General features: G+C 40.0%; 1 protein-coding gene and 1 long non-coding RNA gene across 5 annotated transcripts; one reads left to right on the top strand and one right to left on the bottom strand.

Annotated features, from left to right (window-relative positions):
• Nucleotides 1-15,823: 15,823 nt before the first annotated feature.
• RCAN1 (regulator of calcineurin 1) lies at nucleotides 15,824-56,520 on the bottom strand. Of its 2 annotated transcripts, XM_054843073.1 has the most exons (5): nucleotides 56,108-56,518; nucleotides 23,550-23,741; nucleotides 21,279-21,452; nucleotides 20,117-20,276; nucleotides 15,824-18,572 (listed from the first exon to the last, which is right to left on the bottom strand). In XM_054843073.1, exons 2-5 carry the CDS (start codon nucleotides 23,634-23,636, stop codon nucleotides 18,409-18,411), a joined length of 585 nt encoding a protein of 194 aa, XP_054699048.1. In that variant the 5' UTR covers nucleotides 23,637-23,741; nucleotides 56,108-56,518; the 3' UTR covers nucleotides 15,824-18,408. The 2 variants fall into 2 exon arrangements, with proteins under 2 accessions (XP_054699048.1, XP_054699039.1); XM_054843064.1 differs by lacking the exon at nucleotides 23,550-23,741 and having other exon boundaries at nucleotides 56,108-56,520.
• Nucleotides 23,759-42,474, top strand: LOC129213296 (uncharacterized). Of its 3 annotated transcripts, XR_008579415.1 has the most exons (4): nucleotides 23,759-24,150; nucleotides 24,431-24,497; nucleotides 25,305-27,168; nucleotides 41,397-42,474. It is a non-coding gene; the product is annotated as an uncharacterized LOC129213296 (long non-coding RNA). The 3 variants fall into 3 exon arrangements; XR_008579413.1 differs by lacking the exon at nucleotides 41,397-42,474 and having other exon boundaries at nucleotides 23,764-24,150; nucleotides 25,305-27,792; XR_008579414.1 differs by lacking the exon at nucleotides 41,397-42,474 and having other exon boundaries at nucleotides 23,765-24,150; nucleotides 26,055-27,792.
• Nucleotides 56,521-57,966: the final 1,446 nt, after the last annotated feature.

Below are 57,966 nucleotides of genomic sequence, written 5' to 3' on the forward strand. Positions count from 1 at the left end.
GAAATGGAAAATGTGAATTCCTGTTGTTCAACTCTTGCACCAGACATAGTACATTCTTCCTTTTGTTTGGAAAGTTTTGTTTCCAAAGACCATCCATTACTCAAATTGTATTAATGCAACAAATTTACCATCCAAATAGTTTCCAGTAGATCTCACCAAGAGGATGTTTTTTCTGGTGTTATGACCAGATACATTGATGTCAAAAAGCTCCACTTGGCATCACCCTATAACCCAAATGCTTTTAAATTAACGAGTGGGATTCTTTTCTGTTCACGAGTTTTAACCGCCAGCAATTCGCTACCTGCGAGCATCACAGGAACGTTCTAGACAGTGAGGACCACTGGAAACTACTCAAATATTTTAGCACCTTAGCCTAGGGTGTTTCATCTGAACCAAAAGCATTTGGTTTGAGTATTGCAGAGCTCTGCAGGCTGAGTCCCCAGCTGCCTATCCCCGTCCTACACCATCCCAACAGCAGCTCGACTTCTCTAGGAGGTTTTCCTCTATAGCACATTGATGGGAAAAAACAAAGTGATTTGAGATCTGCCCACCGGTGAGCATTTGGAAAGCACCACACACACCCCGATGCGCGGGGCGGACGAGGCTGCCCCCGAGGCCATGTGTCATGGGGTGCCTGTGGCCACCCTGCTTCCAGATCTGGCTGCCGGCGGCTCTCACCAGCTCAGCCACCGCCGTCCCTCTCGAAGGCTGAAGTCCATCACCAGCATGCAACCAGAGGCAGGTGGCCCTGCGATTGCCCTTGCCCCTCCTGGCCCAGCACCAGAAGCAGCAGGTCTCACCCAGCGATGCCGAGAAGGAGAAGTCAGGTATTTGCTGTGCATTGCCCCTCGCCTGTCTGTGCTTAACCGTGTATGTGCTCTGCGGCGTCAGGAATAACGAGGGGCTTGCCATGACAATGGCTGCGACGTGGATGAATACTTGAATCCTTTGCATAGATGGTGCTGTTTGTTTGTAAGTGTCCTCCACTCAGCTTTGTTCTAGCAAAGCTGATCTTCTATATCTTTAGCGTTTCTCATGCTTCACAAAATGTAATAATGCTTCTGATGGTGAATAAATTAAGCATGTTGACAGCCATGATTTAATTGTTGGAGATGAGACAGCCTCTTGAAAAAAGTCTGAGAGAAAAGTGTACCTTAAAGCAAAGCTTTCTAAGACAAAGCAGTAGCATGAAAACAGTATTTTTACTTATTCTATCGCACCTGATTTCATCTCGTCACTACATCTCAAATTCAAAATTAACCACCTATGTTTCCACAGAAGAGAAAAATGTTCCCATGGTTTGTTTACTTTTGAATCTCGTCCCAAAAGTCATGCACACAATTATATCAATAGGTGCTCATGATCTGAATGCTGCTGCATCACAGTAGTGAATAAACCAGGACATCAAAACTGCTTAAAAGTAACAAGAAACAAAACTCAAATTGACCCAGTTCCTTCCAATAAAAATGAAGAGCAAATATCTATCTGGCATATGGAAAAACAACCCAGTTATTAACCCTTTCATCTTTAATCAAAGCTGCAACATCCATGCCCTCAAGTGGGACCAGGGTCCTCTTCAGCTGGGTGCCCCGCAGCCCCACAGCTCCTTCCCCAACACCCAGCTGACAAAATCAGTGATATTGCCCATCCTCTGCACCCCATCTGATGCCCCACGAGACACTCTGCTCACGCACACGAGTCTCTCCCCTCCGCAGAACACAGCCCTGATGCCCCTGGCGAACAAGGGCTGCCCAGACCTCCCCTCCTTGCTGCGGCAGCACCAGCGCAGTCGGGTATCAGCAGAGGTGGCTTGGGTACCCCAACGGTTGTTGAAGGACGAATTCACAGGCTGGGAAACCTGCTCTGCCTCCTCTTCCTCTCCAGTGTACGCAGGGCTTCAGACGGGACGCGAGGGAGAGGCGTTGCCAGGTCTTTCAGTGCTCAGGGGAGCCCCACGCCTGCCCGCTTCTGCCTAATCCGGAGATCCCTGTGCCGCCGCTTCTGCCATCGCTGCTCCCAGCAGCACCAGACAGCAGCGTGGTAACTCACAGCAGCATCCTCGCTAACGACAAGACCGTCTGTACTCAGAAGGAAAAACTGATGACTATGACCTTTCATACATTTGGCCAAAGGCAGTTTTTGTTATTTTTGCACTTCTGTAAAGTTGTTTGTGTGGGCTTTGGGGGGTTTTGGGGTGGGTTTTTTGTTTTGTTTTTAAACTAAGATCAATGTCAAATCATCTTGCAAACATTTACACAGGCAGGAATACATCACCCCAAAACAAAGTTGAAAACACCCTCACAACTAAGCAAACAGAAGAAACCACACGCAGGGTCAGGTAGCAACACAAGTCACTATTTAGGCATTGCAGTAGCACAAAATTCATATTTTAGCCTGCTTCTAAGGTCACCTTTCCATATGCTTTGTTTTTAAATCTGAACCACTGGATATCTGGAAGGAATACATAGGTCTTAGGTCATCTGCTTAGAGTAATGATATTAACACCAAGACCACATACGAGCACTGGTGAGGCTGCAGATGCTTTCTTCGCCATAAGAACTCCACATCTGAGATGGCTGGTGATGGCGAGAGAACTTCATCCTTTAGCATCTTCCACTGCAGGCTGGGTCAAGCTGGTGTACGTTCATCGCAGTGCTGAGGCAATACAGTCCCAAGAGCTGCTGCAATCCTGCCCGAGTGCTTTCACATGACTTAGTCCTCCTGTTTAGGGGTTTCGTTTCTGCCACATGACCATCATCAGATTATAAAAATATATTTAAAGAGCAGGTGTTTATGAGGATTTCACTTATGAGTTGCTGCATTCAGCACAGGCTCAGTAGGCACGACTCCCACCGAAAGAAAGGTCATGGCAAGGCAAAAGCAACTGTCAAGCAAGAAAACATGGTGTGACCAAGCTTTCTGGAGAAAGATGATCCTTTTGTTCTCTTTGTACAAGAGGAACCCCAGCAGGACACCAGGCACTTAGGTACCTCTGAACAACAACAGGGACCCTTTACACTACACTTGCACAAACTGATCCAGTAGTCTGCAAAATACAAAAGTTGATGTTTTGGGGTTTTTTTTCCAAAACCCTGAGCTGGGTGCCTGTGCCACTCGGCACAAGGCATGCCTCCCTCAGCAAACGCCCACCAGCCAGCCTCCGGGCACCAGGCAGCTCACAGGCTGACACCCCGACACCGTTCTTTGTAGAATGCCAGTCAGATGTGTCAAGCCAAAGCATATTTTTCTTTCAAGGTGGGTCAGAATTTACCTACCTGCCCAAACAGCAATTAGCCAACAAAACAAGCTGCATTCAGAGCAAGGCAAATGCTGGAGAGGGACTGGTTACAAGGGCATGGAGTGACAGGACAAGGGGTAATGGCCTTAAGCTGAAAAAGGGTAGATTTAGATTAGATATTAGGAAGAAATTCTTTACTGTGAGGGTGATGAGGCACTGGAACAGGTTGCCCAGAGAAGCTGTGGATGCCCCCTCCCTGAAAGTGTTCAAGGCCAGGTTGGATGGGGCTTTGGGCAACGTGGTCTAGAGGAGGGTGTCCCTGCCCATGGCAGGGGGGTTGGAACTAGATGGTCTTTAAGGTCCCTTCCAACCCAAACCATTCTATGATCCTATGGAATAATTGGGGAGGGGTTTTCAGCTAAAGAGTGCTTCCCCTCACCCTCAACTCCACCTAGAGCAAACCAAACACAAAAGCCTACTGTTCAGTGTTTGAAGCAAAAATCCCCTGGCATTTCAGTTTGTTTGATAATACACTGTTATCTGAGATTAAAACCATGGAAATATGTTGATTTGGAACACAAGGACTCCAAGCATCCATCTATCACCATTTCTGTGGTTGCGCTTGCACAGGGACATCTCTTCTGTTCCATTTTCTGTACCAACAAATAATTATAAAGAAAAGAAGAAACAAAGATATGGGGCAATTCCCATTAAGATGCTCCCAGTACACTCCTTCACCTGGCAGTCAAGGCATTGCAGCCAAAGATGAAAAGGAAGGGTAAGTTCTGTGGTTCTAGCCCTGACCCTTTGAAGTGCTAAGAAAGAAAGGAAATGGATTTTCCCTGGTTGGAAAAATCTTTGGGGGAAATTATCCAAATACCTTTTTAATTCCAGTTTTAATAGTCATAGACTTGGATTGCACTGGTGGGAAGGGCAAGAAGTAACGCTTTGCAGCTCCAAATCTACAAGTTACAATTAAAAGGCTTTCAAGCAGTCAAGTTCAGCTTTTACTACCAGAAAAACTTTTGCGGGCAGCTGTGAGAGTGGCTTCTAGTTGTAAGAGCTTGATGCCTGCTGGGTTAAAAGTGCTAGCTGGGGAATCCAAACCTGCCAGGGGCCTGGGAAAGCGTACAGACTCTCACTCTCCCTCCCACCTCCCCAAGGGGAAAGTGGCATGCTTGCTTAGGAGATAATGGAAAAAGAAAATTTGCAAGCAGCTGTTTGTGCTTGGGGATCCATCTGCTGCACCATGTGGAGCTTTGACACCCATTTTAAGATGCTCAACATGGGTGTCTGATTTGCTGATTAAGGAAATGATCACAAGAGGCTGGGTGCTCACACACTTGCAGGTTTGGACTTCACCCAAATGAAGACTGGCCTAAGCTGGAGGCAGCTCATTGTGGTGCAAGACAGTAGGTGAGCTCAGGTGTTTAATGCAGTCAGTTTTTTGTGTTTATGGGCCTCTGGTAATATCCTGAAATACTGCTGGGTTGGACAGACTGGGACACAAAGCTTGAAAAGAATTTGGACCTCTGCGAACAGACCTTGTACATGCATCAAAAAGTCATCCTACATTTTCTACCAAATGCTTTAAAAGCCCTTTAAAAGTTTAATCACTGCAAAATATAATTTTTACCTGTAATAGATATTTTTAAAGCCATTGTTCTACAAGCAGCAGGATGAAGGAAACTTCCTGTCTTACGGATTACCCACTCTACAGCTGGATTTTTTTGGTGCTCCAAAAAAACCCATAGAATGGCAGATGCGTTCCAGGAAGGCAGGACACTTCTTGCGTGCATTTCTCTCCCTCATTTTGCTTCGCAGCTCCATGTTGATTCTCTGGTCTCTGACTAAGAAAAGGCCTCCTTATTCCTTTGTCCTCATTAGAGGTACTAGCAGGCACCTCTCCTGCATCCAGCTTCTCATGGAAGTCCCATGTACCTGGCCAGATGGCAAGATTACCTGCAGTACAAGCTCTCCAGGTGGTTTCTGTCTGAAGCCCTCTTTGTGGGGTTTCTTTGTGGAGGTGGTGCAGAATTTGCTGCGCCATCTGGCAGCGTGTAGTCAAGTGGAGCACAGGGAAATTGAGATGTTTGGAAGCAAAATAGCTAGTATCTGCAGATTGCAAGCAGCCTCACAGCCAGCCAAGCTGTGGTGTCATCGGCAGAAGTCTGCCATTTCCAGATTCAGGCTCAGTGATTTTGCAATATCAGCTGAGGAAAGCACGTGTTTTTACGAAAATTGGTGACCATGCTGATGTTTGGATTGACTAACAGCGGCAAAATGGCAACCTTCTCACTTCCCACTCACCCTAGGCAATAGGCGACAGCTCTGCTAGTGCGTCCTCAGGCTATAATGAGTTACCCTGTGGGTAACAGAGCAAATGCATCTCTCCAATATGTTTCCTTCTCTGCCAGCGCTCAGCATCTATTTAGATGCACAAGCAATTCTGCATGACTCAGCTGGCCAAGTGAAGGCATCTACCGCTGAGGAAATGAACAGCGCTGGCATCTGCTGCCTACCCCAATCCCTCTTGCTGCTCACCACCGCCTTGTGCCATCCAGCCCACAGAGGTGGCACAATGTCTCAGGATTTAGATCAATTCTCATCTGCTTGAGGACTTCATTTGTTAAGTGTTCTCTTCAATAGGTCTGAGAGCTTCCTCTATGCCGGGGAGCTCAGGGCCAAGCCATAGACTGGGGCTGTTTCTATCAACACCTCACTCACGCTCAATGACTTATTCTTTCTGGCCTCCTCAGTGCCTTCTCACACCTGCCTGGGTGTCTGGTCCTCTCTGCTCACACTGTAGCTTGAAGCTGTTGGAGACCAAGACCACCTGGAGCCTGGTGTTCGCAAAGTGCATATGTCATCGTGAACTTTGGTGAACAACAATTAATCATAGCTTTTAACCTGAGCCGTAGTTGTTCCCTCCTCCTCACAGCCCACACATCTGCCACAGCCCTCAGCAACCCTGATATCTCATGAGTAACATACCCCTAAGGCAACACAGCAACACCTTGCTTCAGTATTGACATTCTCCAATATGGAAACTGGGCTATGCATAAAATGTGTCCCAAAATGGCTTTGGCAGTGCGTTGGATGTATAAAGGAGGTAAGGGCAGAGAGATCAAGTACTGACCAGTAAATCTTTGGAAACCTTTGGGAAGAGAAGGAAGTTACAGGACACATGGATGTGTTAATTCATTGCCATGCTCTATGGAGAGGAAAGATTGGGTATTTACTACTAACCACCACATCACTCCCTCAAAATGGTGCTACTTCCTTCCCTGGATGGTTCCACAGGCTGACAAAGCATGGAAAGTTCTTGCTAAATGTCTCTCCCACACAAAACCATTTGCCAGAGAGATTAATGGCATAATATACTGCACCTTCTTTTTAATCTCATGTAAAAGTTTTGACTGCTAAACCACTTTCCTTAATCAGCAGTGAGCCATGAGAACTGCTCCTTGACAAGTACATGCTGGAACACTGGACTGTGCTCAGGAAGACTTTTGACCCACCTACAGGAGCAACGTTACAGCAGCACTAGTCTATAATTAAGGTTGTGTCAAAGTTTCCATTCTATAACCCTGCCCTGGAAGGAGAGAGTTTCCAGAGCTGAAGGTACATAGAAAACTCATGGTTACCCATCAAATTGCTTGGGGCTTTTGTTTAGTTGGGTTTTTTTAATATTTTTTTAAAAATAATATAAATTGTTTAGTACATCTGAGACTTTAAACGGAATAGCTAGCCGTGACTCACCCAAATGAATTCAAGACCTTACTGTCAGGTACAACAGTCCCATGTCCCTTCTTGAGGATTTCCCACAGCATAAACTGCATTACTTTTATGACCCTGAAGTTTTTCCATCTCACCTTTCCTCAAGGCAGTAGAAGTCTTCACTCACACTACTTGTTCTCCAGCATAATTAGGTTAGCTTTTCCCTGCTTATTGTGAGCACACTGCATCCAAGTGGACTTCCTTATGGTGCAGCAACACCTGTCCCTCAGATGTGCTCAGCTATTGGACTGAATTGTGTATTCTCCTTAAAGCATTAAAAAAAAGTCCTCCCAGAAATTGCCTAAGTCCTTAGCTTTAAAAATAATCTAAGAAATTATATTCACTTGGACTTTAAAAAAATAATACTGTAGTTGTGCTTGGCTGAACCTCGAAACACAGAGATCCTGATCTGCAACACCACAACTGGTAAGGCCATTAGACATGTCCACTTGGTTCAAGTGGTGAAGGAAGGTCAATGAAATACAGATGTGCAACTGGAGCATAAGAAAGAGGAGGCTTACGCTCTGCAAACCTCAAAAATTAGGAGGAGGGTAGTGAGTTGAGAGGTGCCTGTTGCTGCAGAGCACGTGTTTTGGGAGAGGAAGGCGAAGTGCCGGGGCACAGGTCCAGCTACTGGATCAGAGCTGTTACGACAACGAGGATCAGCGTGATGGTCCCCACAGCAGTAGTATTGCCACTTGGTATGAAGAACCTGAAGCACTGCTGTGTCCACTGCGAGGAGGCATACATGGGGGTATGAGGAGTGCTGGGAAAGGAAGTCTGAGCCGAGCTTGCTCCGATGTCCATGTCAAACTCTCCCTGTCTTGTTTCCTTTCTCTAAGCAAATTCTTTATCTCAGCCTCAGGAATCTCTTTTGCCTCTCCTTTTCCTAATAGTTTCATGCAGGCCTGCATAAGCCAAGGAGTCAGGGCAGGCATCCCGCTGCCTCGTACTCCAAGCTGTGAGGTGACCCTCATGACCAAGAACAACAACTGCAGTTGCTGCTGGCCATCCCAGTTAGGACACAGGCAGAAGTGAGTGACAGATGCCAGTGCGTGACCTGAGTTTCTTGACACTTAGCCACCCTGCTGACTAGCCCAGACAGGGGAAATGCTGGCAGCAGAGTCCTAGGTGTGGTCTGGTGAGGCCATCTTCTCATCCAGGAACCAGACCGGATAGAGAGACAGTGCACGAGCTGTGCTCACCCCTGTCCCCACACACCTGCCTTGCAGTTCCTGAAGTGGCCTGGATGAGGTCACAGATCATACAACCATCTCAAGTACAGCAGGAAAGCAGCAAAAGACGCTAGTGACAGCTGCTCTGTGTTCACGCTTCCTCCAGTTTCCTAATTCCAAATCAGTTTACCTCCTCCTAGGATTTCCTTCTGTCCTCCCTCTGCCTCCTACCACCTTTTCCAGCACAGCATACTCTCTCTTCCCTCTCAGACTGCCACTTGTTCTTCCTTAAAATCTCATGAAAAAACCCCAAAAACGTCTGGAGCAATGGACTTCAGCATGCAAAAACTCTTCTTGAAAGCCTTTTCCATCTCTTTGAAGGAGATCCTGTGCATGGCTGAGGAAATACAAGCCTAACCCTTCCAGTCTTTAGAATAATACCAGTGCATTTAAGAAGTGCATCTTAAGACAGCTTCGGCAGCTACCTTGTTTTGGACAGAGCCACCTTACACAGACTGGAAAAGCAATTACAGGCAAGACTTTACCCTACAGCTTCCCCCCCCTCCAAGAAGAAAAAATCCTTCCAGGTGTCCTTCATCACAGATAAGCTCATTCGCCTTCAGCCAGAATACTGCATGTTATGACATGCAATAGTTTTGACCTTCAGTATCAGAACAAGGAAGATACTGTAATTCCCTCTCATAAGAGCTATATTAGCATGTATATTCTCTTTGCATACTCTCCCTCCTTTGAATGAGGTACAGAGTACACACAAAGCATCTAAAAGATATGTTTGAGAAATAATTACTTGACTGAACAAAAATTTCCTTGCAGCCTTTAGAATTCACTGGCTGGCTGCTGCTGCAATTCTCAGGAGACCAGAAACAGCCTTTTTAGAAACATTTGAACAGGACATAAGATACCAGAGGGACACTGAGAAGATACTAACAAAGATTCTCAATTTCTAGAGAAGTAAATGCACACAAAATCTCCACATGTTTGCCCTGGTAAAGTGCCAGCTGACTGCTGATTTGTTTGTCCTTACTCAGCAGGGGATCAACCAAAACAGGGGTGAGTCCCCCTGGGCCACTGCAGAGAAGTGCTTCAGCACCTGAACCACGTCAGCCGCTGCTGAGTAACAAGTGCCTCGGCACCTTCCTGCTCCGAGCCACACCAGGCCACTCTGATTAAACTCCATTTCACAGAATGGGCAAAATATTAAGAGAGCGGAAAACAAAAGGTACAAAGGGCTGTGCAACTGCTTTTTATGCCAAGTCATATATTTCCCCAGCTCAAATAACAACAATAAGTTGATCATTACTTTACTTATCATAACAAAGGCTCAATCCAACACAGTTCAGCTCCAACCCTGGAAAAGGCCAAAAAAATTCCCCGCTGCTGTTAACGGCATTTTACGTAGGTGTTCCTCTTTGTGTTAGCCTGACAGTAACTCACATGAAGAAATGCTTTTGGATGAACTTGCCTGTTTAAGTCAAATACACCCTGTGAATCAGCATCACTTTGTACAGTGGCCACAAAGAACTGGGCATCGGAACTTCACCTTTCATGTTTGTAACCAGCCAGTTTTCACTGTGGGTGTCCTATGCGCCCCTTTAAAGCAAACAGTTTTAAGAAGAAAAGTTGACAAAAATACTTTGAAATTTTTCTCATAACACTTTAGACATGCCTAATGGCAATATAACATTAGCAATTGTTACTCTCATTTACGTGGCACAAAGCAGGCCAGGGCAGCTGGTAGAGCGAATGGTAATGCGATACAAACAGAACTACACCCTGGTATTCTCTGGCATAAAATCATATCCTGCTTTTAACAGGTAGCTTCACTGCTGGTTACGCTTCCTTTGAGCTGGTGTGCTTAAATATGAAAGTTAGATTAACACTAGTTTGACAAGGCTTGATATAAAGACATCTGCAAAACTACAAGCATTAACCATCACCGCAAGCCTGCAATGCATGCGAGCCCTTTATAACTCGCCCCTCCTGGTATTTGAGCATTGCAGCGATGACTTCTTTTTAGTGACAAATAACTTCTCTCCACTGAACTGCTACACCCCAGCATAAATGGCCCACATAGAAAATGCTTTGTTACAGTCAACTCACTGGAGGGAAGGGATGCCATCCAGAGGGACCTTGACAGGCTGGAGAGGTGGGCCCGTGCGAACTGCATGAAGTTCAACACAGCCAAGTGCAAGGTCCTGCACGTGGGACAGGGCAATCCCAAGCACAACTACAGGCTGGGTGGGGAATGGATTGAGAGCAGCCCTGAGGAGAAGGACTTGGGGATGTTGGTGGACAAAAAGCTCAACATGAGCCAGCAGTGTGCGCTTGCAGCCCAGAAAGCCAACCGTGTCCTGGGCTGCATCAAAAGCAGTGTGACCAGCAGGTCGAGGGAGGGGATCCTGCCCCTCTACTCCACTCTCGTGAGACCCCACCTGGAGTACTGCATCCAGCTCTGGGGGCCTCAGTACAGGAGAGACATGGAGCTGTTGGAGCGAGTCCAGAGGAGGGCCACGAAGCTGATCAGAGGGCTGGAGCACCTCTCCTCTGAGGACAGGCTGAGAGAGTTGGGGTTGTTCAGCCTGGAGAAGAGAAGGCTCCAGGGAGACCTTCTAGCAGCCTTCCAGTACCTGAATGGGGCCTACAGGAAAGCTGGAGAGGGGCTGGTTACAAGGGCATGGAGTGACAGGACAAGGGGTAATGGCCTTAAGCTGAAGGAGGGTAGATTTAGATTAGATATAAGGAAAAAAATACTTTCACTGTGAGGGCAGTGAAGCCCTGGAACAGGTTGCCTGAGGAAGCTGTGGAGACTCCATCCCTGGAAGTGTTCAAGGCCAGGCTGGATGGGGCTTTGGGCAACCTGGTCTAGTGGAGGGTGTCTCTGCCTGCAGCAGGGGGGTTGGAACTAGATGATCTTTGATGTCCCTTCCAACCCAAACCAGTCTAGAATTAACCCCACATTACAGTATGCATGCTTACTTGCATACAGGGATACCCAGAGAGAGATGCACAAAGTTACTCAAGTATTGGAAACAACCTTGCTGTGAAATATTGGATACACATTCAGCTTGCTTTTTAGAGGTTATAAAACATAAACTGCAGGAACAGAAACAAAAGTCTTTAAAACCTGTACTGCATCCTTGTGGCCTTGTTACAAGTTGAGATGTGAAACTAACTGCTAGCTATCTTCCAGTAGTTATCCTGCTCTGAAAATGAAGATTTCTTAGCTGGCTGGTTCAAACACTTTGCATATGTGAACTTTTTTTCATGAGTGATATCAATGAAATTAAGCAGAGCACAGTGTGTTACACTGCAATTTGCTAAAATGGCTTATGATTACCTTAATAAAGTGTTTTGCTACAAGATTTCCTATACACCACAGATATATTTCAAATCAGCTATTTTCAAAGGGATCAAAGACAAGGAATACTGCAGTTCTGTAATCTAGTAGTGAAATATTTTTTTTCCACATCTGCTCTTGCAATGGGAGCCTTACCGAAGGTTGAGGTTTATTCAGTAGCGTGCAGTGACATTGCTTGATATTTAGCTCCACCTATGGGCACCTTCACATACCTCTTTCACTTCACTGAAATGAAACAATTGAGTTTAAGGCTCTTAATCGCCCAAGTCTCCCCTACCCTTCAGCTCCAAAGAAAAAAGTAGATGCACAATTCTGTTGAGAACTGCATTGAAGTTCGGATGTAAGTTATTATTCAAATCATACAGCACACAAATTGGAGAGGAATGAGGGAAGGGGGGGGAAGCAACCCAGACAACTGCATCTTAGACATGGAACAACGATAAAAAGAGATCCTGAATCTTTTTTTAGAGAATATACAAGATTACATCCTTATTTTCCAAGGCATTCCTATTGACTGACTCTTTTAAAGTCATGAGAAAGTCAGACTATTTTATTTAATTTTCCTGACAAGAGAGACTGTAAGGAAACAACACTAAGATGACTTCACCAAAATCTATTTAAAAGCCTGTCAGGTTTTGAAAAATGCATTTTAAAACTTTAGAAGAACTATTACAGAAAAAGTTGAAAAGATCTTAAGAATCAGGGGACATAAGTTTATGACTTAAGGGAGAGGGGAAAGTAACGATAGGATTTTGGCAGAGGCCTAGCAGTATAAACTTTCAACCACTGAAATGCTCAGATGCAGAAAGCTCGAAGGGGAGCTCCAGAACATGCCTAAATCTAGCAGCATCCCTAGGCACCCCAAAAAGCACAACGCATTCCCACAAAGGAAATTTGATTCAAACAAACAGTGGTAATATCTACCTGAATGATGCTTAAAGGACCTCTTAGTTTGTCCTCCTTAGTGCTCTTACAGGCTCAATATTGGAGTAACTCCAAATATTCAATCAGTCAAGAGACATAATGCTCAGTGGCACAAAAGACTGAAAGACAGATGTTATTTTCTACCTCTTCCTCCAGATTTCTGCAGTACCTCAGTAAGCCCTGTTTCATAAAACCTTTAACTCAAATAGTGAGGCTCCAGATACGAAACTGAACAAAATGGATTTTGAAACAATGGAGTTGTGAGCAAAATTCAGCATCAAATGCAAGTATTCTGAGATAGGAGTCTATCCTAACAAGCATAACAAGTTGAAAAGTAACAGGTGATACATGTTAAAAAAAAAGAGCTAAGAGAGAAACTCCTGCCAATACTCTAGGGCTCTTTGGACATTCATTTATCCTTGAACGAGCTTCTCCTCACTGGAGTTGGGAAGTGGTAGAATGGGACAGACGCCATCAAATTTTCCAGATTTGGATAATGGTAGATAGCAGCCAGCATCGCACTCATGAGTCTGACTTGTCCCAGGCCTACAGAAGCACTGAAGGTATCACAACAAACCCTATGAGATAGGGAATAGACTATGGCTTGGCCAGAGTTACAGATACATGACATCAGAACATGGTACAACAATCTGCACCAGCAAAATAAATAAAGGGTAAGCATGTATAAATGACAGTAGGAGATAGGCAACACAGAGCAAACAAAAAATCAGGTATAATTTCATTAGAATTAATGAAGGATATGACACCTAGGGCATTAGGTGAATATAGAAAGAGTTCTTAGTTGCACTTAGAGGTTTCATTCAAGTGGGATGTGATAGTAATGAAACTGCACAACTTGAATGGCAAGAAAACATGCACACACTCAAAAAGTGTAGGGAGGTCCACATGAATAAAGTTAAAAGTTAAGGAGATAAAGGACCTGCTTGGTACATGGCACACAATGAACTCCAATATGTAGAAAGGAGGACACAAAAAAGGTAAAGTGGAAGAAAGATTTCAAGATGGAACAAAGATACAAACCCCCCAAAACATGTCCCCAACAAATTCACACTCTATGAAAAGGATTGAGACTACGAAGTGCAAACTATATAAATACATAATCACTCCCAATATGAAAGGCATTATTGATGGACTCCAAATCTAGCAGCAAGAGCAGCACCAGACTGACAACTACTGAACTTTCCCCATCGGTGCTCCCCCCATGCTGTGCTACCAGCACACAAGACCTTTGCAAAACCTGTAACAAAGTTCTGAAGCCACAGACACCCAGCTGTGCCTACCTTTGGATAAGGGAAAAAGTGATTTCAGAAAGAGGACCTAGGAAATGCTTGTAAACCTCAGAGACTCTCAGTCTTTTGGAAATATTGAATAACATCTTCTGGAAGAAGGGTAGGGGTGAGAAGAGGAAGCAACATTAGGAAGAACTGGAGCTTCTTGAGCTGGTGTTTGAGGCAGAAAGTCCAAAACAGAAGGGGTGACAGGATTGCCAGAAGTGCCAAAGTGCTACTTGGAGCCTCTGTCTTTTCCTCCACCTGTTCAACCTTTCACTTAAACTCCCATCACAGATACATAAATACAGATCAGGTAAGTGACAAAAAGTTTCAAGTGTGATAGTCACTACTTTAGCCATGGAAATTTTGTCAGAGAAGATAAATCCGGTCCTGCCAGATCCATCCTGTCACCTACTCGAGTCACCTTTGAGGCCTTGCTTTATTCACTGTAATGTATGGTATCTTGGGGCATGTCTTATCTTTCTAAGTACTGGTTGCTTTGTTTTCCTCTTTTTAGACATTGAAATATGACCTATTAAAAGCATTAAGCAGACGTAATTTTCTGCAAAATGCTTCTAAAGTGTGTTGGGCAAGCCAGGATAAAAGCACAGGTGATAGAAGCAGCACAACAACTGAACCCAAGTCCTAGTAAGTGAATTTCTGAACTTAGTCTATGCCTAGATTAAAGGTCTGCCCCTTGCTATCATTTCGTACCTTTGGACCTGGGAGAGGGTTCAGGACATACCAGAACAAGCAAGCAAGCTTTATAGATACAAATCACAATTTCAAGTTAAAGAACTTGTCTTCCCCAAGACATTCTTTCTAGTGTGACAAAGCAAAACTTGACTGGGCAGGTGATTATGCCTAGGGCAAAATCCATCCTCTAACTGTTAAAACAGTATGAGAGCTGCTGGAGTTCATTCCTTCCCCACCCTTGACAAGCCTGGACTACGCAACAACAACAACTACTAACACATTTGTCCAGTACTTCAAAGTTACTACACTTGTTGCTGCTCTGAAAAACAAAACCCTGATTAGAAACAAACTTTAGTCTTAAATGTCATTGAATTCACCTTGGTAACAAGTAAGGTCCTTAATGCAGTAATGCATGCACAAATGCATAATCCAATGATAGGCATCTGGATCACTAAGCCAGCAACAAGTTTTGCCAAATGACACGTGCTAGTGATCACTTACAGATTTATGGAGATTGTGCGTGCTATCCTTATGCAGAAGGCAAATAATAAAACATGAGCTATTCTTCCAGAAAGAAATAAGGTCTTCCATGTAAAGCAGGATAGCTCAGTTAGAACTGCTATTTCACCTTCTATCTTTCGTCAGATCACCTAAGGACCAACTTATTTCTGTTACTCCATGCAGGAATTCCCCTGAATGGGCCTGCTATTGATGAGCAGCAGCACTATGCTATTTCAAACCACTTCTGCGTATAGAACCATTTCTTACAAGCATCAATACTTCCCAGTCATAAGCAGAGAAGAATGATGAGTATTAATACCAGTTAACTCCTTTCTGCTGTGAAAGGATTTCTATCCATATCGAGAGTGAAACCTTAAATGCATTTTTGCATAACATGTTTTGCAAAGACTTAGTTACTTGGTAAAGCCATTTAAATGCTGATATATTTTCATATTCCAAGAGCTTTAAAAATAGAATTATTCATGTTGTATACTTACAGAAAACTAAGGATATTATGAATGCACAGGGATTATTATAGAATTGTAAGATGTTGATATCTTTATTAGGAAGCACGTCAACTTCAGGCATGGAAGAATCAGTTTTTAACTGGAATATTCTGGGCTGTATTTTATTAATTAGTAGATTCTCATACTTCAGTTGAGATCATGCAAGTCTTAAGCAGAAGGCTAGAAAGCTTCTCTGAATAAATTCATTTGGTTGGTAAGGGTGTGACCTGGGACAATATTCTTACCTTTTTCAAGTCAGAAGTGTTTGGAAGCTTAAAGTTCAGATTCTGGCGCATAATCTTCAACTAGTTGCATGCATAAATACCACGACATTTACAAGAAGACAACAAAATATTTTAATTTAAATATGCCCCATACTATACAACTGTATAAAATACCAACTAAGCATTCATTTGAACATTAAAAAAAAAGTGCCAAACAGAAAAAGCAAGCAGCACACCATAGTAATGGTAACAGAAGGTGGCACAAGCCAGGATATACAAGCAGAAACACAGGCAAGTTACTGCCTCACAACGTTTACAATTACTATCAGAAGGGGAAACACACTGTAACCATCCCAAGACTTCCATGGCTTCTAGTGCCCACCTTATTAGGCAGATGTCAGTGTAGTAAAATGACAAAAAACATATTGGTATTTAACATTCTGTTCTTTTTAACTGAAAAGTAGCACTGTTTTCCTAGGATTGCTAGGAAACAGAACAGCAACTACTTGGGTTTCTAATGCAAAACTAATGCTTTGATTGATAATGATGGAAAGACGGAAGAAGGACAGAACAGGCATTACTTGAACAATTTTAAATTGAATGAAGTGAAACACTAAGTCCAGCAGTAATTTGAGAAACATGGAAAAAAATCTTGGAAAGGCTTAAAGGCAGTTGTGGCAAACCTACAAAGTTTCTCTCCATTTTATTTATTTTGTGTGTCAATAAGCAGTACATGTATCCAGCTGATCGTTACACCTTAGTAACACAAAAGAACCTTATGCACCCCCATGTCCATAAAACAGGGCTCCAGCAATACATGGCATTAGCTCTCTTAAGACTGTTAAGATGGAGAGAGTGCCACCTGAGTTAGGTCCAAGACAGACACCAAGTACCAGTTTCAATTTACAGGGCATACCAATCGAAACAAGATCAAAATCGCAAGTATTACTCAAGTTCAATACATTCCTCCTTGCTGTAGTCACAGGATATCAATTTCTATTTTGCTAAGAATAATGACAGACCTTCAATAACACCATGTTTACACTGCACCACAGCTTGGAATGGCTTCATTATACAATCTTACTTTTTAAATATATATTATTTATTTAAAAAACAAGGTGTGAACCTGGGCATTTAAGTCAATGTTTGCTTCAAATGGCACAGATTGGATTTCTTTATATTAACTCCAGCTACAAAACTCATTCTCAGACCTGTGGCAAAAGCAAACCAACAGAGAACCATGCTTTGATTTCTAAAAACATGCTGAGAAGCTTCAAACATACCCTTTCTAAAACTGCAGGTGATATTTTCCCACAGCTATCAGTTATCTCTTAAAAAAAATACTGAAACCTATCTCAAAGGGAGGATTTCCGTTTTAAAAAACAAGTAATAAAATACACTTCTGCCATCTTCCTCTAAACTTGTATGCCATGAGCTACTGTCTTTAAACACTAGCATATAAAAAACCCCTAAAGCTTCTCCAACATATACCCCTTACTTCAGTATGCATCATTACTTGGCATTAAGCATTTCTAAATACCAGCTTATTTTGGAAGCAAAGCTAAGAAAGTTTATATTTATGAACATACAAAGCCAGTAGAAAAAGATACAAGTGTGCAGCTCGTCAAACAGTTCACATCAGGAATGAACAAGGAAAAGGCACTCCATGTCTCTTCGCTGTTCTACACACTGTGTGCAATTTTTCAATCACTGTTAAACCTTTGCTCACAACAATGCAGATTCACATACCGAGTAGAGTTCACGTCTCTCCATTATAATTTTTTCACTGAAAAATTACATTGCTGTGAATATGCAACATTAGCTTGATTTATGCATTTAAGAGTACTTTTTTTTTCCAAATGAGAAAGTCAAAGCTACCAAACAAATGTTATTGAAGATATAAATTATTTAAACTTAAATAATTTAAAATCAACTTATTTAAACAACTTTCCTATTGCACATTTTTCCATTACTTTGCCAGATAAAACCCTATATAGGCATTTAAAAGGTTAAAATTTTAAAAGCACAAGTTACATAGCACCAAAATACGGTGCCGAAGAAATTGTATGCCTGCTGGAAAATGAGTGCCAATAAAAACAAATATAAATATATACGTATATACACATCTAATAGTAAGTCCAGGATGCTGAGATAATAAATACTTTAAACAATTTCCCAGATTTCCAGAAACATGTGAGAAACTATAGAAAATAATGCAAAGTTACTTAGAAGACCAAGAATACACATGCAGAAAATCTATTATAAGAAAAAGGTTTACAATTCCCATACTTTAAAACCACCTGTTATCACTATGTACTCCACACAATGACTAGTCTATTAGTTTGAGAATTTATGTGAGTCAGAACAAAGAAAGCTTCCCCCAGCTGCTTTATAATGGAACAGCCTACAGTACTCCAAAAAAATAAACCTAGTTTGTCCTGTTATGTCTCAAAATGTCGTCTTCTGTCTATCTTTCATTCCCAGTGATCTGGGAACACACTCATGACATCCATCAACCCGCAGCATCAAAAATAAGGATGAAACTTCCTGTATTTTTTTTCTGAGCAAACTTACATTGAAATTTCTCCTACTATAACTGCTGCTGTTGCCACCAAACCTGTGACCTGCTGATTCCACAGTAAATGTTTCCCTTACTTATGTCTACTTGTAACCCTTGGAAAAACAAAACCAGTTCAACTTAAGTGGGTAGGAGTATAATCTGGCCTTCTTGTTTGAATAATTTTTGGTTTGGGTTTCTTCGTTTCTTCTTCCACATCGTTTTCCTGGTCACTCTCACATACGTGGACGACAACACTAGGAGTAGTGTCAGTTGCAGCATGTAGCTCATACTTTTCTCCTGAAAGTTAAAATATTAGCAAAACTGGTTAAAAAGGTTCCGTTCTGTAGAAAAGTATGAAAGAAATTACTAAAAAGAAAGGAACACATAAAAACGTGTAAGACAGACACTGATAACAAAAGCCTGATGCCACAACACGTTAGATGGTGCAGGCAGGTACATTGCCAACAGTCATGTTTACCATCCAGAAGTATTTAGGTTCTGTTTTCAAAGCAACATAGGTCAGCTGCTGTCTTAAAAGCAAGTTTACATAAATTACCCTATGCATTCAAGAAAATGTTCTATGTGACCAGTCATAAGTCATCTTGGTGGGTTTTTGTCATTTTAAAGCATACAAGATTATCTATCTATCCACTGTACCACATTCAGTAAGACTTTTTGCTCCTGAATGATGGCAAAACAACAGGATCTTCCTTTCCCCAGAAAGCTTTCAGTGTTAAGAAAACTTGATGTAGTTCTTCCCACCTCACACAGAGGTGCTCTAACACTGTTCTAGCATTGCGTGGAACAGCAGAGCTAGACAACAGGCTTCACGTATACATAATGTGAAACACTCAGATATAATACAGCCAGCGTGTAGAAGTGCTATGATATAGATTTTATTGACCATTGATCTGAAATCTGTTTTTTCCATAATATAAAGAATTGCTTTTAAATCTAACCAGATGTCAAATAATTGTAATCTTACATTACATCAGGGAAAGAACAAAGTATTTCTTTTCACCGCTTCCCTGATTAGCTCCCCTTAATTTTTTTTTTCCTTGTTACTTTACACTCACTACCTCTCAGTGGAGAGAACAGTCTCCATTAAAACAACTACAGTGATCTGCACATCAGCTGTTCAGAAGAGCTTAAACCTGTGGCAAGCAGCACACTAGTGTGCCGAGGCTCTGAAGTGGTCTCTGCTCTGTCTCCCCTAGAACTTCAGGAGGGGGAACTGGCACAAGGAGCAGATCCATAGAGGAAAAGGCTCTTGCCTCCAGTTCTTCAGAAACACACAAGCCATTGTGCTAGAGTAACCCCTACCTGCTCCTTGGTACCAAGTCATTAACTCCATTGTCCAATGAACACCACAGTCAAGAGGCAGCAGAGCTTTATAGGGCTCAACATTCACAATATATAGCTGAAAAAATCTCATGGGAAAAGGGATCAGATCTACTGCAGGGCATCTCAGTAACAGAACTTTCAGGGGAAAAAAGACCAACTTTTACTGCTTAGTAAGACCTTAAGTATCTATTTTAAGGCCTACAGGTTTATTTTTGGTATTGCTAAAACTTCAAAGGAAAGTTTGTAGTAAAGAATGGAGCAAGCTCTGAACTTTCATAAAAATCAATAAGCTGTTATGTCATTTATTAATTCCAAGTGTTTAATCAAAACTTTTATTCTGACAAGCATAGTCTTAGGGGACTTCTGGTTTTAAAACTGATTTCAGGAAAATACAATCTTTGATAAAAAGATTTAGTATGTCAGTAGTATTTCCTGATGGATAAGATTTAAAAGGTGTTATACTCAACCAAAATTCTAGTGTTTCTACTTCTTCTTACCTGGTCCTAACTTGGAGATAGCATATAAAAGGTCATAGTTAATGACTGGAGTAGCATCTTCTACTTGTTTCCAATCAACAGGTGGAGAGGCAGGAGGTGAAATCAAAAACTGTTTGTCTGGATTTGGTGGCGCCAAATGTGAGCTTCCAATGTGCAAAGTCTGAAAAAAGCATAAAAGCCAAAGCTGTTTCACTATCATCGATGAATCCATCATTCGTGAGGAATTTTAAGGTTTGGATAGATGTTATGCTGTAACAGGCACTCAAGGTGGCAGCATGTAACTATATTACTGGAGAGAGCTATATGACAGACCCAGGATACAAATAACAGACAAGCCACCACATTCATTAACTCTGATGAAACATGCAATGAAGTATGCACATCCGCATCTTCTCAGTATGGAGTTTTACAAAAATTTCACCAGATAATATCTGTCCTTAAAATACTGAAGTAGGAAGAAGCTGGATATGGGCTTTAAGGCCTAATGACAAATGGTGTTGAAACTCATTACCACAAGTGAGAGTGGTGAGAATTCTAGAAGGTATATAAATAAACTGGCTCCTTCAGGACTGTCCCTAGGGACATCTGAAACAGACACACATAGATTAATTTTCCCATTAAATTTGCGGAGGAAAACACACAGCAGCTACCAAAAAGCACCCAGCTTGCCAGAACCTGAGTTTCACATCTTTAGCAGCAGACACTAACCAGCTATTGAGCTGCACTGATGGTGACCTCCAAATGCAAACATATGCTAAACAAACAATCTGCAGTAGTGAGAGCAAAATTGACAGGTAGCGCTCTGAACATGCAGTTTTATGCTTTGGATTCCCTCAGATACTGCTGGAGTGCGCATGTTGGTGCATGTGTACTGCTGGCAGAGCACACTTGGCTTCCCCCACCCCGTTAAACTCTATCTTTGGCTGTGCTGATTACTATCATCTACTCCCTCTCCCCAAGGTTATCAAAACAGTACAGAGGGAGATATAAATGCAAAATATGCAACAGCCTCCAAATACTTGTAGCTTTGGAACAACCTGTGATTCTCTAATCAAACTGAAAAAATTAACAGTGTTCATTAGCATGACTGAAGACCTGTGGAAGCTTATCGCAAGTAAGTTATGCTTTAGTACTTTGTAAGGACAATCAGAAAAAGACTTACCTGAGCAAAATACAGTTTTATTTCCTTTCCAAGGAACTCTGTCTTGTGCAACTGGATTCTAGCATCTGCTGCTGATAAAGGGTTACTGAAATTTATTCGTACTCTTTTGAAGCTCTTAAAATACTGAAAGGTGATATCTCTGTCGTATGTTCTAAACAGCGATTCAAATTTGGCCTGAAAAGAAAGGACCAGAGAAGAAGGTGAATATACAACACTCTACATTTTATCTGAAGAAATACAGAAATAAATTGCAGTTGCTAGTAGGGGTATACTACCACCCTCGAATATTGATGCATTTATAACAGCTTAGACTTCTTTTTCTTCTTCTCTCTTTTTTTATAATGAATTTTTCTAAACTATCACTTGTTTTCTCTACAGTAGCTTTTTTCTTCCTTATTAAAAAATAGATTATTATCATTAATAAGTGTTGGAAATGATACTCTGATTTGGTGACATAATTAAAATAGTAGTATTTGTAAGCTATTAAAAAGAAATGCTTGTCTTATAAAATTAATATCCAAAGGCCTTGAAAAAGGTCTGCCAAGTATGCCTCTAAGTGTGTAATTTTCAAGGAAACTAACACAACAGTTTTAATAGAGAAAAATGAAAAAAGCATTATTTGCAAGCTAAATGTAATTTTCTTCAGTGACTCAGCATGCATAATAAAGTTCATTAACATCTACTGTTTTAATAGCTGCTACTTTCATTTAGGAAAATTAACATCATATTACTGAACTCTAGTTTAATAGCCTCTTCTATTTCTGGAACTGAATTCTAAAAAGGTTCCCACTATCCTTCCTAAAAAATCTTAAGTACTAACCCTACAGCTCCTGAAGGGCCTTTGACACACTTTGTTTTGACAGTGTGGCAAGAGTAGGAACAGGACCAAAACCTCATACCTTCATAGATCTGCAGCCGAGTTACTTTGCTGTCCTATCTGTGTGAAAAGACTGAAGAACCTTTACCCACAGCTGGCTATCTCCATTTTGCACTTTGGGTTTGTGCTCCTAGGGCATCTATGCAAACCTGTCTTGGCTATTTTTCAAATCATTTATATGAAGAGTGCTTCCACTCTTACTTCAGGATGCCAGACCAAAGGAGGAGAAAGAAGCAGGAGGTTCTGAAGCTGCCGTGCTCTTGCAAAGTGTTTCAGGCTCACATTGAGAACACAGTAACCACTCACAAGCCTTATTTCAGTGACGGCAAAAGATCAAGCATTCAGATTTCAGGTATTTTCAGATATTTTCTCTTCATAACAGCTTACCAGAAGTTCAATACAAAGCCAAAATAAACAAGTATGTAAAATCACATTGTCTTTTTTTCTTACTGTTACATTTTGAATTGGTAGAAAAAGCAATAAAGATTACATGAGGCGGTAGAGATTACTTCAAAATTTCATTTTTCTTTCTGAAAAACTCTTGCTTCACAATCTTCCCACAGCTCTGTACATAACCACTATATTTCAAAGATATTTTAAAAATCAGAGCTGTCCTGCTTCTTGCTGAGCCACACTTAAGCTTCTTCAAAATGAGCTCTGAAAAAAGACCAGGACTCTCCACACACAAAGCCCATATTTGTTAGCCTCCTGTACTCCAGAGACAGCATTGCATTTCAAAGTTCACACTGAGTATTTAAACTCGGAGAGCACCTGCAAGATTTGTGCAATATATGTAGTTTTTTAAAATGTGTGCGATTAGAGAGGTCATAAATGTCACGCTAGCAACATGACACTAAACAAAATGTTATTTTTGTCCTTAAGGTATGTTAGCAGTCAACAATTCACTGTGTCAGGACTGGATTACTTACATTATATTAATCCTAATCAGTTTAACATAAATCCAAGGGGACTGCTTATGATTTCAAGATTATGCTCTTAACTACAGCGCCTGCCAAAAAATCCCATGAAAAGTATAAAGTGTACTATAAATTATGTGAATCTTACTACCAAAACTATAATCTAAACATTTGCTGAAAAGGCATAGGCAAGTGAAGAATACTCCACACAGATAGTCAAGGAAGTCTGGAGTTAAACTTCTGATCATTTTCAAGAACACATAGCTTAAGATCTAATAATTTCCAGAGTTAAGAGTTATTCATATCAGAGCACACTGTTGCAGACTTGTAAGACCTAAGACCCTCATATCAAAATGAAATTTTCTTGCAAGTCAAGAAGCTATCAAGGTATTCATATTTTAAACAATTTGAAACAGCACCTACATACTTTAGTATTCCAGTAGTTCACAGAAAGAAAACACAAAAGATAAAGCATACCCTTGTTTCTGCTTGATTGAAGACATCGCTATCTGTCACACAGGCAATCAGAGAACTAAAACTGTAGTTAAAATTTCTAAAATGCATTTTGTGCTTTGCCAAAGCAATACTTGCTCTTCCGCAGAAACCAATGACTTTTAAGGAAGCTGTTGGTCCTGCAAGCAGCGTTTATAAGGGAAACAAGTCCAGCCCCTCAAAAAAAAAAAAAAAAGGAAAGGTTTCAGAGCATCCTGTATGTGACAGCGAATTCCTGAACAAAGTCCTGCATGCTTTGAGGCAGTCAGGAACAAAATGTAAGCTGCGACTGGAAAGAGGTGACGTCAGCACATTAGTCAGCTTCCCTATGCTAATTACCAGTGCTCGGGAGGATGGAAAAAACAGCTGAGGTTTGCACAGCAGCTGCTTTATCGAGCCTCTTGCAGCATAGTTTCCACTGGTAGTAATTCCATTCAGCGCTCAGACAACATGCTCTTCACTGGAATGGGACAACCCATCTTAAGATGGAAAATGTTACAGCTAAAGGACCAAAGTCTAGAGTAATAGGCTGTAATTAGCCAGGAGGAAAATTTCAAGACTTCAGAACGGAAAACAAATCCCTCAGGTCAATAGCTTTCAGTAATTTTTGTGGAAAAAATACATGGATTGAAATTTAGAGATTAGGAGGAATTGATTTGGGAAAATACTTTTCCCCCCCATTACAGTGAGAATTCATTTTGAAGTTTTCTTCAAAGCAACTATATGGATTAATTACCATTCTCATTTTATTAAAAACTTAGTCCAAGCCTCAAACTGTTGAGGTTTTTTGGATTTTCTTTTGGGATGGTTAGGGGTTGGGCCTTTTTGTTTGTTTGGAGGGTTTTTAGGTTTGTTTTGTTTAACAGGAGCTTCATCAGAAATCTGCTGGCAAGGTTTTAAGAGACAACCTGAACTACCAACAGCAGGGATGAGGTATGAAACCTACATTTCTGACATTTTCTGGTTTATTTGTATCCCAGTTTCAGAACATTTCCCAAAAAGTAGGACAGGACACAGGTTTTTGGATGTGGTTGGGTTTTTTCGGGGGTGGGGTGGCAGTGAGTTGGGGGGGTTGCTTTTGTGGGTTTTTTTTTTGTTTGTTTGGTGGTGGTTTTTTCTTTTTTAATGAAGAACCATTTAAAAAATCATTACCATTTAAAGGAATTCATTAAGTTTAAGCTGAAGCTTTCACAAGCCATTTGGAACTCTCCTATGCAGCTTCAGATCAAAATTTATAATGAAGTCAAAATTGTAAATGCATTTAGTTCATTTTACTATAACATGGGGCTATGATAGAAGTATCAAGTTTTACAGAATACTTGCAAACAATAGCCAAAAGTTAATATTTAATCACGTATAACTATTCACATGAATAGCCTTCCCAATTTCCATGGGCTGTACTTGCCTAAAGTTAAGGATGCTTATTGTGCCACAGGCTAAAATCTCCATTTAGTAGTCAAACTCTCTGCTATTGTAAAGTTACCTTAGCCCGAAAGACTACTCAGACCAACTTCCTAGCACCTTTCCTTAGAAGCCCTCACTTAAAAGTAAGCTCTGCTCAGGAAAACAGAAGGTGCTCTGAAGGACAACTCAACAACTGGTGTTGTCAGTGAGATTAAACTCAACTCTGAAAGAAGTAAACAGATAACAAGCCTCCAGTGCTCCAGGAGCACCTAACTTACTGGGTGCTTGAAGGACAGAAAAACAGGGAGAAACAGCAGCTCCTTTTCTCTCCCCAAGCTCCCAGGAAGATGGGATGCAGTGGCTATCCAGCCACTCAACACTGCCGAGATGTGGACTGGGCACACATACAGTGAGAACAGGTCTGAGTTCCCAAGCTCCTGACCCGTACCCAGAAACACAGATGCTTAAGAAGGGATTCATAAACGACCATCATGCCAAGCAGTGAACCACCTGAGCTCACACAGAAAATCATGCCGAGTATGTCTTGAACCCTGCCCTTGCCCAGGAATTAGGTCGTCAAGTGTCTTAAGGACTTCGGAAGTAGAAGCACGAAGCATGACTCCATAGCCCAGCAGTCAGGATGCTCATCTGGAAAACATGGCCATGAATCACCTGAGCATAAAAGGAAAACAGGCTTTCCACATCCTAGGTGAATGCTACAGCTACTGATAAGAAAGTAAAGAAGGTCCTCCCTAGAACCTGCTAATGAGTCAGAGTCATTTGACATACTCTGAGGCTACCAAGGTGACTGCAGCATCTCTGTGGGTGACAGGTGGAAAGAATATTTCTTCTGTAGAGCCTCATAGGGCCTACACAGGAGGCACTTTGAGCTGCTCAACAGAATGAAGCCTTTGGCAGCCTAGCTGTAGACCTTTATATAGCTAAGCGTGTCAAAGCTTCCTAGCAGTCCAGTGACTGTAAAAGTCTTCAAAAGCCCTATTTGGTACTTCACAGCTTAAAGTAGGACAAGTAGGTCCTAGGTACTTGCACCCCTTTGTAACTCTAGACTTGCATTTTTATGCCCAGATACCACAAAGAGCAAGACATTAAAAATACCTCTGATTGCTATCCTCCAGGCCACCTACACATTACTGAGACCCAAGGAAAATGACTTTACAAGGTCTTACTACAGCCATCTTTCAAATATACTTTGTCATCTAAAACAGGACTATAGCCTGCTGTATTACTGTGTTAGATGTAAACAAACCAACTATTTTTGAGAACATTCAACACCTCACAAAACAATTTTTTCACATTGTGTTCTCCAGATTTAAAATAAACATTGAGTCTTTTACTGATAAACATTAAGTTTTTACTCTGTCTGTTTAAAAAGGCAAAGAAAATAAACCAGTCCTAGTCTATTCCATTTTATCATTATCATCATTATTTTTGGTAAGGTTGTATCACCAGGCACTCTTAAAGAAACAACTCAGGCAAAAAAAGATGGTTGCATACTAACGGTCCATTCACAACATGGAATAAACTGAGAACTAGTATTCTGGGAAAAATAAATCACTTTGAATTGGTCTAATGTCCTTACTGCTATACTTGATTAGAACAAAACTGCAGTCTGCAACGTCTCAATTCGTAGATTAAATAAACTACCTCGAATTAAAAAAAAAACCCAAACAGAAAGACTTACTTTCTCAAAAGAAAAAAAAATTTCACTACCCCTTCTTCATTTAATGAAGTGTTATTCAGGCAGCAGCATTACGTTGAGAGCCCTGAGATCTACTGTAGAAACCAAGAGTCAAAGTTTCAAAACCACCATTACAAAATCCTGACAGTGTTGCAATGTTTCTTCTGTGGTGTTCATGTCCCGTAACATTTGTTAACCACATGCTAACGAACTGTCTGGAACAAGAGCACAGCAAGATTATCAAAACTTCTTGGTCTGATGTTCTGATACTATCAGAGCAGTTTTTCTTCTCTCTTGTCTTCAGAGAGTTTGCTGCTTCTGTCTTCTCTGAGACTCCCTAGTGACCTACAGAAAGAGAACACGGTCAAGGAGATCACCTGCTTAATGATATATGCTGTCATCCAGATACCAAAAAGTGTCTGATACTAAAGAACACAAACTTCATCAGTGCAACGGGATGCTGCTGTGCTCTGGGTAACAAGAATCAGGGAAATCAGACGGGTAAGAACAGTGTGACATGACAACACGGTCCCCTGCTTGCTGAGGTTTCACCTCTCCCTTGAAAGGTACAGATCTTGGAGCTCAAGTTTTATAACTTGAGCTCCAAAAAATTGCAGACAAGATGCTCAGTGATGACCTAAAGTACCCCCATCATCAATAGCACCTGACAGATCCTCCACTAGTAGCACCTTCCAGGCAGAGAAATTTGTCAGAGACCACTTTTGGGTTGCTTTTGGAGGTGAAAGGAGAAACAAGGAGTCAAATGAGCATATGGAATAATGGGAACACAAAATGACTGAATGCTGTAAATAGTTCTATAATTTAATCTCCACATGCAGTAAGATAGGTAAGGCACAGAAGAGGAGGAGATGAGACCACAGAAGTAGAAGGCAAGTAAAAAATGACTGTTCATTGCTGATAACTGCATTAGCAAAGCTAATAATCTGAGGAAGAAAATTAACATGAAAATAACTGTGTTGGTAATTCTGTAAGCTAATAAAATGACCACCTATGAGCTATAAATCGAACAATATAGTCCATTCTTTTCTCTCATCCCTGGCAGACTTTTACAATTGCCCTTGGAGGGTGCTCTTTATGTAACCCCTGTACTCCCACTATATATATTTGCTGATCTTTTGCTATCAACATATAGTTTCTATTCCTGTCTTCACATTAATTATCTTGCCTTAGCCCTTACTTAAGGCAGGGATAAACATCTTGAAGTTATCTAGAATGAATAATCATACTTACTGGTTTCATTTTCCGAGTGGTTGGGAGAGGGAGGGGCAGACAGTAAAGTACCAATAGCTTCCAGAGCTACCCGTGCATGCCTAGGGTCAGTAAGATCTGCTCTCTGTGCACCAGCACACACCTGAATTCAAGCAGCCTTCTAATCTGCACTGGTCTGTCAGCGCAGAAACAGGGCTGCTATGTGTCTGCATGGGACAAGCACACTGAAGGAGAGAATGGGAAAAGCTAATAAAAGTTTCTTTCTAGAACTTAACACTCATCTAGAGTATTCCTTCACCATGCATTCAGGTAGAAACAAAAATTCCCCAGAACTCAACCTTCCTTCCTTTTTCAGTGGGTCTAACACATGAAGGGCTAATGAGCACATGTCCTTGACACTGTATATTTTTCTCAACTGCCTTTAAGGATGCTCTGCAAACTAACACTGCAGTCAGGAAACAGTAACATTCTCCATCAGTGGAAAATCTTTTTCCTGCCCTTGGGATTCAAGAAGTGGGTTGTTTTTATGTGGAACTTTGTATTGTGGGGTTTGTTTTATTTTGAAACTTACTTGATGAACAAGAGAAGTCACATCGATGCTGGTGGCATGAGAGAGGGAAGAGTTAAGTCACTTGCCTTAAAACGTCTGCACAGTTCTTAGTCTCGTTTTACTAGCTAAAAATGCATCCCACGCCCCCCCACTCCCCAAAAAACCCACAATGAAAAAACACACAACAAACCAAAAAATTCCCCCCAAACCAAAGACAACTGAAAGGAAACCTGGACATAATTAATTATTTCTTTTTGAAAATCTAACGGGATTTGTTATGAAGTAAAATTAACTGACAGACCAAACATGCTTGAGTATATTTTTCTCCTCAAAATCCTGACAACAGCCTGAGCAGTGGGAGACTGGCAACCTTGACATCTAACCCAGAGCACTGGAATGGATAAACACCTACTCACACAGCCAGGCAATAACACAGCCCTTAACTTAGCCATACAAATCCCTCCCATGCCAGGCAAACCCAGATCAGAAACACAGGGAGAAGAGGGAGTAAGGATTATCATATAACTCAAAATGTTAGTGGACAATTTCTTCTGCTTTGTGGTTATGAAGAACCTTAAGTTTTTCAAAGTTGCGTACTCAATTTTATATTCTACGTGTTCATCAGATCATCAGAAAGATATTACAAGATAAATAAGTATATACACTTAGTACCTCAGCAGAGAAATAATCTGCAACAAAACACATTTTTTACAAGCAAAAGAAGATTCTTTAGTATTATGGAATAAACTGCACAAGTAATATCTGCAAATTTATTTACAGTAATGAAATCACACAGAGCACAGCAAGACAAGTACACAAACTGGTTTCCAAATTACACAGAGCTACGTGCAGTGTATTAAGTCAAGGTAACACCCACAAAATGACAAAATGGAAAAAGGGGCACGAAGCATGGTGTTAGGACTGTCATCATCAGCTCCTCTCATTAACTTTGTTTATAATGTGGAACAGCAAACACATAACCATTCACTATTTCATATGCTTACATATTTTAGTCACTGAATTTCCATTCACAAAAGCAGAAACAAGAATTTGTGCAGTTTTAGCAAAACTTAAGCATCTGATTCCATACAGTAGGGTACACAAAAGAAAAGCCTATCTGCCTGTACTACCTCAAGTTGTGTCAAATACTATATAGGACCACCATTTGAAAAAAGTACTCAATGGCTATAATCTCTGAACTACTGGACAATATTTTCCTATTTAAAAAGGAACTTTACAGAAATAAAGCTTGAATACTTGTCAGCAATATTTACCAGAGCACTAGTTCAGCACAATTATCACTAGCATACTTTGTATGTTAGTGTAGATACTTATTGCAGATACACAGCAAGACTCAGTTGACAATAAAAATTAAAAAGACACTGCACCCCAGATGTGTGGCCAGCTCCATTTTAGACTTTTAGCTGTTCCAGGAAAACCTTTTCCTCTTTCAAACAGAAAACACAGCACAGGAATGAGTAACCGTTTTCTAATATGTTAGGCAAGACACGTAGAAGCAAGCAGAAAAACTATGAAGGTTCTGCACCTTCACTAAGATGCTACACATGCTTAAGACCCAAGACTCGAATACATTTATATGCCTAAAATTATAGAAGGATGAATGCCAATCAAAACAAGTTTTTTTTAAAAAAACTCTACCTATTTCTCCTGTATTTTTTTCTGTTTAAACTCATTAATTGATTCACTTTCATTACAAAGTTATCTACAGGTAATATATTTAAAGTAGAAAGAGCATATTGTGAAATACCAAGTCTTCTTGCAGTAATTGGGTAGGGGGATTGAAAAAGAGGAGAAAGTTCTTGCAAGGTCAATCATAGACGTTCCACCCCCCACCACAGAGAGAAAATTTGGTTTCAAATAATCAAAAAAACCTTCAAGAAGATAAGATGCTTCTTACAAGTGTATGAAAATACCTGAAAAAAGACTGTCCAGCAATACAATAGTTCAATCCATTACATGGGGGGGTGGGGGGTGCTTCAAGAAAAAAATATTCCACAAAAAAAAAGTCAAAGACCAAGATGAATAAACTTTAACCAAGACAAATGTAAACAAGATCATTTCCATGGCCAGATGCAGTTGCAGCATTGATTATTTATTTCTATTTAAGGCAGAAACAGGAAAGAAGAGGTGATAGGGACAATAGTACAGTCTATAACTCATCACGGAAGCGGTGCACATGCCACAATAGAAAAGGCTAACTATGGAAAGGGAAGGGCAGGAAATCCTTAAACAACTCTTCTAGCTTAAATTTGTTGAAGGTTTCTATAAACATAGATATCTATATAAATCCTTTCCTCAGAGTGGAGATTAAAAAAGGGGAAAGAGAAAAATTCTCCAAAGATCACCTATATTTATTATGAACTAAAAAAGAACAAGGACTTTTAAACCAAAATGTGTTAATAGGCCATTTTTGCATGCTATAGGAAAAGCAGCTGTAAACTATTTACAACAGAATTGAAGGAAGTTATTTGTTAAAAAAAAAAAAATGTTCCCCCCCCAAGATATAAAGTAGTATCTCATAATCACTGTGCAACTATGAAATAAAGGAAGCATGAGGTGTTCTTCCTACGACTAACTAGGAAAAAATCATCAGCAGTCTGACCTTTTCAAGGTTATTTGTTTGAATACCAGTGTGGGAAAAAATCTAGACAGTAATTAAACAGATACATGGATTTGCAAGATGAAACAATTTAAGAAAGAAAGAAGAGACATGCTATGCACCTCAGCTACTAAAGAAATAATTATCTGGTTTTGTTTAAGTTAGGGGGCACCTTCTGAAGATGAAGAAAACTGTTTTGTAAAGAGGGAACAGCTGTAAAGTTATTTATAAGTTAGATTCAGCAGAGGGAGAGGTCTAGGGCACATGCTTAGAGTTGGATTCATGCAATCTTTAAGCACGTCATACATATTCTGACACTTACCACAGCTGGAGCACTGCGCTCCAATGCTGCCTCTGCACATCGCCCATGCATCAGGGTGAGCTGAGGGGCACTGATGAAGTGTTGGTGCTGGGCTTGTACACTGGTATCTAAAAGATACCATGTTTGAAGACTGAACAGGGACTAAATTTCAGAGAAATGGGCCTTTAATGTTAACCTAGATATATTTAAATGTTGACAGTGACATAAGTAGAACTATCTTCAGCAGCTGAAACAAGAAGTCATTAGGAATGGAAGTTCTTGCACAAGACAATCACGACAGCTTACAAGAAACGATGCAGAGTGAAAGACACAGGAACCAATTTCCCCAAATACCTCTCGTGGTAAGAGGGAAAGAGACCTCAGTCACAATCCAGTCCTACAACTGAGAGCATCTTATTCAAACCCTATCAAGTTGAAGCCAGGGTGGTCAACGGTCCCCAATATCCAGATGTTCCAGTAGCAAGCACACTTTCAAAATTGCTGCCTTCCACCCTGGAGCTAGAAGCAGCATCCACAGCATAGATGAAAAATGCTAACAGAACATTAAACCAAATTATTTTTTTTTTTATGATTTAAAAAACCCTAGCCAATAAGCTGTGATCTGTTTTCATATATACATGTATAAATACAGTTATGAAGACAGGATATGTTTTAGAAAACAGGAGTTTTTAAAAATAAATTTTGAGATGATTGGGCAGGGTTATGATCCAGATTCAAATATTAAAGACTATGTATTATAAATATGTATATATTTTATAATATGTTAGAGTAAAAGCTTGATGTCTGCATCCTAGTCTTGTAAATATTGCTTGGAAAAAAGAAAATAGTTGTCTGGCTCTCTGGCTTTATGAAACACACACTGATCATCCCAGCAGGACTAAAAGGCAGATGGCAGTTTTGGTTCAATATGCTTCCATATCCATTGAAACTTTTCTGAAAGGACCAAAAAGTCAAGATATTTTTATCTCACTTTGTGCATTCTAGATAATTAAGGAGATAATGATAAAAGGTCAGTACAGAGGAGAAAAAGCAGAAGGAATGAATCTGTGTCAGCTTATCTTTACTCCCTACTCAACATCTAAATCACAAGTTACCATTATTAAAGCATTAATTATTGCATATTAAAGCTTCAGATAAACCAATTTAAGAAGCCTAATTGCTTTTTCTTTGAGCAACCAAGATTTTGTTTTCAAATCTGTTCTGAAACAGTCAGGTAGTATTTTAGTGGTTTCCAGACCTATGACCAAGGATCTCTGATGAGTATTTTGGATCAATTGGTTAGAGAAGGAGCTCCAAAGTTCTTTAATGCAAGAAAACACTGAAGCCAGATGTCATTTCTACTGATGATTTTGCAGGCTACTAGGAGCATGCCACCACAGCCTGTGTTTTAGTATGACTTGCATCATTACCTCTACTCATTGATTCCAGACTGCATTGCAATATGACATGTCTATAACGTGTTAAGTGAAAATTTCAAAATAAGTAAGTGACATCTGATGGTGGAAAACAAAATCCAGTCATTCCTGTGTGATTGTACTCAAACAGAACCAGAGCTTTTGAGCTGCAATGAATCCTCCATGATCACATTTGGGAAATCAAATCAGCTCACCATAGCTAGTTAAACAAAACAGTAGTACGGAGGGAAGGATACAGCAGTATTCACTCTTCAGTTCCAACTGTGTTTTCCTAATGGAAGGTCTTGAAATTCTGCAATCTGGAGTTCCTCCAGAACAGACACACGCTCCTAAATGCTAATGAAAGTAAAAAAGGCAGCTTGGCCCACCACTGCAATAAACGCTTCATTTACGTCCTCAACATAACACCAAGGTGCTACCTCTATTCAAACCAGTGGTCTTGGTGGTCCCTCCTCCTAGAAGCTGTTTCTCAACATTGCTCTGGTAGATTTTTGAGAATTTGGGTATAGTCATACACCCAAAGATAATACACAGGTGTCATTCTGTGGACTACTCCCCCTCACAGATTAAGATTTTGAATAAGCTGTACTCCAAGAGCTATTATTACTCTTTGATGACATTTGCTGAAGTAGCATACTGGCGTGCCCACAGTTCGATTACTTTACAGCAACTTTGGAGTGCTTTCTTTTGAATAAAAAAATTGTAAAGAATGGTTTGGAACAGTCAGTCAGTCTTTCCTTGTGGGATCTCCAAAACCAGCAAGACAACTTTGTTTACCATTTAATCAATAATTCTTGAAAGTTCCAACCTTATTTCTTCTCCCTTCACTTAAAAATTTCACCTATTAAAGACACATGAATTGCCACCCAAGGCTTGCTCCAATGAATGCTAGTTAACTAATTTTCTTGATCTTCATTCAATAGCTTCTCACACAACAGAAGAAGAAAAAAAACCCACACAACTTCTAGAAGGTTACCTGCATCTATTACTATTATTTTAAAAGGAGAATAAAGAAGAAATCCTACTCAAATTAGTTCTTAATGCAATTACAAACATTTATTTGAAGTCTGTAACTACAGACTGTACCCTGAAGCTGTATGTCCTTTCAGCAGAAAGCCATAATGTCAAGGGATCCAAGGTTTTGACCACAGAAGTGTGCATCACCTATGGACGTCAGTGAGGTTTCTATGAAGCCAAGTGCTGAATTCAGCCATTTCTCTGCACATAGAAGCCATCCACTCCACAATTACTCCACTGAGGGATTAAAAAAAAAGATTCAAATAACCCACTGATGATTTTTTTTAAACACAAATTCCAAAAGCACTGCCAAGAAGGAAAGTAGCTGTTTTTACTGAATAGACTCCTGCAAGACTTTTTTTTTTAAATAGGAGCTTAAAATACATAAACTGTTGTCATGCTTGCATTATGTAGCCTACATATTTTCAAACAGAATAAGAGTTGTGCTCTATTACAGAAGGGCTATTTACAGATTCAATGTGTGACAGTTTTCCAGCCAACCATCTGAAAAATAAATACCTACAATGTGCTTATTCCTTCCTTGGAAAAATCCATGACTTACACTTCCATTTCCAAGCATTAAACACTAAATTCCTGTTCACTGACTGGTAACATAAAAGTGGTAATTTGGAAATTCCACTACAGAATATTTGAGTAACCAACTAGACTCATTTAGAAAACTTTTTAATATGGCAAGTATATTCCAAAATTTAAACTCTTTTTTCAACATGTTTCCACTCCTGCAAGGAATTTACTCAAATGGTCCACAGTAAATGGATTACAATTTTGACCTCATTCAAGTATTCTGGATGGAAATAAACATTTTCATACAGTATATTTACTGGCATCTATTTTTCTATTCATATTAAAAATACCATGCCACTCGGAAAAAATTACTTCTAAGTGCTAAAAACTAGCATCCAGAAGTTTGCAAAATTGCAGTGACTAAATAGAATAGTGGACTTATGAAAAAAAAGTATCTTAGATTTTATATGCTGAGAGCATTTCAGAATAAACAAACAACTTGTCTTTAAGTTTTGTTGAGACAAATATTTTTAATAAGATGCAAAACCAGAACAAGTAAATAAGAACTGCATAGCATTCTGTCAGTCTGTATGGACAAATTATACAAGAGGCTATCCAAATACTCTAACACCTGTGCAAACCAGCATCTTAAACTGATCATGATTAGATCTGCAGAGGAAATAATGGAGTCCTGTACAGAAAAATCTCCAAGAAATCTCTCTACTTTGTTCAAGAGGTGGTATTTTGGAACAAAGGTGTTAACCTAAACTGAGCAACCATGATGCTCAGTTATCACCAATTCAGGTAATGCCACCTGAAAGTCTGATCAGCACTAGAATTCCTTCCTGCTCATCTACACCTCAGTGTCATCCTACACTTGGGAACTAGAAACCATTCAGACCAGGGTAGCTGGTGTCTCTGGAAAACACAAGAACAGAGCAAAGAATATTTATGACTGCTGTATACCTAGGAAGTATGTTAGAAAGCCCATAAAGTTTGTTCTCACCTGGAACACAGAAAACAGCCATTAGTAAATAGCATCTTAAAAGGTTAGGAATTTCTGAGGAGCACTCTACGTTCGCTCAGAGGATTACTAAGAGCCTATAACCCTATATTCAGACACCATTCAGGGATAATCTCCTCAGGGCATTACTTGATCTGTTAAAGAATGATCTGGGAAAAAAGGCATTGTTTATTGTGTTTTACTTTGAAAAAGCTCCTTCATCCAAGTATAAATCCACAGAAGAAAAATGTCCCTTAAAGTGATAGGGGAAGTTTTCTCGAAGTCATTAGACAGCAGGCAAAAAATGGACTGTCTTGAGCCTCTTAGCAAGTTTCAATCAAGTATGATACCAGGATCAAGGGTTAAGTGGCAGCATCTGTGATAGAGATGTGTGAAAGTATCAGGGACTGGGCAGAGTAGGAAGACCAAGGAAGAAGCATGCAGAACTCTGTCGTCAGCTATTTTGCTTGGCAGAAGCCAGCCAGGCAGCTTACGTGGGCCTCCAGACAAGCTAGAACAAGTATCAGCATACGCCACAAAATGTAAAGAAGGGAGAATTCAGAACTTTGTAGAAGGTGATGGCCAAGGACACAAGTGCAAAGATGGATGTTTGTTCCACAATCTGTGAAATATGCTTAGCGTACAAAGGAATTTGCAAGCTTTAGGGACTCACTTAATCCACACACTATAATAAAATTTTTAAAATAAAAATCACTGATGTTATCTTAGGAAACAAAATTGTCTTGGTTTTCCAGGAGTTTCCAGAGCTCAAAACTAAAGTTAAGAATGAGTGAGGGCTATGGATAATTTAGAAGGACCACCTTGTAGCTTGCAAATAAAGGATGAAATGCATATTGAGCAAGCAATGTGAATCTGAAAAGTTTATTTGGCACAGCATGTATGCTTTTGGTTTTAAGGATGAGAGTCCAAAGGCCAGAAGTGACACAAAGAATTACAAGTGGCTACCTGGGGCATAGTAAACTGGACAAAAGTTGACAAGAAAAAAAAAGAATCCAAATGGGTGGAGAACTGCAGTGACAGGTTCAAGCTTGGTTCTGTATACGGAGCAGGGGAGGACAGTGTTCAGCTCAATGGTATCTCATATGGCTAAGAATTAACTTTTAAAAGCTCTTGCTCGTCATTAAATTTCTTCAGATATATTTAAGTGAAAATGAGGCACCCATCCACTTCCCAAAGAAATTAAAAGTTGACTAAGTGCCATTCCTTTACATTGCCCTCTTTCAATAATAGCCCAGTAAGTTAGCAACACACAGTTCAGTACAGCTGAACAAGTGAATGCAGCAGCTTTCACTTACTAAATAACAAAATATTCAGCCTCTTCCACTAGACCTAACTGGTCTAATCAAGAATATAGCCACACACAAGCTGTTGCCCACAAAACAAAGACAAACCCCAAAAAAACAACTCCAAAATACAAAAACACAAAACACAAACCAACTTCCAGTGCAGCTCCCTACAAGAACTGGATGCAATTGTCTTTGGCAGAACCAGCTCTCGTCAAGGAAGAGGAAGCAGCAAAAAGTGAGACTTGTCAGTCATTCAATACTCACAGCTTCATATCTATGAAAGGATGTCAGTAAGTCCAACCAACTCCCTTCCAAATACCATGAGCTCCCCATGGCTTTTGGATCAACATCCCATGTCACAAAAACTACTGCAGGATTTGCTCCAAGGAAGATTGAAAGCTGTACTCCCTCACCGCATGAGGGATTTTTTTCCGGCATTTCTGATATATTTTTTCAGTCTTGCAATGCCGTAATCATTAACGCTGTTCAAATCATACCTGCTAGTGCAAAAAAGCATGAAAGTTCACACACTTCAATGCATTTGCATGGGTGAAACACACAACAGACTATAGAACTTAGCTGATAATTACACTGACAACATCAGAAAAAAAAATTCATTACCACCCAGTAAAGAAATATTTGGTCAATTTACTGCATAAGAGGATACCATTTTCCATCAGTTCTCTGAACAACAGTAATCAATACTGTGGTGTGCGTACATTATCAAATATGTAACTTGGGGAATACTGATGCAGAAGCCTTCATTTCTATAGTTAAGTTGTTTCAATTGTGCAGTCTTTGACTTTGCTTAGTTGTTACCTTGAAAGTTTAAGTGTGACAGTCAAAGGAGAGAAGACAAGCAGCAGTTTCAGAAGAGAGAGTGAAAATGGCTCTCCCTTTCAAATTATGCCAGCAGGAAAACACAGGTAGAAGAGGCAACTTCAGGAAAGAGAGTAGAGAAATTCCTTGAGCATCTTAAAAACTTGAAGATTTCCCCAAAATACCCACACCTTTTGTCTGATATTAAATTTCATATTTATTTCAAAATAAGCATTTTTAGAAAGCTATGAGAAAGTCAAGGAGCAGGAACTGTAATTGCTTGCTGTTCTAACTATAGCTTATTTATGCCACATGATTTGTATAAAATCATGGAAAGCTGCACTATTTCCTGATAGCAGAAGGCTGGTGGTCACTCAAATATTTGACTAATTCATTCCACTGGGTTTTCCACAACTGATTCATGGCTGTACTCGACTTTCCTGGAAAACATTTCACAAAGTCTGCACAGTATGTAAAGTAGTATATTCTCATTGTCTAGTTTCTAATTGTGAAGCTTTGAGACTCTCTCTTTAAAAGCAAACAGCATGTTTTAGTGACTTCATTCTATCAAATATGATTTGGTTAACTCAAGCACTCCTATACCCTGAATAACTGCCATTGCAAACATGCACATGCTTGATTTCCTAAACAAGTTACTCCAGTCTTATACACAGTTCTACTTCCACATATAACTAGACTTAGTACATCCTTTAATAGCCTGTTTTACCTCTCTTGCCCATCCTGATCCTGACATCACTATTTTATGTCTTGATTCTGTTCCCAGTTAAAGTTAATGCCATAACATTGCCACTTTCCTAAATGAAAGGAGGATCAAGTCCTTATCTGTAAGCTCCTCTTAGAAGGGATTTATCACTGTTTAGATGTTGCTGCCAAAATGATATGACAAAACCCTGAAACTATCGATAAATTTACAAGTTTAATACAACTGCAGGTAAGACTATGAGGGCAGGTTACAAAGATTTGACTTTATGGCAACCTTGAAAGCCAGAGGCTGTTAGGCTTCAGTGAAAATACAAACAGTTCCTGCAAAAAGATACCTCAAAGAGCAGAGTTGTCAGCAGATGTAATGCCTTTTCCATTAATCCAGAAAGGGCTACTGTGTTTAAATAGCAGGATACTTATCCTCTATCACTGTGTATGTGGGAAGAGAAACGAACAGTCAAGTATATACACTTGAATTCCAAATCTATAGACAAACTAATGAACAGAATTGGAGCTTCCCAAACAATTCTTCTTGCTTCTTTATAGAAGGGTGGTAATTATAAACACTGGCCTGATTCAAAATTTAGGTGAAAATTATGTTCCACATGGTGAGAAATTTATTCAGCCTCTTAAGAGGAGCATCTCTGAGAAAACCTTCTCTGCCAAATCCTCTGAGACAGAAGTCTTGAGAAACTGGGAAACAGAGTAGGTTGGGATGGGGGGTGAAGGTGTGTGTAATTTCATTTTGTTTAAAAATTTCAAAAATAAATCCAAATGCTTATTTCCCCCAAAAAATTATAAAAAACCCAATAGATATGCATATTTTTCACTCTGTTTCCTATATATCCCCATTTACTAGAATTCTAGCCTTAGATGCCCTAGGAAACAGGATTTTTTTTTGTAAGGAAATTTAGAAAGAGCCTCCCCGAATACTTGCATCTTCTATTAAAAGTTTGTTCTTTTCTTGGAAGTCACAACACTACAAAGAATGTTTACATAGAGGGACTATGAAATAATTAGAAGTTCCCTAAAACTACTTGACCAACCAGTTTCTAAAATCCCTTGTGGTGTTAGTTCAATGCAGCACACACCAGTGAGGCTGACTTCAGTACTTGATCAAAGTTCTGGTTACCCTCTGTCTGATCAAGCCCAAGTCAGGAGGGTACTACTTAAACAAATGAGTCTTCAAAGTAGTTCCCAGGACCCTCATCTCCTCCCGTTTTCATTATGAAATTTAAGGGAACTTAATTTGTTTAGTATGCAGATAAGCTCTGACTATAGTGAAACTACATGTAACATCATTTCACATTATTTGTATCTGGATTGCTGCCTCTGTGCAATTCAAAGGGTAACAGGTTGATTTCTCTCACCAGAAATTCCTTCCTGCTTAAAAGGGCAATCAATTACCCAATTCCTGCCTTCCCAGACAGACTCCTAAAGCACTGCTCACACTTCTCATGGCTTGAACAGGACTTACAAACTTCATTTTGATGAGAGCTTTACAGTCCTTGCTTCACACAAGTTGTTGGACTTCCATTAAGCCCCCATTTGAAATTACTTAAAGTGTTTACACTCTATGCTCTATTCATTTTTACCAATTTTAGAAACACAGGTTATCACGCAAGTAAAACAGTGCTATCAAAATAAGTTTTCAGTGTTATAAAATTGTTCCTGTTTCCCAGTGAAGATTAAATAATAAAGAAATTTCAGTGCAATATTAAACATGGATGTAATTTCTCAGTTTTCCCTGGTGCTTTCAAATTTCTTGTTTACTTGTTTTCATAGTCCCCCAAACCCTGTTTTGGAAAATACAACCATGAAGCCATTTCTCTAGCCAAGGAAGAAAGGCAGACAGCTCCCTTCAGGGTGCTGCCCTGAGCTATTCTTAGACTGTTTGCTATTAATGCCACTCTCCAAGGTATTTCTGAGGAACTTCATGAAGTTACTGCAACAATAATGTCCTAGTCAAAGGAAAGACTACTATTGTATACTTAGCCTTTAAGTAAATGCAGAAATAAAGACATCCTTCCCATGTGAACAGTTAAAGTTTATCATTTTTTCCAGATGAATTAGGTTTTGATTGAACTACTTCTGTAGAAAGCTTGGAGATAAAGCATTTTATTTCATAAGTTTGACTACAAGGAAAACACACTAATGTGCTCAGGTGTTCTTATAAAAACAGTTTGTGTATGATTAATGCATACTCTTTTAGGAGTCAGACTTTCATAAACGCTATTTTTGAAACACCACAGACTGGTCATTTCTTCTCAAAGTCACTTGGTTTTTACAGCCTCTAAGGAAATCACTACCTCAGTTGTTGCTAAAGCCAACCCAGAAAATTTTAGCTGACATTTCAAACCTGCCAAGCAGGGCAAGAAAGAGCTTACAACAAGCATTTCCAGTTCTACATTATGCAACCTAAATGTTACAACAAGGTTTTTGCAGATGTAAATGCAAAAGAATTACATAGTCTTCAAATAAGACAATATGCAATGCAAAGCAACCAAAACAGTCAGCAAAAAAGTGATACTTAAACAAGCTGGGGGGGAGGAGGGAGGAGGGAAAGAAGAGAGATTAAGCAATAATGTGCAAATACATGAAAAGATTAAGTGTGTTGGAAAAAGGAAAAAAGTCTTACCAGCAGTTCCCTGAAGAAAACATGGTCAGCTACATTATCAACTACCAGAAAGAGTCAGCTGCCTGTTCTGAGGCCCAGAAACTACTCGTTACATTAAAGATAAATCAGCTTGCAATAACAGCTTTCCAGGATGTGTTTTTCTTTATAGGGGAGAGGGGAAAAAACCCAACTAAATCACCCCACACTGCTAAACTAGGAACACTTCTCTTTTAAATTGCTCTAATGCATTGTTTTCTCTACAATTAAACACAATTGCAGGATGTAGCAATTACCGTAATTCCTTTTCTGTCTAATATGGATGAGGCTCCAATATACTATAAAATAAATACAATCAGATCTGTCTGTTCAGTAGTAAAGTCTGGTGTCCCACATCCAATCTATTAAAAAAAATAAGATTACTCACTTCAGGATTTAAGGCAACCTGGTTGGGTTGACACTTTAAGACTTTTCAGCACTTATTTGCTTACGGTCATTCTTTGGTTTTAGATTTATATATCCAACTACTATCTCCGCATAAGCCCTCATGGTCTGTCACACAGCTAACTTCTCGGTCTTCCCAGCCTTTACTCCTATTAGATATGTCCGACTATTCAGAAATAACGTGGCTGACCTTCCACGCCAACACCACTGCTCAGCATAACCGTTCCCAGCGCTGTGCCAATTCCTCAGTGCCACAAGCAGCAGGATCTCCTGCCAGAGAGCTGCCCCGGGGCCTGAAAGGGACCTCGACTCCTCTGCTGATACTGCCTCAGCTTTTGGACGACATCAGCACAAACTGCCGACAGCTTACCTGGAAGTGGCTGCATTGTGTTGCCATTTCGAAGCACTGAAGTGTTGCGACTGGCTTTTGTTCTCCTGTTATTTGGCTTTCACAGGATCCTTTACCTTGTACTTAAAGCTTATACTTTGGCAATTCTAAGGACAAGATGATGGTGCAACTGTCCTCCAAATAATTATGGTTAAACTACAGTCCCAAACACTGAGCTGCAGGAGTTTAAACCAGGTTTAGTCTAGGAAAGGGAGACATGGAAGCAAAGACAGCACAGATGCACAGATTTAAATAACTTCTACTTTCCAATTTACAATCAACCACTAAGTGATCAAAGTTAATTCTTATCACTCCATCTGTTTCTCCTATAATCTGGGATTTTTAAAATTCATTTATTTAGAAGTGATATTAGACTTTACTTTTTAAAGCATCACATGCCTTCTGTTTCCTTACTCACCATGGCATTTAAAAGAATGGATCTACTACAAATAACATTAATAGCCGATTAACTGTGGGAAAGAAACACCCCTCAAGAAATTGACACCAGTGTAATCTGTTTCCCAGACCAAAGAACTCTCTGAATAGCATCAATTCAGGTCCCAGCTATGTTATATAAGACTCTTCTTCATCACCCTGTATTGCAAATTACAATGGAGCTTGACTGGTCAGTATTTCTGTTTACTTCCTGCACTGACGACTTCTACAAGGAATCTACTATGAGACAGTTACTAAAATATTCTTAATTTAACAAAAGTTCACTGTTAAATAAAAAGCTAGATCAGAACACTTTCAGAAATAAAAGCTTCAAAATCAGTGTGGTGCTCTGTAGCACCTGAACTTGTGTGCATTATGGAGGGGAAAAACAGACTAAGCACTAAGCAGCTGCACATGATTTCATACTGGTTAATTCACTTTGCCTAGAAAACATTTTGTGTATCTTTTAGGCTTCAAACACACTTTAAGGACTGCATCATCTATGAGGTCAGAGGTTTATTTAGTAGCTAATATAGTAGGCATTGTTATTTTCAGCTAGCAAATTTGCTGTCATTTGCAATATTTAGAAGGCAGCTCTTCAGAGGTTCCCAAGAAAGAAGCTGGCAACTTCAATTTTTTTTCTTTCCTCCATTGAACACATACAGATCTCAGAATTGTCATTGGCTTTAAGAGTACACTTGGCATTTTCAGAAGGGAAGGAACAAACATAAGAGATAAAGGGGCAACGCTCTTACACAAATCCAGTTCATTCACACCAGAATGCGAAGATACTTTGACAACATCAGACAAGCTCATGAGTAACCTAATGCCAGGAATACTGCAAAATCTGATAACAATTCTAAGTTGCATTTCTTAGAAACTATGAACTGTGCTATTAGAAGCAACCCACAACTGCTATCCAGCTGCAGCCTTGTTATCTACTCTGAAGCTGGCCCACTTGAGAGCCTTCAAAAGCCCCACGAGTCCCTGCCTTAGAGATAAGGGCACTAGAGTGCAGAGCAGCTGCTCAGAAAGAATGGCCTCTTCCAAGAGTGGAAGGCTGCTGTTGCCAGGATGCCTCGGCAGTAGCCTAACTCATCACCACTTCCCTAGACAGGAGTAACCTCCTCCTCTCGCTTTCAGTTCTGCTGCTTCTGTTTTCTAAAAGCAAAGTGGGAACTTGGGGCATTTCTGTTCATACAGGTATTCTTTGCTGCACGTTGTCAGCTATCATTCTGGTACATTTAATATAGCTTGTATTTAAACTCAGTCTCCATACATGTGCCAAATTTTGTCTAAGTTACCCAGTTTATCCTTTAAATGACAGAGATGGTTAACAGGTAAAACTAAATCTAGATATTACCTTGGCTTTTTTTTTTTTTTTAAACTTGCAGCATGAATGTGTATTTTGGTGATTTTTTTTCTTTGGATCTTTAACTGTCATTTTCAAGAAGTAAAGCAGGAGTTGTCCCCAAAACATTTTTCTGAATTGTTATGGTGTTCTTTCAGCTATGACAGGTACGTGAACTGTCACACTGAGTGAAGATATGGACATAATTCTGATAAAATTTCATGAAAAATACTGCTGCAATTAACTGTTTACTGTCATTAAAAAATGCAACTATATTATGCCAAAAGTACTACCCGAAGGAATGCAAAGTTATAAAGAAGATAAGGACTAAACTGTATGAAAACAGTATGTGTTTTAGGGCTTTTTTAATGACTAGTTCTTTATAAGATGACAACAGTATTTGTTTAGCTTAAGTATGAAAGATACTATCACAGCCAAGTAAAAGTTACATATTTTACAGTGTTCATCTTCTGACCACTCTTCTGATATGTTCTCTGACTAAGGGAAAAACAAAAGTCAAGGAAAAAAAATTTAACACAGGAGTTTTTGGAGAACCACAGTAGTTGTTCAGAAGTGGGCTGGTATTTTTGTGAACTTTAAAGATTGAAATTTTCCACTGGAATCAGGGAAGGAAGAATGGAATATAGTTTCAAAATATTTTTAAAGAATGTTCTGGGTGGGTAGCAGAAGAACAATATAACTGCTAGTAGCTGTTCTACTTCTAAGAACATACTAAGTGCACATGGAAATTTCAAAAGCATTTTAAAAATATACTAATAAGGATAATAAAAGGAGCCACCGAAGAGTTTGGATTTTATCCTAAATTCACACGCATTTTTGGTAATGTTAATGTCTAATATACTGTGATTTTCTCAGGTATGTTCAGTGACATACTACATACTGTGATAAATTACATAACCTGTATTTGCAAACATAGTACAATATAATCCATTAGAGCTGTTTAACACTTGAATAGCCTGTCTGCAAAGTTTGTGAGACTTTATGTAACTAACCCTTTTGTTGCAGCAGCCACACAATAGCAACACAAGGGCTGAATTACTTCAAAAGCTAGTGGAAATATCTTGGTATTAAAAAAACCTCCAGCAAAATAGACATATGACCATCTGACCTAAGCAGAGATGCCTCAGGGTAATTTTGCTGTCGAAACACTACTGGTAACAAAAACCACTGGCATTTAAAGCTTTTGAGGTACTTAACAGTAGACCTTTCAGGATGCATTTAATTTGTTTATATGGCAAGAACACATCTGTTTTGATTGAAGGGGAAAAAAAGGTCACTACTAGAAAATAACTCCTGAAACCATTATAACTTCCTGAATATTCAAGGCAACAGTTTTTGTTTATGAACTTGTGCTTCAATTAACATTGCTGAAAACCAATACAGTTATGCATTTCATTCTATCTTCTGCTTCCCCCACACTTCCTATAGAAAATTTTGGTTTTCACTTTTTTCAGCAGGGGAGATGAAAACTTCATCGTTACAGTCTAATATTGATAAGAACAGAGCTTTATTTTGGCAACTTACTAAGGAAGAAACACAAGACATAGCTGCATCTCAAGTAGTTAATTAAGGAACAATCTCTCCTGAAATTGTCTCCTGTGAAGAATTACTGCACTTAATCTGCTATGGGCTAGGTTCCTAAAATTGCTCTTAAAGTTTGTTTGGCATATACCAAAGAAAAAAAACTTTTAAAATGTGTTCAAAGTTATTATACATCTCTCAGGCAAATGACCTCCCCTACTCCTTTCTCAAGAGAAAACTATCTGACTCCTGATGTGAAGGCTTTATCTATTCATGCCTTAGGTGGCTTCTATTTAGCGTCCTTAAATTATATGCTGTAATGAGGCATGAACACATAGGCTAACAGCGTTTTTAATAGAAGTCACAATGATTTAACCTACTCTCTGATCCGATTATTCTTTTGGTTATACAACCCCAGGCAAGAGTTATTCATACTTTCCACTGCCTGCAACAGCAGCTGTTTCACTATCACCCAGGAGCCTCAGGAAAATTCAAGCCCTTAATCACTGTTTCCATTAGCCAACCGATCTTTGCTATCAGCTTGATGCGATATGGCCAAAGTGCCAAGTGGTCTAACTACAGGAAATTGATTAAAAAACATAATCCATCCTGCAAAGAAGCATCCACATACCTCAGAAGTTGGACAAATCCCAATTCTTGCTTACACAAGCCACTCACACAAGCTTTCTCCACAATACTTCACAAGTATTTATGTTCTGCTTGACACAAGAAAGTATCTCTTATTATTTAATACCACAACTTGCAAGAAATACACATTTTAATTTTTATCTAATATTTTCATCTTTTGCCCATATTTAATTTCATTCTCCTCCCTGAACTGGGCAAGCCAGTCTGCAACATACATATTCTCACTTCTAGACAAAAAACAGGACTAAAAGTAGCCTCAGCTTTCTATAGTAATGCTCATATTAGTACTGCAGCTTCCTAGCAAAACTACCAGCCCTGAATAAATTATCAAAATTCTATAAAGAAATATCAGACAGGAGTTGTTCTTAACACATTTCATAGCATGTATTATCTACATTTGTTGGGTTACACCCTGTCTTTCTCATGTTTTCACTCAAAGCTCACAGATGTGTTTTATTTAACTATATGGATTATGACCTGCTTCTTCACCTACAAAAACTGCAAAGAGGAAAAAACTAATTTATTATAACAATACAGCTTGCATCTTCTGGCAGTTCACCAGCTGAGTTACACTGGCTTCCTATCTCTACAGGGAAAGGAAACAGTACCTCTAGGAAAAAGAGAAACAATTCTCCATGCCTTTCAGCCAGTTTTTATTTGGAAAGCATCCCGATTTTTAAGAGGCTTTTTCATCTAGACAGCCCCTCATTTTGAAAGCAGACTCAAACCTTCACGGAAGCTTCCAGAATGGTATTCCATCAATAAAAGAAATTAAAGTGATTTTGTTTTGCTCACCTATACAGCCTCTAACAGTCAAAGTCTGACTTTTTTTTTTAAGGATATCAAGATTTTTTTATTATTTTTTTAAGACTGTGATACATACATACACACACACATATATATATCTCAATCCATTTATCAAACATCCTCATCTCATCATAATCTCCACTCAAAGCCAGCATGCAATCCAGCGTATTTACAGCTAAAAAACTGGACATACACCTATCACAGCATTAAGCTTTTACGGCAGTTTCTATGTATGCCTCCAGACAGCCCTCTGCAGCTTCAACATAGGGCAGCTACAATGTAGCTTGCAGAAGAGAAGTGCCAAAAGCACCTTATTCTTCTCCTTGCCAATAGTCTGTCAAATGACTCAAGTTTATCCTGTCAGAAACATCCTTCAGCCAGGCTGAGTACAGACAGAAAAAAAGTAACCGCAGTACTTTCAACTCCCTCCTAAGTCACTCTCATAATAGGACAGTTTGGTCATTTACCACTCCTAAAACTACCGTTGCATCAAAAAGATATACTGTCTCACAGTTTATGGTGTTCGTGGTGTGTGTTGTATTTTCATAATACCTTTTGTACTTCAGGAACAAGTAGTAACTAAAATCCAACTCATTAGGTTTGCAATGTACTGTCAGCTCAATAGCTAAGAGTGCGTTTTCCTTCCAGGAAGTCAGCCAACATCAGAATAACTCCAAAAAATACAACCTCAAAAAAGAAAAAGAATTCCAATCCAACTATTAACTTCTGAACTATCTGAAAATCTGTAAAATGAAGAGGAAAGTTTATCTTTGACAATGAGGTTACATTTTAATAAAGGAAATCAACTGTACACACTATGAGTATTGATAGCTCTGCTTTTATTACTGTAGGACCAGTAATAAATGACTCACATAGATAACTAGAATGACTCTCTTCATTAACTCTGGCAGTAACAAATGCTCAGAGGAAGAGACAGAATGTATAAACCCAGGTACGTATAGACTACTCTTCTCCCATCTAATCCTGGCAATAGCACTTCACAAACTCTGAGGATTAAGTTATACCCTAATCATTGTGCTTGACAGATACTACTCATTAATCAGTCCCACCCCTTTTTAATATTAGGCTCCTGGACTCCCAAACATTCTAGGACAATGGCTTCCACAGTTTAATTATGTATTACACATATTAAAAAACCCCATACGTTAGACCTCATTCCAATGAACTTCAGGTTCATTGAAGACAGCAAAAATTTCAGCTTCACTAATGCATTTCCAGCATATTCTCATATTCTATGAGAAAAATAAGAGTACAAACACTTCACACTGGCTCACTCCCACACCTGCCCTCTCTCATAGAAATGACAATCCTTTATGCATCAAACTTTTTTTGTAGAATGTGATGGAGCCTGAGACTAAAAAAAAAAATCCAAGCCTGAAAAATCCTTCATCATACTAGGTTACAATAATTCAAACTGCATGATCAATCTCTTCAGGCTTAAAAAATGGTTTCCCTCAGTGGATAGAGGCAGGTTCTGGCTATCTGAATGGAAAAAAAAGTCACTAATTATAAAGTCATTCCCAGTTGTTTTTAGGCCAGAGGTGCCTAGAAACCTCGTCACAGACAAAGTTAAGTCCTTACAAGTCTCAGTTGGGTCCATCCCTCAGACACTTCTATAATCAGCTGTACTGAAGTCTTGAGAGGAAAAAAAAAAAAAAGAAAAAAGTGACACAAAACCACCCACAGTCTCCATGTCATGGCTGTGGGATTTTTGTTTCACCAAGTTGAAGTTTCAATGAAAAGCAAGGCTTTTGAATTCTCTTACATTTTTTATAAATTAGTACAAAGAAAACATTAACAAGCTTCACCAACTCTTCTTTCATATTCAGTTTTACCTGCCACACTGGCATCAAAACAACTCTTGGATTATTTATCAGCAGACATAGAAACAGTAACAAGAAAAAAATTTAATTTTTCCTCACTAACTTAAGAAGCATCTTCATAAAAAGTATGAAATATATAACCATGCTTTGGACCTGGTCATACTTCAAGCAAGACAAAAAAACCCAAGTCAACCTCAATTAAAACCACCTAACATCCCAGTCGAGGAAGGTGACACATTTTTGTTAGAATACCATTTTAAAATCCAACAAAAACAAAACCACACATCCAGATCCCCAGTGTGTTTTCACACACATAAGAACAAAACCCAAACTACAATGTAATTTCTATTTAATGTACCATATATGAACTTTGTGTGATCACTTCATTATTTTCCTCGTTTTTCATTTTCAGTTCTTCTGACATTGTTATGACACTAAAAAGTATACTCTTTATTAATGACCAATATTACTTATAAATGTAAGTTTACAAACATTGCTTATTAAAACTTGTCCAACAGAATAAGCGTTTTCAGTAGCAAACTGCTGTAGAATTCAGCTTTCTATATTATTCCTGCCAAAAAGACTGTCTTTTTATCACTTTAAGCCTATTCTGCATAAGACAGTTGAGTCATTGCTGATCTTAATTTTATTAGTGCTTATGCTACTGAGAGGTGTTTGGGGTAAGTTTCAAGTTAGCATCACATCTAAATTTCTGTAGTTATTTTCATATTCTTCTTTTTACATGGGTATGTATGTGCCAGTATTCTGGGAGAAAAAAAAGCTAAATTTGTTCCTAAAAAAGACAGATAGCAAAGAATATAAGGAAATGCACTCCACAGCGTTCCAATGTATACTAGACTTGTTGGTGTGACCAGAGCACAGTGATTAAACCAGACAAAGTTCTTCCAAGTTTCCATTTGATTCTCCAGGAAGATTAAAGCTCTTAATCTTGTTGTAGTACAGATCTTACTGATGATCTTTTTTCATGACTTTGAGCTAATGATTAGAACATTGGATCATATGGAAATATTTTTTGTTACTATCTCCAACATCTATGCTATTAATGACAATTTTACAATATCTGGTTTATTTTCAGGTATTTTAAGCCACCTAACAACCATCATGTGCAGCATTACTGAAATTGTTTCTAAACAATGAGAAATTTGACTCTTATTTTCACCCCCTAAGTATGACTTGACTTAGCATACTACGTAAATATTATATACTCCCATTTTACTTCTACTTATAAAGGTATTTGCATTGTTTGCTTGAAGAATGATCAGCACACTTTAAGAACTTAAATAGTAGTGGATTTTTGACACAGAATTAAGTATTTCATTATTTTTACCTGGCCTAGAACACCTACAGAGTCCAAATGTGATATAAACCTGAACTTGCTCTCAAATACCTCCTATTAACAAGACCAATACACCCAAAGCTGCAGCATGAGGGTTCTCTGTTAGCACCTTATTTTATCAAGGCTTCAACTGGTTATGACACACTCTGAAATGCCCTAAGCGCGAAGAGCTACAGAAATGCAAGTAATTCTCCCTCCCCTTGTGAAATCAGCCATTCTACTAGTTTTGTGGTATTATCTGTACTTCCACAAGCATAATAAGTGGACAATGGTTACAGGAAGCCACCTAAATCACTATTCAATGCCTCAAAGTCCAAGTATTTCAAAAAAAGCAGTGAAGCACTGCTTGATCAAAAATTTTTTTCTACTGTACAGTCTTTTCAAATCCTTCTACTATGGCTGAAAATAGAGTATTCAGCTCAAAATTTATTCAAATCACCTTTGCTATTTGCATTTTATTGAATTATTTATTTGAAATTTATTCAAATCACCTCTCAGCATCCCACATTAGAACCGTGAAGGAGCAACTAGAAAACCTACTCTGGGCTCACAGGCCAAAAAAAAGGTACTCAAGTGAGAAGACTGAAGACACCATCCTTAAACTAAACAGACACACTAAGATTGAATACAACTGTAATACTTGTTACTATGTAGAATACTATTCATATTTTAATTCCATTTTCTTATTAAGGCATTAGGATAGAAAGAATGGACTATAAAAACAGGACAGCATTGTCACAAAGCAAGCTACAAGCATTAAAATCTCTGTTTACTTTGAGTCTGTAAAGTGTATAGCTTTTGTCTTCAAAGTGACAAATACTCTAACTTCACTCTCTATGGATATTTCACCCTTTCATGGCTATTCCTGTTTCCATACAGAACACGTACATAGTATAAAGTGTTAGAACTCTTCATATTATTCATAGATGATGCCATCTTTTTTAGACAAAGACGACTTTTTCCAAAGACCTTCTGAAGCTGAGGAGGTTAGGCATCCCAACAGCTCTCAGGAGTTCATGTTTGTACTCAGGTGCAGAGATACGAACAAGTTCTGCTTGTGCACTTGGCAGACTGGATGGATCCCAGGAGCCACAAAACTGCATTAGCATGGTATTATGCTCTACTGTAACGTCAAAGATTATTATGTCAACCATAGCATTACATTTATATGGCTTCCAGACTTCAAATCACTCAATAGTCTGCCTTAACCTGTTAATAAGTGCAGAAGAAATCTGCACTGTCTGAACGTACAGGAGCTAAATAAGTCCAAAAGTTTTATTGCAAAAAATTTTCATAATGGAAGATTATTTTTTTTCTTCAATCATCCTTAATCATTTTACTGTTCAGTGTGGAAACAGGTTATTGGGATATGAATTTGAATAACAATCTTAACCCTGGGCTTTTTGGAAAGCAATAGCATAAAAAGAACTATCAACATTGTGACGAAAAATTATTTGAGAAAGACATTGACAGAGAAAAAAAGAAAACCTTCAAAATGTAAGCAGAAAAGTACAGATGCCATTAAGTAATTTTTACATTCCCATTAGGGAACATTTTGCCAAACACAGAGCTGTAGTCACAAAAATATAAGCATGTGAAAACACTCACTCTTTTGAAATTTACTTATAATTTTTTTTTTAAATGTGATCTAAGAGGATTAACAAACTTTAAGTAAAAGGATTAATGAGGCATGCGATTGAGACAGGAAGAGATTAACATAAAAATCAAAATACTATTTTGTAAAGAAAGTTTTGTAAATACTCCTGAGAAATTTGACAAACTTCCTGTAAAGTAGAATTAATTCTCTAAGAATTTAAAAAACACAAAATACATTCAACATCTCATGATTATTCCGGTAGGCTGTAAGGCAATTAAAATTTTCTAAAAGCATGGCTCATTTAACAACGGCTTTATTTTCAGATCAGTTCACAAACAAGTTTTTCCATACTGAAACTATATAAAGCTAAAGAAAGAGTAGAATTTTAAAGCTATGATAATCATTAACAAGATGCAATACACCTGCCATGACTGCTTTTTTTTTTGTTATACTACCACAGAGATTTCTGATCTTATTTAGGCCTTATCTTCAAACACAGCTATAATCTGTCATCTTTTTTTTTTTTTTTAAATAATCACAGACACTGTTTCATAGCCAGTTCTACTTTTGCTTGTCACTGGAGGTTATGTGAGGACACAGAGTACTGTAGGAGACTGGCTCACTCCTAGTGCACCTAAAAGCAATCAAGCTAAGCTTCTTTAAAAATCCAGCTTTTGGTGAAGTTTCCCCTAGCAAGCTCCAGAGAAGAACCGTTACTGTGATATAACAGCCTGTTTCAAGAGTTATCTATGAACCTAAGTTTTTGTTAATTACTGGCCACCTTCTGTTACATTTGTTAGTTTGCAGTAACTTGCAAAATTTAGCAGGTTAAGGCAATTATAGATATTTTAAAGTAATTTAACGAACTCAACCTGTTCTAAGGAAAACTAGCTGCATCAAAAATCTTTCATCTCTTGGCCCTAAAAAAATTATTTTCTCAGTAGCCCAAAATTGAATTCTTTCTAGATACTTTTTATATTCTTCTTTTACTCTTCACAAATAAAATGAGCGATACTTGTCTACAATTAAGTTGAAACGGAAACCTGACGATTAGAACAGACCTAGGTAACCTACTTAGCAAGAGACTACCAGGGCATAAATGAAGTTACTTAGCCCCCCTGTGGCTATACTCAGAACTTCAAAGTCATCACTGAAGTATGCCACATCCCTTCAGGATTACAAGATACAAGCAAGCGTATTACCTACTGGACTTGCCATTTGACAGTACAAGTTCTATAAAAAAACCCGAGTGTCCTCTACTGACATAAAAAGGCTCTTAAAATTGAATACCAGTTGAGAAGGATGGAATATGTGAAAGCATAATTGCTGGCTCTGGTAATTAGCTACTGACACTTTTTTTTTTTAAATGAGTGCACAGGAATACAGGTACAATAGATCAAACTCATCTGCATGTTCTATGAAAAAATACTGCTTTTCTCTAAGAAAGAATTACAATTCCTTAAGCATATAATCAACATTAAAACTACCAAAAAGCTGGGGGTTAAAGGTAGAAGACATTTCAGGAAATCAGAACAGCATTTTTCCAAGGTAATTAGCCAACTTGAAGATCAGATAAAGGATTTTCATTTAAGATAATTTCTTGTACTTCGGAGAAAACAAAAGAGGATGCAGAATCTATAGGTATTCCTCCAAAATGTGCAACTTGAGAGTAAGTATTTAAGTGTTCTCTGGAAGATTATGGAACAGACATTGAAAAACTAGCCATGAGGTATTTAAGCAAGTCAGATTTTATTCTTATGAGAATAAAGTAGAGAATAAACTGTCATTTACTAGAACTATTACTTTACTTGATAGGATGGTCTATTTTTAAGAGATTGATCCCAAACCCAATAAAACTTCTTCAGATTTCTCAACTGTGACATCTACACCTCAATAAAAATAAAATAAATATAAAAAAAACAGACAACCAACTTTTCAAGTGCAAATCAGTGTTTGGGAAGGGGGAGGGCAAAATAGAAATTGTTGTCGTCAGCCATCCCCTAGCTGTCCTATCTCACCTTTGATTGGATCAACCCTCCTCAAATAGGGCAATCCAGGATTATTAAGGGGCCTACTGAAGAGAAAAAAACCAACAACATACCACTAACTATGTGGACAAGGTATTTTAAGAGTGTTACATAGACTGGAAAAAGTAGAAGGTTCACAAAACAGAAGAAAACACATTGCACACACCAAAATTCACAGAATATTTATAGAACACTATGTCTGGTGATGTTATATTTTACAATACCTTTACTCATTCCTTTATCCTCACAGAAGCAAAGTTCCACACAATTGTTTGCTACACTGATGACAGCAAATTTTATTTTTCTGTATATACTCAATAGTAAACTAAGTGAATTTTCTTAAAATTAAAAAGCTGCATTTCGTTAGGGAGTTAAAATTATCATCTCGGAATCATTTTCAGATGCTACGTTGTCACCCTAGACCAAAACACCTTCATTTTCTTGGATATTACAATCAGTAAATGCTGAGGTAAAACTGGATGCATGCATGGAAGACTCTGTACTCTTTTCCCTACTTTTAATATAACCTTGTTCTTTTCATACCATCCAACAGCAGTATTCTGAAGCCACCTTTCACACATCCAAAGAGTCTGAGATCCAGCCTTAGTGCCTCATCCCACCTTTTCTCTCTTTGCAACTGCCTGATGTTTGGCCAACACACATTAAAAATGTATCCAGTCCATGAATCTGCTGTTTTCCTACACAGCAGTCATACATTTCCAGCTTTAAAGAGTTAGCTCTTGCTGTCTCTATAACTGTATTAACTGAAGCCTAATTATGTATTTCAATGGCTGAGATTCAGTTAACAAAAATCTAAGCTGTTTTTTCAAGCTATTAAAAGTCTGTGTATACCTACCACAGTTATAAAACATCAGGTCCCAAACACCTCAACATTTTGGTTTTATTTTGCATTATTTATAAAATTTTGTAAAATACTTTTCTTCCCTCTTGGATAAACATATTTATTCAAGTTAAAGATAATTACTCCATTCTTTGCCTTAGGAATTTAAATTTTAAAAGCAACAACTATGTTGCAGTAACTGTACATGCTGTCATCCATGGCTAAGATAACACAGTTTATACTGATACGATTAACCTCAAATTGTTATTATTTTAAGTAATCTGCATTCCTTCCTGCTGCAGCTCTTGGCAAGGAAAAAGAAAAAAAAGTAGTTAAAACATTGTATTGTAACGTTAAGGATACATAAGACTTTGTCCTGATATAAATCGAGTGTCTGGAGACAGAGATTCTTTGGAATCAAAACAGAAAGACAAAAAAATGGTTTAGGTGTTTAGATACCTCCTGGTCTTGCATGGGACTATGCATCTAAGTTGTCATCCATCTAACTCCTGTTTCAAAACATGCACTTCAAGGTCACAAGAATCCATCTGAGAAAAATACTATTACTACATGCAACGGATGACACTACATAGAACTGATCCTAGGTGTTTTCCTAAGCATACTTCGAGTGAACTTGAATTCAAGTAAATACAGTAAATCCCAATAAAGCTGCTGTTCCCATCACACTTGCAGGTGTCCAAAGCGATACAAAAGTATATTGCCATTTAGAGTTATATAACCTTAGAAAGTAACTGGAATATAATATAGCTACATCTCCTATTTCCAGCTCATTTTAATGCATTATAACTGTTTGCAGGGTTGAGCTGTTGGACTACCACTACAACTCTAAGTTGTTTTTCACAAGGAGACAGCCAATTATTTTAATAGGATTTTAAATCAGCACAATTATTGCCCAGCTTTTCAAGTCTCCTTAATTTCAATCTGTTTAAAAACTAAACATCACCTTCAGTATCAAAGTCACTAGAAAATAAGAGCTTGATAGCAAAACCAACCACAAAAAACCAAGAGAAAAGTTGGCTTTACTTATTCTTTCATTCTGGCCAGGACTGAGAAGTAAAAGAGGGATGAAAAATTAAGATTGATTTGAATTCCTTCTTGATCAAGAAGGCCACAGATAACATAAGAAGCCATTCTGAAATATTTATATCACTGCATATATCTGCAAGAGCTGCAGTGTACTTCAGTTTATAGTATTCCTGACAGCTGCTGTTACCAGAGAAAGGTACAGCTGGAACAACCGTTGGTTATTTTGATTTTTTTTTTTTTTTAAACAAAGCAGTCCTCAACTCAGACAAGCGCTACAGACGTGTGCGCGCTGCCCAACAACTCCTCTGCCTGCGGGCAGGCCGTTTCTGCCTCCACTCGGCGCCCTGCCTGCCAACCGGCGGCCAGGCTCGCAGCTCTCCAAACGCTGCCTTCCGCCTCCTTCCTCGCTAAACCATAACCGCAACAGCCTGAACAGAGTGGCCGAGGGCAGGTGGTTTTTTCCCTTCTGGCCTATGTACCTCTGCGCCCTCACCTACGGGTTCGGGGGATCGGCCGGACTGAGCCTCTGGATCACACACCCGAGGACAGGGACCTGAGAGAAGACTTTACACACCGCGCCGGCAGAGGGACCGGCCAGCCGCGGCACAGCCACCGCGCCTCCCAACACTCGCTTCACAGCAGGAGAGCGGGCGGGGAGGCAGAGCCACAGCCTCGCCCCCCCTCACCGCCTAAGGGAGGGGGCGGCCACGGAGACCAAGGCGCCCGCCGAGACCCGGGCGGAGGCGGGCCGCCCCCTGCCTCTCACCCCCCCGCCGCCGCACGGCGCCGGCCCGCGGCACCCGCCCCCGCCGCGGGCCGCCGCTCCCCACACGAGCGGCCTGAGGCGGCCCCGGCTGGCGGGAGGCGGCCGAGCCGAGCGGCGGCGGCTCTTCGCCGGCAGAGGGAGCCGGCCCACGGCCCTGCCCGCGGTCCCCCCGCGTGGGGCGGCCCTGCCCACCGCGCTCACCCGGCACGGGCCGTCCTGGAAGACGCGCGGGTCCAGGTTGCAGGCGATGGTAGCGGTGGGCAGGTCCCGCAGCGCCACCGCCTCCATCTCGCCGTCAACGAAGCTCCAGTCCGTCTCGGCCTCGGGCGGCAGTAGCAGCGCCACCTCCTCCTCCTCCTCCGCTTCCCCGGGCGACAGCGGCAGCTCCTCCTGCCCCGCCGGGCCCCTCCCGCCGCCGCCGCCGTTCTCCATGGCCGGGGGCGAGCGGAGGCCCCGTGGGGCGGGGCCCGGCGGCCGCTGAGGCGACGTCGAGCGCCTCGCGCCGGCGGCGGTCCGCTCCTCCCCCCGCCGCCTTGGCGCGGGCATACAAAACTTACAGCTCCCCGCCTCGCCCTTTTTGTTTCCTTAACCCCCGCGCCGGTTCAACCGGCGCCTTTGTGACACACACACACCCCCACCCCGTGCGCAGGGTGCACGGCGCCGTGTCGGCCAATAGGAAGCCGCCGCCACAGCAGCAACAGGTGGCCTGCCCGAGTCAGGCGCTGCTTCCGCCATCTTGAGTGAGGGCAAGCGGGTGGCTGCGGGGTGTGAGGGAGCCCGCGGGTGGAGGGGCAGCTGCACACGCGTGGGAGGTACGAGCGGCGGCCGGGCGATCGGAGCGGGTGTGGGGGGCGAGGTGACCTCCAGCAGCTGAGGTTGGGCACACGGCTGGTGAGCGCAGCTGGCCGGTCAGGGATGATGGCAGCAACCCAGGGCCAAGGTGAGTGGTCGAGGCTTGCTGCGGTGGCACAGCTGTGTTTTGTAGCACAGCTGGAGCACGGAACGATACGTCTTGATTTAAAGGGCAAGGTATATTATGCCACAAGCAGACGAATTAAAAAAACCCTTACTCAAACACTTATAAATCAGTCGAGAGTTGCCATCTTGTACGTCTTCCATCCCTTACCTGCCCTACGGACAAGCCAGCCGAGCCTTGGTGTTCTGCAAACGGTACGCTGAGCAGGCAACAGAAAGGAAGTTCAGGGGAAAAAAAAAAGGCCATTACATTGTTTGGACAGTTATCTCTCTTGCTGGCAATTGATACAGCTAATCTTCACCCTTTCTTTGTACTTTTGTCACAAATCCTGTTGCTGGGCCAAGACCAAAAGTGTTTCAACTTTAAAATTTGTGAAGTGTCTTTGTCCTTTCCTCCTTACTTTGGACTTGAAGGAGACATTTTCCTATAACCCTTCTTTTTCACCTGTGTCAATAAGGCCGTAAAGGGCAACTGCATCTTCCCTTGCTACACTTGAGAAGCTCCTTGTGTCAGACATTGCTACCTAGAAGAATAATGTTTACCTAATGTGCTTAGCTGGTTAGTCTGACCTAAGTGACCTAGACAAACACTTTTCTTCCATATGTATACGTAGCATCACCTTCCAGGGGAAGGCCCAAAAGTGAGCTTCAAAGGCCACAGGTTTTTTTATGAAGTTATTCTGACATTCACACATCTATCTCAAATGTCCCATACTAGTACAAGGATAATGCAGAATGGTAAAAGACAGTAAGGAGTGAGAGGATGCTGGGCAGTAGTTGGCAAAATACTAACCTAACACTCTACCCCTGCAAGGCTGCATAAGAAAGAATGTTTCATCGTCCATAGTGATCCTGTCTTCAGGTGTCATCTATCCACAGACTGAAAAAAAAATTTGTTTAATTTCATAATGTCTGGTATTCTTGTGTTGGGTTTGCGTGGCAAGGTTTTGGTAGCGGGGGGGCTACAGGGGTGGCTTCTGTGAGAAGCTGCTAGAAGCTCCCCCTGTGTCTGACAGAGCCAATGCCAGCCGGCTCCAAGATGGACCCGCCGCTGGCCAAGGCCAAGCCCATCAGCGCCTCTGTGA

This window comes from Grus americana, chromosome 1 (genome assembly GCF_028858705.1).
Source record: "Grus americana isolate bGruAme1 chromosome 1, bGruAme1.mat, whole genome shotgun sequence".
Lineage (NCBI taxonomy): Eukaryota > Metazoa > Chordata > Aves > Gruiformes > Gruidae > Grus > Grus americana.

What these genes read in the sequence shown, in the direction of transcription:
- RCAN1 (XM_054843064.1), bottom strand. Translation starts at nt 56,452, where the DNA reads ATGCCCGCGCCAAGGCGGCGGGGGGAGGAGCGGACCGCCGCCGGCGCG. An exon ending in TAAAACTGTATTTTGCTCAG is followed by an intron (nt 20,277 to 21,278) that starts GTAAGTCTTTTT and finishes TGCTTTTTTCAG; the next exon opens with ACTTTGCACATTGGAAGCTC. An exon ending in TATCTCCAAGTTAGGACCAG is followed by an intron (nt 18,573 to 20,116) that starts GTAAGAAGAAGT and finishes TTTAACTTTCAG; the next exon opens with GAGAAAAGTATGAGCTACAT.